We start from the raw sequence: 51,795 nt of genomic DNA on the forward strand, positions 1-51,795 counted from the left end.
CCTCAACCACAAACACTCCATCTCCATTCTCCACCTCGTGATCATCGACGAGAGCAAGAGAGGGAGAACTCCTCGGATTGAGCAGGAGAAAGGTGAAGAGAGAGCGAGCCGCGAGCTGTATTTCTGTTCTGTCCGAGGAAGTCAAGCGAGGGAGAGGGAGCTGCCATTCCATTTTTCACCCTCAACTAGCCGTGATCAATTCAGTCACAATCATTACAGCTGCAACCACTGAATTCAGACTAACCATCCTCGCGTGCGTGAGCTGCCGAGAGGAAAAATTGCAGCTGCTGTCCGTGTGAGCTTTTCATCCATTTCCTTTCGTCTGTAAACTAGAAAGAGATTGGGAGCCATATTGTCTTCATACTGGTCGCAAGCTAGAGCAAGGGAGGAGGAGAGCTGCGGACTGAAATTCTGGACAGCCGAGAGTAGAGGATTTTTGCAGCTGCTAGTTGCGTGATTTGAGCCTTAAGCTGAGGTAATTTCTGGACTTAAGCTAGTTGATTATGGCTTGATGAAGTTGTTTATAAGCATGCATGTGAGATTGTGTGGCTAGATGATAGTTTAAGTCACAGAAAAATCTGTTTGAGAAGGAAGTGAAGCTGCCGAGAGCTTGAGCTGGAAGTTTCGGTTTTTTTAAGTTGCTAGTTGTGATGATCTGAGCTTAATTTTGAACTCAACCTGCTAAATAGTTCTTTATTTGGTACTGCATGTGAACGTTATGGGCAGAATTTCGGTTGCATGGCTGGATTTTTTTTTTATTGGAAGTATTAGACTGCTAAACTAATTTTCCAGCTTTGCCGAGAAGCTGAAATGGAAATGCAATTTTAATTTCGTTCCCCTGAGGCAGGCTGAGCTTATAAATGTGATTAACTAGCTAAGAAGTAGGTGATTAAGCTTTGCATGAAGTTCATTAGTTCGGCTAAGCAAGGAAAAAAATATGAAACAGAAAACTGCTACATGCAAGTTCATCCGAGGGTGGTGAACAGAATTTCTGGAATTGTGGATGATTATAGTTGCTGACCGAACTTGATTTGAACTAGTTATGATAGTAATTTCATTAAGTAGCCTTGCATGTTAGTTTTGAGTACTTAGCACAATGATTCAACCGAGGTAAATTCGGATTTAAGACCAACTACCTGCTGGAAAATGCATATTCATTTTTTGCTGCACCAGAAATTTACGGTTGTGTCTTGCTATTTTCTTCCATTGCGGTTCCAAACTTTGCTGTTTTTGTTAGATAGTAATTCCAGCCTTGACCTAAAGTTGTTGATTTGGGATTCCTATGAGTTGGGCTGGTAAACAAATGAACTTTGTGCATTTTTTTGGAATGAAATACGCATGGTTTGAAGCTGCAAAGGATTGCAGCAGGATTTTGCAGAAGCTTGTTTCTTACTACCTTGCATAGAACTTGCATGATTTCCTTATAAGTTGGGCTGGTTAGGATATGAAATATATGTGTTTTGCTGTGTAGTTCAAGTTTCTTTGAAGATTAGATGAGAAGTTGTGATGAAAGAGCTCCTGAAATCTTCATTTGAAACCAGAAATTGCCGCACCTTTTACATAAAGCTCTCCAGTGTTTGAGTGATTTTTATGTGTTTTGGTTTGTTTGGAAGTTGAATTTGTGTGTCATGCTGCTTAGATTAAGTTCCTGGCTACGTTGGTTGAGAAGCTTTGATCAAAGTGGTGGTTAATGTTGAAACCTGCATGAAAAAATGGAAGTAAAGGTTGCGTTTTTTAGTTGCAGGAAGCTTTCAGCAGAAATTCTTGTTGCAGAATGCATGTTTCACGTAGCTTGCATGAATTTGCATGAAATAATTTTCTAAAAATTGCATTCCAACCCCTCAAGTCTCCTTTGGTTGCATTGTGGCCCAATTACATTCCAATTTCTTGCAATTAGGTCCTAGGATAGTTACAATTAGATCCATTGCTTGATTTTTTCTTTGCTATTTGACCTTTGAGGTTCCCAAAATGTATCAATTGGGTTTGGTTGATTGATTAAATATTTGCAATTGGGTCCTTGGTAATTTTCTATTCTATAAATTTGACCAATAATTCCACTTTCTTAGTAATCATGCACTATGTGTTTTCACTTGAGTTGCAATTGGGTGAATTTTGGCGATCTTGCTTATACTTTACTTTTAAATTGATGCCTTGACCCCTTTTATTGTTTTGAAGCCATTTATCCTTTATTAGCACCACAAAAGGGGGAGGTATAATTTCTTTTATTTTTTTTTTTCCTCTCTCCTATGTGATCCAATGTGCTAAGTGAATTGCATGTCTACTTCGTTTTCTTTGCATTGCCTTAATTCCTTTCATTCCTTTATTTACTTTTGCTTTATTAAGTTTTTTCTTTTATGGGGTATGCGTACACCTCTTGGCTTGTAATAGATAGGGCTGTGGCGAGCAATTTGGTCCATTTTCCCTTTCCCCTTTTGTTTTAGTTAGTGAATGTAATAGGTTCATTAGTTTGGTTGCATGCCTACGTGTTAAGTGTTTAATCGCTTTATTAGGTCCTTGCATCTAGTCAAGCATGCTAAGTGTTATGTGCTACGTGTTTATAAGTGATTCGCATGTCTACTCGCTTTTTATAGTGTGGATGAATGGAATGGGTGAATGCACGTCACCACACTAGTCCAACGCTAGTTGTGGCTTCTTTTATCGTTTCCACTAGTCCAACGCTAGTCGGAATTCATAGAATGGGCTAGTCCAACGCTAGACCCTTAGGAATTTTCCTCGCTAGTATATCATTTGCTTGTTCACCACATATCACGCATTTTCCTTAGTTTATCATTTGGTATGTTCCTCAAACCCCTTCCCCTTCACTTTAGGACTTGCATCTCATGCTAGTTAGGGTTCATTTGAGTGAAAACCCCCTTGGGTAAGGGAAACGAGCGAGTGTGGCTTCAAAATAGCCTTAGCACGCTAGTTTTTCCTTCTAATCAAAGGGAAAATTAAAATCGCAAAAACTAGAGGTCATTCCCATACCCGACCTGATGCATTCCTCTAAGTTCATGCATTTTCATATCATTTTCTCACTATTTTCCTCACTAATTATATATTTTAAATCCACATATCATATTCACACACTTATTCACTTTCTTTACTTTTCACTTCACACATTGCACCTATTTTACTTATATATTTACTATTTTCATTCACTTGCACACGAGCATTTATATATTTATTCATTTGCACACAAACACTTTCAAATTGCACACATGCACCTTTTTTCTACACTTTGCACACTTACACTCTCATTTGAGTCCTCATTTGCATCATTCATGATTTTCTATGAGGTCTTTCCTTATTGACCTTCACAATTCATGTGAATGGGATCAAAAGCCTCATCAGAGACATTTCTAGACTTTAAGACTGCATTTCTCATCCATTAGTCATATCCAATTTGCAAATACATACTTTGGGTAGAAAAATTAGGAAAATAAGGGTTAAATCACGCAACTAGCCTTGGCTAGGTCGAAGGGGTGCCTTGGATTTTTATCCTTGCCTTCCCCTTCGTCAAATGTGACTCCCGAACCTTTTTCTTTGTTTGCGTAGACTAGGAGTCGTTCAAAAGGGTTTCTTACTTTTTTCCTTAAAAAATTCACTTTTTGGGTGACTTGGTACACCCTAACTCTATACCAAGTGGCGACTCCATTTTTCATATAAAAAACCCTTTTTGAACTATTTTTCTTGGGTCAAATCGTCGCATTTTCAAAAGTCCCATTTAGACCCATTTTTATTTTTATCAAAAAAAAATTCACTTTTTCCAAACCAATAAAATCACAAAAACAATCATTTTATTTTTTTTCCAAAAAAAAAGTGGGGCGCGACAGTTGGCGACTCCACTGGGGACTACCTAAGTGGGTCCAAGCTTTTGATTTAGCCATTCTTTTCCATTTTCTACCCTTATTATGCATTGCATTTGGATATTAGGGTTGCATCTTCCATTTTTAGGACCTTTTGTCTCACGTACGCATTCAACTACCCCCTCACTCACGTATGTATGATTGATTGGATGTATGTTTATCTCGCGCTTGCATTGCATTTGGGGGGGGTGTCACCTTTAGAGCCTCGCGTGGTTCTCAACCCCTTCCCTCAAAATAGGGAAACACTTCATACGTGCATGTTTACTTGCTTTATCCCATTTTATTTTTATTTTCGTGGGCGTTTCCCACACCGCCTTGTAGGATTAGGATCGATTGCCTTGGGTAGGCGGCTGGTGTGCTCTGCGCCCATAGCGCTACCTAAGGGATCACTCGAGCCACCGATCAAAGGCCCTGGGAGTGATGACCCTTCGCCTTTAGGTTTGAAGGCTTGGGGACCTTTTAAGCCTTATCGAGTCTAGTCGCATTAGTGAACCCCAACCTCATGCACCCATGTTAGTATTTCCCTAGGATAGAGTCAGCCTCACTCTCTTTTAAGTACATTAGGCACGAGGGAAGGGGTTCCACCCCTTTTACTTGCTTTATTGTATTTCTTTTCTTAATTGCTCCCAATGTGTTATGTGTACTATCAATTGCACTAACCATTCTTTTGTTTTCCTTGGTTTGCATTCATGTGCCTTAGCAATAAGAGGCCTCTTTGGCACTCTTTTAGTGACTCACCCACTAGATAGCTCACATGTCTAAGTTTCAGTCTTTGCACTTACTTTTCAGTAAATACATTTCATGTTTAGACCTTTTCCCCCCGTTGCATTATTTATGTCCTTTAGCTCACATTTCATGTTTGTCACATATTTACATAGCTTTAATAAACTGGCATCATGCATAAACCATAGAAAGGGAATGCCACATAGGGAATCCCGTGTTTAGGAATAAGCCACCTTGTGTCTCGGATACTTAATCCAGTGAGACTTGCACGTTTACATTTTGTACCATCCAAAGGGGTAGTGCACAAGGTAAGGTAGGATCCGATTATTTTCATAAAGTGATCCTTGGAATATGAGCATCTAATAATCACTTTTGGCCATTTTTATCAAAATTGGTAAAAATCCTTTGCGTAAAGGACATTAATTTGAAGAAAATTCACAAATGATTCCTCATGGTTGAGATGATAAATATGGAGGCCAAATCTTGATTTTAGAAGGCTCATAGACTAATTTTCTGAAATCACTAATGGCCGGACAATTCAACCAATCCATTTTGCCAATTCATTCAATAAATCGTCAATTCACTTGACCAATTTACCCTTTTTAGGGTCATCCGGTCAATTTTGAGTAAATCATCAACTTACCCTTTTTAGGGTCACCTGGTCGATTTTGAATAAATTGTCAATTTATTTGATCAATTTACCTTTTTTAGGGTCATTTGACCAATCTACCCTTTTTAGGGTCATCCGGTCGATTTTGAATAAATCGTCAATTCATTTGACCAGTTTACCCTTTTTAGGGTCATTCGACCAATTTTTGAATAAATCACTAATTCAATTTCATTCATTTTGCCAATTTACCCATTTTTAGGGCAACCGAGCCGATTTTGAATAAATCAAGTTTCGTTCAATCTATTTGATCAATTTACCCTTTTTAGGGTGATCTGATTAATTTTGGATAAATTAAATTTCATTCAATTCATTTGACATGTTCCCCTTTTTAGGGTAATCTGGTCGATTTTAAATAAATGATCAATTTCATTCAACCCATTTGACCAATTAAGGTTTCAAGATCGAATTTCAAATTGGGAAACCTAGTCGGTTTTAAGAAAACCGTCCACTGCATCCAGCCATTTGATCAGTTGGGGTTTTGACCCGCGCTTTACTGAGGAAATTTTGTCAAACGAATTCCGGTCTCTTCGATAGGAAGTTCGTCAAGGTCAAACCCATGCGTTTTGCAAATCAAAGGTAATCAATCCCTTCGGACGAGGTCCTCATTTTGACAAACGTCTCTTTTTATTCCAATGGGCCAAATTTTTCAAAATTATTTTCATTCCATAAGCTGATTGGATCCATCAGGTATTGTATAGTGCCTGCTCTGGAGGATTGCATTTTCATGCCAGGCCTACCCTTGGCATAAAAGGGTTCCCCCATAGGACATGCATCCGAGTTTTCTGGATATCTACTAACTCTTGCCTTTTTCTTTTCCTTTTCTTTATTTTCTTTGGAATAATTAAGCGACGGCTAAATCTAAAGGCAATCTTTCAAAATTTTCAGGTAATTTTAAACATAGCTTCTCGTCGAAGCCCCATCATAACGCGATCCCGCAGTCAAGCCCAGAGGAATCGTGTAAACATGAGTTCACAACCGGAACAGTCGGATAGGTCTGCTACTACAGCTCAACCTGAGACTGCAAGTTTGGGGGTCCAACTGACTGAGATGCTCACGAAGTTTGGTGAGATGGCATCTGAAATGGCCATCCAAAAGAAATTAATCGATGAGCTCATCAGTAGCGGAGTTCGACCCGAGTCTGTACTCATCAGTCAATCGGGGCCAGAATCATTGGTCATGCCCACGACCCGAACCACTTTTACTCCACCCTTTATTATTCCACCCGAAGGAACTTTCACCTATCCCACCATAAATCTGCCATACACTTACCCTCCTAATCCTTCATTTTTTCCTACTCACATGCAAGGCCCACAACCCCAAACCACTTCAAACATACCCCCCGAGCCTCATACTTTTTATCACACTGCCGCTGAGCCATTCCTACCAGACCATATTATTCAAACCAAACCAGAAATGGGGGAATCTTCTGCTCCCGTTGATGTGAAGCTGCTTAAGCGCCTTGACCGCTTTGATGAATTTATGAAGAAAAGTCAAGGGTTAAACAAGCAAGGAGTTCTGGATTACGACGAGCTTTGCCTTTTCCCGAATGTGCAGTTACCTGAGGGGTTCAAAACTCCGAAGTTTAATAAATACGATGGCACGGGCAATCCCAAGACACACCTCAGATTGTTCGCCAACAAGTTGGGTAGGCCAACAGATGATGAAAATCTGCCTTTGAGGCTATTCCCAGAAAGTCTGGAGGGGGATGCACTCGACTGGTATTCCAAGCTGAAACCCGAAGAAGCGAAGACCTGGTTTGACTTGTCCAACGCTTTTGTAAGGCAGTACGAGTATAATTGCGAGTTGGCTCCGACGCGAACCACATTGGAAGGAACGAAAAGAAAACCCTCCGAGGATCACAAGACTTATGCCAAGAGGTGGAGGAAGATAGCTGCAAAAGTCGAGCCACCGATGACTGAAGACGAAATCATTCGCACTTTCATTAAGGCACATGATCCGCCGCACTTTGAAGAAATTTTCCGCATGACTGGATGCTCATTTGCTGCTATTGTCAATAAACTGGAAGAATATGATGACTTCGTGAAGGCTGGAAAGATTGTTAATGTGTCTGCCCTGAAAACTCAAGTGGAAGTTTTGCAAAGCCAAAGTAGTAATGGGAAGAAGCAACAATTCAAAAAGCAAGAGGGAGAAACTGCTTTTGTTTGGGATCAAAACCCTACCCCAAAACCCAGATTTCGACGATACCCTACCTACTCCAACCCTTACCCTCATTATCCAAACTCTCATCCTGTTTATCACGCCAATATCCACCACCCTCGACCTCGCCCAAGCTATCCTAATCCACCTGTAGTCCCTTTTCAAATAACTCAACCTAATTTTCAACAAATACGACCCCGACCCCCTTACAATCAACAACTTCCTCCACCAAATGGACTCACCTACAACTACCCTCAACCCACTGAACCTCAAAGGCAAAATCGCCATCGCATTTTTACTAATCTTGGCAGGCCTCTGGACCAATTGTATGAACAATTAAAAGCCGCTGGTAAAATCGACGTCATTCCCCCTCCGCCTTACCCTCATGGCATCCCTGGCGGATACAATCCACAGTACACTTGCGCTTATCATTCAGAAGCACCTGGCCATTCAACCGCCAATTGCAAAGTACTTAGGCACCAGATCCAAGACATGATCGAGGCTGGAGAAATAGTGCTAAGAGGAAAGGGTGGACAAGGACCAAGTGTAAGCACAAACCCCTTTCCCAAACATGAAGACACTTTAGAGGCATCCACCTCCAGTGACGAAATCTGAGAATCTTGAAGGCACGTTGTAATTATGGTTGGCCGAGTATTTTCCCTCTCGAGGGAAATTTTGGTAAATCTAGGGGTTGTTATTTACTAAATTTCACAAAAGCTGTTTTTTGCATATGTGAATAGTTTAATGAAAGCATCTTTTGCAATTGAGTTATCTTGTTTCCACTTTGATTTGGAGTTGCATGAAATGCATAATTTGCTTGATTTGATTATCGTCTTGATTCTTTTAAATTCTTTTAAGATGGCCAAAGTTGAAATTATTTGACCCTCTGAATATCACTGTTCTGGAATTCGATGAAGCCGCACATTGAAAATCCCTTCATTTAAAAATCCCTGCATTAAAACTCCCTTCCTTGAAAAACCTTCATTGAAAATCCCTTCATACAGAAATCCCTTATAAAGCTTGCTTCATTGAAATCCCTCCATTGAAAATCCATCCCTTGGAAAAACCTTCATGGAAAAGGCCAAGATCCCTTCATTGATAAAAATTCCTCCCCTGCCAAGCTCGAAGCTGATTGGTCAGAGTAGGGTTACCAATGATTGATGAAAAACAGCTGAATGTCATAAGCATGACCTATGTCCGCCACCGATCTTCTGAAAAGGGAACAAAGTGCTAAAGCGATGAAAGACGAAGTCGAAGGCAAATTTGCTTCAAATTAACAAGGCTTATTGGGTGTTCAAAGGAGAAATGGATGGACAGACATTCCCTCAACCTATCAACTCGGACATGTGTAAGATGTTCTTTATTTGATTATGCAAATTTCTTTTTGGAAATCGCGCAAGGGTCGAGGCACAAGTCAGGCCATCTTCCTTTCCAATCAAAACATTTCATCCCTAGTCATCCCCTTTGAGCTATCAGAACAATAATTTTCGTTTGGCAACCCCTGAGAACTGCAAACCCCACACTGGGGCAAATTCATTTTGAAAATGATCAGAAAGGAAAGAAAGACCCCACACTGGGGCAAATTTATCTTTGAAAGAGAGATGAAAAGGAAGAAAAAAGAACCCCACACAGGGGCAAATTTAGTTTTTAGAAAAATGCAAAAGTAAGAAGAATGCAATGAAGAAAATGCAACGAAAAAATCCAATCAAACTGGGGCAAAATTTTCCTCAGTTTCGTTCAAAATTGGAAATAATTTCAAAATGATGCAATCTCAGGCTATTTCACACCCCTCTCATCAAAATTTGCTTTCAAGCCTCAACTTTTTTCAAACACCCCACCTGACTTCATTTCAAAAGCCCAAAGTCCTGGCTTTCGTCACTTGCTGCATTTCTATTGGGAAATTTGCTAATCAGCTGGCAAGTGATGTCCATAATGCCTTCGCCTAATCTTACCAGGGAAGCGCATTTTACTGATGTCAGCAATCTTCAGTTCATACTCCTGAGTCGATTATGGTTGAGTTTTTTCCATTGTTCCTTAGGTGAAAACCCGAAAGGGCACCTCGAAAAAAAAGAAAAGAAAAAAAAAAGAGAGAAAAACAAAAACAAAAACAAAAACAAAAGAAAAGGGGTGGGGGCAACCTTGGTGAAAACCCAAAAGGGCGCCAAGGTGAGTTTTGTAAGCACGAAGAGGAATAGCTGGTGACTTGGTTCGTTTGGATCTCCCTTCATTTGGAATACTTCTGCCAGTGTTGAATTCCAGAACAAAGATATCCAGGGGATTAAACGTGACGTCTGTGGGCCGAAAATTGTGTCATTTTGTAAATTAAATATTCTTTCGTAAGTACATTTTTAGGAAACTCATTTCTTCCAAAGCGCCTGCATTTATGGCATTATGTAGGCACAGATGGTTATGTTTTGCATTCTCGTGCATATTCATCCCTTCATAGCATGTGAATTTTTATTGCATACCTCATTTTATTTTAACTTCTTGAATTTTGGTAAATAACAATCCCCGGAGTTTATTTCAAAGGAATGCTTGGATTCAGTCGTCCTTTGGAAACGGTTGAGATTCAGCAAAGCCAGCCACGCAGCCTTCACAGTATGGCAAAACACATGCCTGGTCAGTTTGAGAATTCGGAAAAGTTTTGGAATGAGAAATCTAACTCAATCAGATGCCGCAGCCAAAATTGGCGAAAATGGAAGGAAAAGGAGAAAAACTCATGTTTACACGATCCTCAAAGGCGAACGGATCAAATGATGAGGACAATTTCTTTGTATTTTCTCTTTTGCAGAAAAGTTCCATGCATGGATACAAGCAATTACACCTCGCACTGAAGTCGGTATCAAAAGGTGTTCTCCAAATGAGTAAAGGTGTACTGAAATACGTCGCAAGCCAGTTTGATCAAATGGTGCAACAACATGGCAAAGCAGAATCAACTATTGGTTCAAAGGCAAAACCTAATTCCTACTGGGGCAAAAATTTGGTTGGTTTTTAGGTGAGTATACGGAGTATCCCGTCTTACATTTCTCGTACTTTGCCACTAAACATGGGTTAGTCCCACTAGTGTGCATTTTGTTTTCTTCGCCGCTAAACATGGGTCAGTCCCACTAGCGCGCGTTTCATTCTCATTGCCGTTAAACATGGGTCAGTCCCACTAACGTGCATTTTATGTTCCATTGCCACTAAACATGGGTTAGTCCCACTAGTGTGCATTTTGTTTTCTTTGCCGCTAAACATGGGTCAGTCCCACTAGCGCGCGTTTCTTTCTCATTGCCGTTAAACATGGGTCAGTCCCACTAACGTGCATTTCTTGTATTTTGCCACTAAACATGGGTTAGTCCCACTAGTGTGCATTTTGTTTTCTTTGCCGCTAAACATGGGTCAGTCCCACTAGCGCGCGTTTCATTCTCATTGCCGTTAAACATGGGTCAGTCCCACTAACGTGCATTTTATGTTCCATTGCCACTAAACATGGGTTAGTCCCACTAGTGTGCATTTTGTTTTCTTCGCCGCTAAACATGGGTCAGTCCCACTAGCGCGCGTTTCATTCTCATTGCCGTTAAACATGGGTCAGTCCCACTAATGTGCATTTTGTTTTCTTCGCCGCTAAACATGGGTCAGTCCCACTAGCGCGCGTTTCATTCTCATTGCCGTTAAACATGGGTCAGTCCCACTAACGTGCATTTCATATTCCGTTGCCGCTAAACATGGGTTAGTCCCACTAGCGTGCATTTCATTTTTACAGCCACTGGAGCATGAGGTGAGTCCCGCCAGCGAGCATTTCACTTACATCGCTACTGGAACGTACATTTTAAATCAGTCCCGTTTTAAATTCTTGTCCGGGCCAGTCCCATTTTAAAATTCTTGTTGGCCAGTCCAATCCCGTTTTTAAATCCTTGTTCGGGCCAGTCCCGTTTTTAAATTCTTGTTCGGGTCAGTCCCGTTTTAAATTCCTGTTCGGGTCAGTCCCGTTTTAAAATTTCTGTTCGGGCCAGTCCGGTTTTAAATTCTTGTTCGGGTCAGTCCCGCTTTAAGTTCCTGTTTGGGCCAGTCCCGTCTTTAAATTCCGTTCGGGTCAATCCCACTTTAAATCTCCTGTCTAAGTCAATTCCATTTTAAAAGTTTTGCCAAAAGGGGTCAGTCCTTATTTCTAAAACGTCCACCGTTCGTGACGTTTGCCACCGAATAAAGCAGGTAAGTATTTGGTGTCTACTTCTTTGTCTCAAGTTTTTCCAAAACTCAGACAAAGAGGGGCAAACTGTAGACACCAAATTTTTGGTGTAATTTCTTTTACTTTTTATTCTCATTTGTCGTGGTTGCTTTTAGTTTTTTTTAGTTTCTAGTTTTTATTTTTATTTTTATTTTTAAGTTTTAGCGTAGAAAAATCATGAAAAAAGAGAAAAAAAGGAAAATTGTTCACAAAAATACGTTCAAATTTAATTTTTGGCATTTTGGTTTATTTTTGTTAATTTATTTTGAAAAAAAAAGAAAAGAAGAAAAAAAATGATGAAAAATGATGAAAAATGAAAGAAAAGATCGAAAATGGTAATTTTGTTATTTTTAGTTTGTTTATTTTGATGTGTTTGTAATTAAAATTGTTGTTTTTATTATTATTTAGTTTTACTATTATTTTTGTTAAATTATTAAGTTGAGAAAAGAGAAAAGAAAAAAAAAGAAAAATCATCACAATTCCATTTTTCTGCCGGATCACATTTCATTTCACTTTCATCTCGACTTCAACACTAAACCTCCACTACCGCGAATCACTCCACTACCTCAGCCTCAACCACAAACACTCCATCTCCATTCTCCACCTCGTGATCATCGACGAGAGCAAGAGAGGGAGAACTCCTCGGATTGAGCAGGAGAAAGGTGAAGAGAGAGCGAGCCGCGAGCTGTATTTCTGTTCTGTCCGAGGAAGTCAAGCGAGGGAGAGGGAGCTGCCATTCCATTTTTCACCCTCAACTAGCCGTGATCAATTCAGTCACAATCATTACAGCTGCAACCACTGAATTCAGACTAACCATCCTCGCGTGCGTGAGCTGCCGAGAGGAAAAATTGCAGCTGCTGTCCGTGTGAGCTTTTCATCCATTTCCTTTCGTCTGTAAACTAGAAAGAGATTGGGAGCCATATTGTCTTCATACTGGTCGCAAGCTAGAGCAAGGGAGGAGGAGAGCTGCGGACTGAAATTCTGGACAGCCGAGAGTAGAGGATTTTTGCAGCTGCTAGTTGCGTGATTTGAGCCTTAAGCTGAGGTAATTTCTGGACTTAAGCTAGTTGATTATGGCTTGATGAAGTTGTTTATAAGCATGCATGTGAGATTGTGTGGCTAGATGATAGTTTAAGTCACAGAAAAATCTGTTTGAGAAGGAAGTGAAGCTGCCGAGAGCTTGAGCTGGAAGTTTCGGTTTTTTTAAGTTGCTAGTTGTGATGATCTGAGCTTAATTTTGAACTCAACCTGCTAAATAGTTCTTTATTTGGTACTGCATGTGAACGTTATGGGCAGAATTTCGGTTGCATGGCTGGATTTTTTTTTTATTGGAAGTATTAGACTGCTAAACTAATTTTCCAGCTTTGCCGAGAAGCTGAAATGGAAATGCAATTTTAATTTCGTTCCCCTGAGGCAGGCTGAGCTTATAAATGTGATTAACTAGCTAAGAAGTAGGTGATTAAGCTTTGCATGAAGTTCATTAGTTCGGCTAAGCAAGGAAAAAAATATGAAACAGAAAACTGCTACATGCAAGTTCATCCGAGGGTGGTGAACAGAATTTCTGGAATTGTGGATGATTATAGTTGCTGACCGAACTTGATTTGAACTAGTTATGATAGTAATTTCATTAAGTAGCCTTGCATGTTAGTTTTGAGTACTTAGCACAATGATTCAACCGAGGTAAATTCGGATTTAAGACCAACTACCTGCTGGAAAATGCATATTCATTTTTTGCTGCACCAGAAATTTACGGTTGTGTCTTGCTATTTTCTTCCATTGCGGTTCCAAACTTTGCTGTTTTTGTTAGATAGTAATTCCAGCCTTGACCTAAAGTTGTTGATTTGGGATTCCTATGAGTTGGGCTGGTAAACAAATGAACTTTGTGCATTTTTTTGGAATGAAATACGCATGGTTTGAAGCTGCAAAGGATTGCAGCAGGATTTTGCAGAAGCTTGTTTCTTACTACCTTGCATAGAACTTGCATGATTTCCTTATAAGTTGGGCTGGTTAGGATATGAAATATATGTGTTTTGCTGTGTAGTTCAAGTTTCTTTGAAGATTAGATGAGAAGTTGTGATGAAAGAGCTCCTGAAATCTTCATTTGAAACCAGAAATTGCCGCACCTTTTACATAAAGCTCTCCAGTGTTTGAGTGATTTTTATGTGTTTTGGTTTGTTTGGAAGTTGAATTTGTGTGTCATGCTGCTTAGATTAAGTTCCTGGCTACGTTGGTTGAGAAGCTTTGATCAAAGTGGTGGTTAATGTTGAAACCTGCATGAAAAAATGGAAGTAAAGGTTGCGTTTTTTAGTTGCAGGAAGCTTTCAGCAGAAATTCTTGTTGCAGAATGCATGTTTCACGTAGCTTGCATGAATTTGCATGAAATAATTTTCTAAAAATTGCATTCCAACCCCTCAAGTCTCCTTTGGTTGCATTGTGGCCCAATTACATTCCAATTTCTTGCAATTAGGTCCTAGGATAGTTACAATTAGATCCATTGCTTGATTTTTTCTTTGCTATTTGACCTTTGAGGTTCCCAAAATGTATCAATTGGGTTTGGTTGATTGATTAAATATTTGCAATTGGGTCCTTGGTAATTTTCTATTCTATAAATTTGACCAATAATTCCACTTTCTTAGTAATCATGCACTATGTGTTTTCACTTGAGTTGCAATTGGGTGAATTTTGGCGATCTTGCTTATACTTTACTTTTAAATTGATGCCTTGACCCCTTTTATTGTTTTGAAGCCATTTATCCTTTATTAGCACCACAAAAGGGGGAGGTATAATTTCTTTTATTTTTTTTTTTCCTCTCTCCTATGTGATCCAATGTGCTAAGTGAATTGCATGTCTACTTCGTTTTCTTTGCATTGCCTTAATTCCTTTCATTCCTTTATTTACTTTTGCTTTATTAAGTTTTTTCTTTTATGGGGTATGCGTACACCTCTTGGCTTGTAATAGATAGGGCTGTGGCGAGCAATTTGGTCCATTTTCCCTTTCCCCTTTTGTTTTAGTTAGTGAATGTAATAGGTTCATTAGTTTGGTTGCATGCCTACGTGTTAAGTGTTTAATCGCTTTATTAGGTCCTTGCATCTAGTCAAGCATGCTAAGTGTTATGTGCTACGTGTTTATAAGTGATTCGCATGTCTACTCGCTTTTTATAGTGTGGATGAATGGAATGGGTGAATGCACGTCACCACACTAGTCCAACGCTAGTTGTGGCTTCTTTTATCGTTTCCACTAGTCCAACGCTAGTCGGAATTCATAGAATGGGCTAGTCCAACGCTAGACCCTTAGGAATTTTCCTCGCTAGTATATCATTTGCTTGTTCACCACATATCACGCATTTTCCTTAGTTTATCATTTGGTATGTTCCTCAAACCCCTTCCCCTTCACTTTAGGACTTGCATCTCATGCTAGTTAGGGTTCATTTGAGTGAAAACCCCCTTGGGTAAGGGAAACGAGCGAGTGTGGCTTCAAAATAGCCTTAGCACGCTAGTTTTTCCTTCTAATCAAAGGGAAAATTAAAATCACAAAGCTAGGGGGTCATTCCCATACCCGACCTGATGCATTCCTCTAAGTTCATGCATTTTCATATCATTTTCTCACTATTTTCCTCACTAATTATATATTTTAAATCCACATATCATATTCACACACTTATTCACTTTCTTTACTTTTCACTTCACACATTGCACCTATTTTACTTATATATTTACTATTTTCATTCACTTGCACACGAGCATTTATATATTTATTCATTTGCACACAAACACTTTCAAATTGCACACATGCACCTTTTTTCTACACTTTGCACACTTACACTCTCATTTGAGTCCTCATTTGCATCATTCATGATTTTCTATGAGGTCTTTCCTTATTGACCTTCACAATTCATGTGAATGGGATCAAAAGCCTCATCAGAGACATTTCTAGACTTTAAGACTGCATTTCTCATCCATTAGTCATATCCAATTTGCAAATACATACTTTGGGTAGAAAAATTAGGAAAATAAGGGTTAAATCACGCAACTAGCCTTGGCTAGGTCGAAGGGGTGCCTTGGATTTTTATCCTTGCCTTCCCCTTCGTCAAATGTGACTCCCGAACCTTTTTCTTTGTTTGCGTAGACTAGGAGTCGTTCAAAAGGGTTTCTTACTTTTTTCCTTAAAAAATTCACTTTTTGGGTGACTTGGTACACCCTAACTCTATACCAAGTGGCGACTCCATTTTTCATATAAAAAACCCTTTTTGAACTATTTTTCTTGGGTCAAATCGTCGCATTTTCAAAAGTCCCATTTAGACCCATTTTTATTTTTATCAAAAAAAAATTCACTTTTTCCAAACCAATAAAATCACAAAAACAATCATTTTATTTTTTTTCCAAAAAAAAGTGGGGCGCGACAATAATAAATCAACTAAAAATTATTAAACCCTAATTATGTCCTAAAATCCAGAATTATTCTGCCCAAAACCCACTTAAAATATGCAAAAGAGGATTAAAACTTAAAATGGGCAAAATTGATTCAGTTTTTCAAGATTTTGGGCCACAGTACAATTAGGCAAAAATTAAGGGATCAGAATGCAAATTTCTAAAAAATGGGTTCATCATCAACTGAAAGAGGTGTGGGATGATCTCTACACACAATGTCTCATGAGCTTTAATAAAACAAGATCCGAACACAAGGGTATGAAGCAAAGATTTGAGCTAACAACTTGTACAAAAAGGGAAGAAAAAGCCATAGAATAAAGAGGAAAAGAGAAGACAATAAGAACAGATGCGACATCAAAATCTTGATATGTCCAGAGCCAGTTTGAGCAAACATGAATGGAAGAAGGTTAAAAAAAAGGTTACCTTTACTGCTTCTGAGGCCGAAACAAGCGCGAAAATTCCCAGACAAGACGTGCAAATTCTAGACAAAACAAAATTTTGTCCATTGTGCAAGAGCTCAAGGTTCGTGGACACTATAGGTTTGAGCTTTGATTTGAAGATGTTGTAATGATTTTCTTTGAAAACCTTCAACACAAAATTTCCTCCCTAACAGACATAGATTACCCTGCAAAAAAGATCTTCCCAATATAAGCCCTAATGAGTTCGGAATATGGTGAAGAAAGGGGCTGAATCGCCAGTCTTGGTTCGAAGCTTTTCCTGGAAATTTTTCTGCTCTTCTTTTTCTTCTTTTTCCTCTCTTTGTTTCCTCTTTCTCCACCGCCTCTCCCACTTTTTTTTTTTTTTCTAAGGCTGCGTTTGAAGCCTTTTATATGGAACAAACCCCCCTCCCTAAAAACCCTAAGAAGAACACTGCAGATAAGCTGGGTTTCTTTAGGAATTTTGAGCCATTAGATGGCTTTTATTCTAGAGAATTCTGGCTAAAGATCATGGGGGTGAGGGGGTAAAAGTATTGGAGGGCTGGGAGGGAAAGAAAGGGCAAAAAAAATGAGTGGAAATGGGATGGAAAATGGCAGCTGCATTTTTCATACTGTTCATCCATGGCTTCTAGTTACGAAGCCATGGAGACGGATGGTGCGTCTGCTCGTGGGAATTTTTTTTTTTTTTTTTTACAAAACCTGATTTTGATTTTCTGGCTTTTCTTTTTTTCCTTTTTCTTTTCTTTCTTGATTTCTTTCTAATTTTCTAAAAAAATGAATTGAAATGATTTTCTTTAGAAAAAGTGATAAATAAACATAAAATAAAAATAGAAATAAAATAAAAATGAATAAATAGACAAAAAAAATGAAATAAGAATAAAACTGAAATTTTTGGTGTCTACAAGTACACTAAGAGGCAGACTAACTAAGAAACTCATTGCTAGATATAGAGTTGTACCCACAACCAATACCAACCATCTGTTTGCATTGTGATAATGAAGTAATTATGTCCTGGGTGTTCAGCAAAATTTATAATGGTGAATTTAAACATAATGCTTTAAAACACGAGTACGTAAGGCAGTTAATTTCTAATGGAATCATAATAGTTGTCTACATAAAATCTGGTAATAATCTTGCTAATCCTTTAACTAAAGGACTCTCAAGAGTTATGATCAAAAGCATCACGAGTGCCATGGGTCTAAAACCATTCATAATTTGTCAACAGTAATACAAGATAACTTTTCCTATTGCTTTGCAATTCTAAAGGTTTAATAGGTGAGAACAAATTATGATTTAACTGTTAGAAAGTGCTAGTAACCAAATAAGTGCTTAAGAAATGAGGTTGAATAATTATTGATCTTAATGAAGTAAATATATTTGGTATAAGAACAAGGAAGTCAAAACTGTGAGGACCCGAAAATTTTCTTATTTTTATAGAATATTACCGGGTTATTTAAATAATTATTCACTCATTTTCTCCGAATTATTTATTTCGACCATTTTAAATCCATTTAGATGGAACAACGTCTCTTTTATATTTTAAAGTGTTTTGTTGGAAAATTCACTTTTCAAAAAATTCGTTTAGTTTGGAACAACGAGTGCACGTTTAATACTTGACTCATGTAAGAACTCACAAATTTACCTATTTTAAACTCCTGTTACGAGCTTATTTAATTATTTATTTGGCCAATGGCCCCGAATATTATTTTCTATCCTTATTAGACCTAAATACATGGAATTATAGTTTCATTATATTTTTAAAGTGACTTGTTTCAAAAATTAATTTTTGGAAGCTCGTTTAGTGAAAATAGTGAAAAGATGTTTGGAAATTTTAATCGATCGAGGGTACAATAAGTTTGAAAAATTGGAGACTTGTACAATGGTCTTAAAATAGGTAATTTTATGTTTAAATACTCAAGTGATAGTCATTAGTACAATTGTTATAAAAATTTCTTGGAGGTCTTGCGTTATCGCGCTTAATTTGGAAATGCGCGTTTTTACGCGCGCGATTAATTGAGGAATTTTAGACTATTAGTTTAGACTATTAAGAATGAATAATATTAGTGTAAATGAAAGTACATTAGAGGTTTAGGGCACTAGTGAAACGAACTCGAAATTGAGCACGAAGCGCGCGTATACGCGCACTATTCTTAGTTGACTTTTGGAGCATTTTGGGCCACACATTATTGAGCTCCTCATGGGTGCATCACACTAGATCAAAACCCTTCAATTCCTCAACTAAAGTGGTGTGCAACATCTCTTCTTTTCCCTCCATTTCAGCCGTGCATCTCAAAGAGCAAGAACCAAACTTGCTTCATCAATTTTCCTTCATCATTTCTTCACCAAATCTTATCCAAATCACACCAAAATTTAACTACACTTAACTAATCACTTGGAGAGCACTTTGAGCTAGGAAAGGAGGCTGCTCTCACGGTTTTTCTTTGGCTCAAGAAGGCCGAAAATTTCTGCCTTGAACATCTAGTGAAGTAAGTGACGATCCAGCCTTAAAATCTTGATTTATGGAAGTTCTATTGCACATATAAGCTCATGCATGTAAGTGGGTAGCTTTATTTATGTTGGATTTTGGTGTGTGGGCTCTATGAACTCCCACTTTGGTTGATGAACTGATTTGGTGGTTGATGATGATAATTATGTTGGTTTAGTGCTTAAATTAGTGGTATAATGTTGGGTTATTGTTAGAAACTCCAAAATGGTGCAATGACCAAAAGTGACCATTTTGCCCCTGCCTTGTTCAAGCACTTTAATGCCAAATTTTGAGGTTCTAATGGATTGTTGATGTTGTTTACATGTTATATTGGTTGTGTAAAAAGTTTCATTGAAAAATAACATGATTTGATCACCCAAATGTCGGAAATTCGAAAGCTTGAAAATCTGGAATTTGAATCCCGTCACTGCCCAGGCAGTCTTCTTGTTTCGGCCATAACTTGTTGCTCCGATGTCAGAATTGAGTACCGTTTGTGGCACTGGAAACTAGACATTCCTAGCTTTCCGTTGGTATAAAATTTATGTCCTGGTTCTACTTGAGCTAGCCAAACCATTTATTTGAAATCCACTGTCCTGTTTCGTTGCTTGCTGGAAGGCAGCTCATGAGCTGCAAGTTAATGCTCACGAACGAGCTGGTTATGGACTGATTTTAAAAATGGTTTCTTCTGAGAAAATGTAGCCTTATGAGCCTATTTTCTAACACCACCAACTACGCTTAATTCCGAGTTGAATTGAGTGATTTATGATCAAAACTCGAATCTGGTCTGGTGAAGGAATACCTTACATTTGGACAGATTTGAACTAGCAATGATTTGGGACTTGTTATCCGAAATTTCTTGGTGTAAATCACCTATCAAATGTACCTTGGACATATTTTAGACATTACCTACTGGAATGAATCATGTTTGAGTCGTTTCTTGGCCAAATGTTTGGAAAACGGCAAACCGGAAGCTCAAAGGCAGCTTAGCCTTAGAACTTCTTGCGATTTCAACGGTTTTGTTAACCGACTTCCCGTTCATATTTTTCTATGAAATTTGGCAAGGGAGTGACTCTTATATGGAAGTATATTCATACCAAATTTGGTACCGTTCCGAGTCTATTTTACTGTCAAACTAAAGTCCCAAAGTTTGGAACTCAAATCTGGAAACTAGCTTAACAGTTTCGTTTTTCCTCCAACTTTGAGCGACCGTATCTTGGTACTCAAAACTCCGTTTCTTATTCCGCTTGTTTTTTTGTAAACTTGGATTACGAATCTAAAATATTTCCAAATTTCAAAAGCTAGTTCCAATCGAGTGAATTTTGCCGAATTTTCAAAGTTGGCCAAAAACCAACTTAAATCTACCTTATGAACCAAAACAGCGACTTCGAGCTTATTTTTGAATGTTTTTCATTTGGAATCTTAGAAAAGTGTATTCTAGGAACTTTTAGTAGCTTGAAAGAAGTTTCCAACAGTACCAAGTTTTCCAATTTTTGACATGTGGAATGTGAGATACGATTTTTCAAAATATCGTATCAAAACTGAAATTTTCCGAATTTCAAGGAAATGGAGTTTTTCAAATTCTCCCTATTCCTTCGATATTACTTGAACGTTTTATACTTGATTTCAAAGACGAAAACTCGATTACTCTTGTGTTTTGAAACCTCGTCTTTGAACCTCGATTTACGAGTGATAGGGGTTCGTTTTTTATGGGATTTTCTTAGATTGTGCACTAAGTACAATCTTCTCAATATTTGGGAATTTTTGAGTGATAAATCATTGTTAATTGCTCAGGCACATAAGGGGAACTTCAAGAGGATCCCACGGTGGACACTTGAACTTCGAGTGCTATCTCTTCTTGTCTACTTGGTGAGTGTCAAGTATGTGTTAAATGCTTATGTAATTGAGATATTAGTTGTACAAGTATTATACATGATACGTAAACTTGGCGAGCCGAGTGTGTACTTTATCGTACTCGTTCTCATTTGAAATGAATAACTCATGCTTGAAATGCTGAAATATATTAAATGCTTGGATGTATCAAATGGTTGAATAACATGAACACGTTTAACTCGTAAGTTCTGAGCGGAAGCATGTACCACACCGATTCGGGTAGGAGGTGCCTCTCATACCGTCTCAGTGCTAAAATCGGTTCCCTGAGCGATAGCATGTACCACACCAATTCGGGTGGGAGGTACCTCTCATGTCGACTCAGAACCATAAACAATGATTGGTAATTGTACATGAATATGTTTAACTCGTGAGCTCTGAGTGAATAGTATGTACCACACCGATCCGGGTGGAAGGTACCTCTCATGTCGTCTCAGAACCATAAACCTTTCTAAGTCGATTGGAGCGATGTCTCATCGACTACTGGGCGATAGTATGTACCACACCAATTTGGATGGGAGGTACCTCTCATTCGACCCAAAACTATAAGCAAAGCATAAGTCGATTGGAGCGATGTCTCATCGACCACTGAGCGATAGTATGTACCACACCGATTCGGGTGAGTGGTACCTCTCATTCGACTCAGAACCATAAACGTACAATCGATCACTGAGCGATAGTATGTACCACACCGATTGGAGTGGGAGGTACCTCTCATTCGACTCAGACTCATAAATGGAATAAGTAAAGTTCTACGGACTATTAGATTGAAATTTGGCAAAGCAAGCGGAAATGAGCTCCTAAGAGCTCCCGTATCCTTCATGAATGTGTTTTGTGAATATTCAGGAACTACTTGAATGTTATAGCTTTACCTCTCATACCAGCTTTATTGCTACTTGAATTACCTGCTTGCATGATTTTCTTGGCCTCACGAGCATTCGCTCACCCCGTTAGATTTGTTTTCCTCAACAGGAACTGAAATGGGAGGAATTTGGAGAAGCTTACTTGATGGCTCATTTGATTATAATTTTGAATGTATTTGTTTAGACAACTTTTGGGATCTGTATATTTTGGGAATGTAAGGTATTTTTGGTAGTTTTTGATGTACGACTTGAACGTTTAGTAGGGAATTGACCTTTCTCTTATCTTTGACTTCTAGTATCGACTAGTTATTTTAAGTTTGAATTGAATTTGTATCGAGTCCTGGCGAGAGCTGGGCAGGCGTCCTGCGGATACCCTTGGGTTCGCCCTTGGGAGAAGTGGGGGCGTCACAAAAACATAAGAGTTCAAAGGAGAATTCACCTATATAAAAGCAAGAGGTGGCGCTGCTTCTATCAAAAATCTAGAAATAGACTTCTGTCAGTGTGCATGAATCAGGAGTTACCATAAGGCGCCAAAATACAATGCTAAAGTTCACAGAGAATGTAGAAATAGGTAGGATTTATGTTTATAACTATTTCTAATCTTGTTATATAACAATTGTGGTTTAAAATTTATTATTAGCATCAATGTCAACAAAATTTTGAAATAATTATACCAATAATAAATTAAGGCAAAAGACACCTATTCTGTGCATAAATCTTAATTTGTTTTGATTCTAATTCATTACTAGGTAGAGGATTGTTGGATATAGTAAGTGCTGATCCCATATTGAAAAATTTGTGAAAAATGAAAAGGTTTATATAAGTTTACACACCAAATCAAATAAATTTGGATGATGGGAAATTATGGAAAGAAACTCCAAAATTTCACTTACATTTGTCTCGTTAGACTTTTAGGTTACTATAGCAGTCAAAAGATTGGCACTTGTGCACTTGGGCCTTAAGACTTGAAGTGTCCATTCATTGAAAGATGTCTATTTGTTTAGGAATGGTTTCTAAAGACATGCCAATTCATTTAAGGGTGTTTGAATATTGTAAATAAGGGAATTTAGACATTCGAAAACTACTTTAGTTTACCTTACTTTACTTTTCATTCTTCTTCTTCTCTAATCAAAATAGAAAATTTTCAAATCATCTTAGGGGGAGTTTATTTATTGTATTGCAAGAAAATTCTAGTTTGGATTTGTAATTTCTGGAATAAATTGTCACATATCTAGTGATAACATTGTTGGGACAAATTTTATTAAGGAAAATGAATCTATTCTTTTTTGTTTTTGGTATATTAGAGGGCCAAAGGTCCACTACAAGCTAACTAACCTCGGGGTTGAGACCCCTCTCACATCACTTAAACATGTCCTCAAAAAATTTGGTGGTTCATTTAGGATAAGTAGGCCGTAGGCCAAACCTCTATTGGTGGCTCCATTTTGCTAGGTAATCAGCTCTGATATTTCCTTCCCTCGATATGTGTTTCAAGCTGCATTCCCAGCCTCTGTTCATCCGCTATCTTATCTTATAGATGATATTAAAGTATGGACAGCCTTATGTTCCTTCCTGCACCAAATTTATCCTTGTTAGTGAATCAGACTCCAGGATCACCTTCTTATATCCTTCCTTCCATGTCAACTCAAGTCCATATAGCATACCCTACAACTCAGCCAAAACATTAGAAGTTGTTCCTTGATTAACGCAGAAACCTTTTTTCCACATACTATTGACATCCCTTAGAAGGCCTTCTACTCCAGCATGCCCTAACGTACCCTGGATTGACCCATTCACATCTATCTTAATCCATTCCAAGAGAGGTTTGACCTAATTTATAAACCAAATTTTGCTCTCCTGTGACTACATCCTCCTTTCAGCACATCCTGGGCTTTGAATGCCTGCTGAATAATCCAGCTTATAGGGGTGTCTACTCTTGAAGCCTCTCCTCCTGCATTAATTTCATTTCTAGCATGCCAAGCATGATACACTACAACTTAGAAGATTAGTTGCTAGCAAGGAAAATAAATCTATTCACGTCTAAACCATATTCTATATTTTAGAGTTGTAATTATTTTTTAATATTAATGATCCAATGTTATCGTAGGAAACCAAGTTCAATAATCCAATCTTACTAAAAGATCCATTTTCATAATGGATTTTCTAATGCACTCGTTAATACATCTAATATTCACCTAATCTATCATATATATACATATACTAACAATTATTATACTCTCTTGCATTTATATACTTTCTCTATTTAATCTTATCTACCCTCTTTTGTATTTATTTACTTTTCCTAATTAATCTTATATTTTAAAAAATATAACACCTAAAATATATTTTAACGAGTGCCCTATGGGTACTCATTAGATAAACCGTTTTCATAATACAAAAGATAAATGTCATCTCAAAGTGGAGCATGAACTAGCCACTCACACATCATAAATAAATCTCAAATTTTTATACTACTAAAATAAACTATCACAAGATAACTTTCAACCGGTTTCTAATTCTTGATCCTTGTTGTAGCATCCTCAACAATTCATTAGAATATCAAATACTAGTTTGTATTCTTTATCATTTGCAAAAATGTTGTGGGAGGAGCGATGGATCGCTTAGCATGTAACTTGGGTGTAGTAAATATTTGTACAATATTCGCACGGTAGCCACCTGTAAGTATAATTTCAAAAACTATTGCATTATGGACATATTTTAAATACTTTAAAAAAATATTCATACTTTTCATTAAATAGTATAACATGCATACTAAATTTTTCCATATTGTTTTTCATGAATAATACTTCAATTTATTACATAATCTCAAAATTTTGTTAAGACAAATTTGTATTTCATGGGTTATACTAATAATAATATAGATTATACCACGCTCTTTTCTTATATATCCATAAAATATTGAACTTGATAAAATTATAATTACTACAATATCTCATACACAGTAATATAACTTAAAACAATCTTAGCGTAACATCTAAAAAATAAAGTGAAAGAACTCATGTTTTTTGTTTCTTAATTTTCAAACATATTTGTATTATCCACGCATATATTTTTATGCATAATTTTGTTAATTTCATATTTTTCAGTTGAACATTTAATCATATTGTTAGAATAATTCATTATATATATAGTCACATAATGAACGTCAATAAATACCTACTCAAGAATCTCCAAAACCAGGTGTCAAGCCTGTACAATAATAAAGTCCTACTCAAGAAAAAATATAATTTTTGTATATAGCGGTGAGTAGGGTCGAATCCACAGGGATTGGGGATAATTTATTTGTTTTCTAGCTAAGATGAAAAAAGGGGGGTTTTTGGAGATATTTGGAATTAACCAACTAAATTAAGTAAAATCAAAAATAACACAAATAAAATAAAATTGAATCAATAATAGCAAAACTCTAACCAGAGAAATAACTATCAGACAAAGTTCATAAACCGATCGTAGATACAAGGATGAATTCAATTATTTATTGATAAATTAGTTCTAGTATATAAGCCAACCCTTTCTTATTTTGTTGATAGTCAAGGTACGACCGTCGATTATTTCTCTAATCAGGAAACGATCCTAGGTATGACCATAGAAGTTTAATTTTCCAATTGCATGAGTAATTAGAAGAGTCTAATTCTAACCAATCGACACGCTACGAGGGTCTCTTTAAGTTAAATTATTCATTCCCCTAACACAAACCTAGCCATCGCTTATTAGGGATAACCACCAAAATGCACAAGAAGTGGCAAAAATTGTATAAAATTTGAAAAAAATCGAACAAAAAATTCCAACAAAATTGCTTACACTTGTACTTTACTAATATATTACCAATATACTACTCCTCCCACACTTAAACCTTATATTGTCCCCAATGTAAGAAATAAAGAATAAAATACCAATCAAAAGGGACAATAAAACTTCCCTGATAATTGAGGGGGTCGTGGACAGCTATGGGTGAGGGGCAAAAGACATGTGAAACTCGACATTGGCCCACTGACTATCTATTTGATGAAATTGTCAGTGCAAGTGAGAAGTCTCCTTTAGTGTTGCACCAATTCAGCTGACAAATTGCTGTAAGTTGTAGAGTTGATGACAGCCAGCAAGCAACGCGTGATGAGGGCTAGCAGGTGGGGAAGAAAAAGGAAAGGGGAGAAGGAAAAAAGAGGAAGAAAAGAAGAGAGAAAAAAAGAAGAAGAAAGAAAGAAAGGAAAAAGAAAGAAAGAGAAAGAGAAAAGGAAGAAAAAGAAAAAAAATCTTTTTATCTTTTCTTTTAACTTCACCCTTGATGGAACAAAACATAGGCATGTCTTGCTAGTCCGTAGTCTTCTGATGGTGAGATTGGATAATTTCACATTAGCACGTGCCCTCAAGGCATGAGCATATCTTGTTGCCTGGTCCTCCAAAGTTTCTGAAATTGAAACATGAGCTCTTCAGTCAGTTAGGCGTGGGCACATCATGTTGGGTAGTAGTCTTCTGATGGTGGAATTGGTATTTGTGCATTACCATGTGCCCTTAAGATGTGGGCACGTCTTATTGGCAGGAAGTCTTCTGACCCTTGAAACATCAAAAACAAAAATTAAACACACCAAATATGAAAAACTTAAGATAACATAATGAAACTAATAATAAAAATGAACTAAAAAGTGAATTGGGTTGCCTCCCAAAAAAGCACCTTTCTTTAACATATTTGGCTAGACGTTAAGCATTTTTCTTAATCTGGATGCAATTCAAATTTTCTTGCAAATTTTGGCATTCTTGCAGGATCTAAATCACCATTAAGCGTACCATCTTCTTCAATGTTGTGCTCATTTTCACATCATATGTTGCTTTCAACTCATGATACTTGTTTGCCGCAACTTTCAGTTGACCCCTACAACAAACTCAAAAAATTTTTGCAGAGCGGGATTAGTCGCATGAATGGCACATACAGAATGAGAGTTAACAGGATTTTTCATTTTACCAAAGATGTTAAAATGAGTTACTTCTCCATCAAATTCTATTGTCAAAGTACCCTCACTAATATTAATTTTTGTACGAGCTATACTCAGAAAAGGTCTTCCTTATATAACAGGCGATGGATTAAGAGAGTGTTCGTCATTCATGTCAAAAACATAAATGTCCACAGGAAATACTAATTCATTAACTTGGACCAAAACATTTTCAACTAACCCATCAGGATATGCATTTGTACGATCAACTAATTGAATTATGATGTCAATTTCCTTTAATGGTCCTAGATTCAAGGAGGCATAATTACTCTTGGGCATCACATTAATGGAGACTCCTAAATCTATCATGGCCTTTTTAAGGGCATCACATGGATAGAAAACATACCAGGATCTCCACACTTAAGTGGAAGGTTCTTTTGTAGCACTGCTGATAAATTCTCCTCCATCGCAACTTTCTTATCGCCTCTCAATTTCTTCTTGTTGATACTCAAGCTCTTCGAAAATTTAGTATATTTTGGCACTTGCTTGATCGCATCCAACAAAGGGATATTGATTGCCACCTTTCGAAACACTTTCAAAATCTTCCTCTCTTCATCTTATTTCTTGAATTTCTCTAACCTTTAGGAAACGGAATCAGATTAGATTTAATTTGAATTATAAGATTGGAAGTTATCTCAGGAGTTGTCTTAATGAGTCCCCCTTCCTCCATCTTCTTTTCAATTTGATCTTCAATTTTGTCCTTCGGAACTACAGGTTTTGGCTCTTCAATTTCCTTTAAAGGTCATAGCACTCATATTCTTTAGATTCACCTCAGGTTGAGAAGGTAGTTTTCCAAAGTCCTCGAAACTCCAGATGGTTCATCGTAGAGGCCAACTGATTCACCTGGTTTCTTAGATCTTGAATACTTGCATCCGTCCTCTGCTGAAACTACAAGGTGTTTTGCTGAAGTTGTGTGGTGTTAGCAACTAATGTCTTGACCATATCCTCTAGAGATGTGTCTGAATTAGATCAAGAGGGTTGGGGTCTTGATGAGTATTGTGGATGGAACCCTTGCTGTCTATTAGAGAAAGAGTTTTGCTTATTCCTCCCATAACTAAAATTTAGGTGATCCCTTCAACCCGGATTATACATGTTGGAGTAAGGGTTATACTGCCTATTGAGCGTGTGCACATTTCTAGCCATGTTTATTTGTCCAATACTATCATCTTGTAGCATCGAGCACCCATCAGTAGGATGGCTAAGATCCTTGCAAATCCCGGACGCTTTAACTTGTTGCCTGTTTCCCAATGCCATTTTTCGAACTATAGAAGTTAGCTCAGCCAGTTGTTGTTGCATTGATAAAATACTTGCCTCATTTGCTCAATGAACGGTACATCATCCCACGTGCCAAATTATTGAGAATTTTCAGCCATCTCTTCAATCAAATCCTAAGCTCCTCGAGAAGTCTTGTTCATTAGTACTCCTCCACTTGCAACGTTGATAATACTCCTATGTCTATAGAGTAGGCCCTCATAGAAGTACTAGTGTCGCGCCCCATTTTTAATGAAAAATAAAATATATGAGTTTTATAAAAATGATTTTTAATTTAATTTTTGATTGAAAAATGAGTTTTGATTTATTTCGAGTGAAAAGGAGTTTTTTTATTTTTAGAAAATTAATAAAGAAAATCGGCCTAAATGGGACTTAAAAAGTGCGACGATTTTGACCCAAAAATAATAGGTTAAAAAGGGTTTTTAATGCAAAATAGGAGTCGTCACTTAGTATTGAGTTAAGGTGTATCAAGTAACCTAAAATGAATTTTAAATGACAAGTAGAGAAAACCCTTTTTAAATGACTCAAAGTCTGCGAAAATCAAGAGAAAAGTGGTCGGGAGTGACATTTGAAGAAAGGGAAGGCAAGGATAAAATTCAAGGCACCCTTTCAACCTAGCCAAAGCTAGTTGCGTGATTTAGTCAAAAATTTTCTTATTTTAATCTAAGAATTTATCGCATTTGGATGTCACTATATGAATGCAAAACTCTAACCCTAGGAGGATATCGGGGGGTCAATATGTCTCTTCGAATTTTATTTGGTGCAAATCGCATTAATTGTGACGCTCAAAAGTGATTATTTGAAGAGGTCACGAATGTGCAACAATGAGCCTTGAAAAAAATAGAAAAATTTATAATATATAAGTATACGTGACCTAAAGGAATGCAACATAACGGGTACGGGGGCTAAAATTCGTGACTCAATTTTCCCTTTTATAGAGGGAATACGAGCATACTAAGGTTAAAAAGCCATACTCGTCTATATCCCATATTCAAGGGGTTATTTCCTAATCTAGGCAAGCAAAATGATCTAATCTACTTTTAATTTTCTTAAATAGGATGTAAGTCTACATGTCATGTTTCACACATAGGGGTCAGGAATATATATATATATATATATAAGGGAAACATGGGTTAAGGGATATACATATAGTGAGAATATGGAATAATGGATATACATATAAGGGAATGTCATGCAAAAATGAAGAAAAAAACCCTAAAAGGTATAAAGTATGCATGAAATGTAGTGATTTTATTCACATAAATATGATCTAACGCGAGAACGGTCCCTAAGAGTCTAGTATTGGACTAGCCCATATCTATAAGTTCTCACTAGCATTGGACTAGTGAGAAACTTGAAAGGAGGGCCACAACTAGCGTTGGACTAGTGTGAAATTAGAAAAAGGAGGCCACAACTAGCGTTGGACTAGTGTGGTGACGTCATGCATTTATTACAATAAAATAAATCATGTAAAACATAATAAATCACATATAGCACATAGCACATAAGCATGATATCTAGATGCAAGGCCCTAAGAAAGCGACTAACACGTAAACACACAAGCATGCAAAACACACAAAGCAAATAAAGCAAATAAAACCTTAACTATTACATTTGGGGGCCATAACTACAATCTAAAGGGGGAAGGAATAAAATAAATAATAAAATAAATACCTAACTATTACATATTCTATCTAAATACATGTCTTGAACCCCTAACTATTACAATTTGGCATTTAAATGCCTCTTGAATAATCAAACATTAAATTAAAATAAATATACTAAATCAAAACAATTAAAGTGACTAAATAAATAAATGAAATAAAAACATTCAAAAGGCATGCAATTACGCACATAAAGTCACATAGGGGCACATAAGATCAAATAAAACCAAAATAAAGTGTAAAGTATATCTCCGTTGAATTGGTGGCCTAATGAAATGAAGTTTCCCTTATTTACCCTCCAAAACAAAGAAAAAAGGTCAAGGCATCACTTTAATTAACATATAATCACGAGAAATGGAAATAAACATGAAATTGAATCAATCAAATCATTCAAATAAAAATAAACAACCCATATTCAATAAATTAAAACAAACAAGGACCCAATTGAAAGAATTAAAGAAATTTGAGAGGTCAAATCACTATTGTTACAAATATTAGGGTTTAAATTAAAATAAAATAAAATAAATGGCTTAAGATGAAGCATACCGAAACCAAATGCTAAACTTCAAAAAATGAATGAAAACCCATTTGCTATAATTAAACAACAAAGTTACCCAAAATTTCACCAAAAATCCAAATCAAAACCATAAATCTATCCGAAAATTATTAAGCCTTTAAATTCTCTCCTAAAACTTATGAATAATCTGTCCAAAAATCACATAAAAACATACCAAAGAAAAATTAACATAAAGGACAGGAATGATTAACTTTTCCAATTTTTGGGCCATATTAGAATTATTCAAAAATTTGGGTTCAAAACATAAATAATAAAAAACTTCATGCAAGCTTAGCGCAGCTGCTTTCTTTCTGCAATTTTCACGCCCGCAATGTTTCTGCAACTTTCAACTATTCGCGGCTTGCAATTTCAAGAAGCAATACCATCCCAATCCTCTAACATAATTGCCAAGAACAACAACTAAGCCATCTAGTTTTTGTAAACAGAATTTCTGGGACAAGGATATGCAAGTGACCAATGAAGAGATGGAGACGAACATCAGAAACTGCAAACCAGCAAACTTTCACCGCGTGCATTCTGGGCATGACTCACATTCCTCAAAGAGAATCTCAACATCCGACAGGTTAGTCAAAGAAGGCATGAAACGAAACCTAGAAACGAAGGGAACCCAGGAAACGAAAAAAACAAACAAGAAGAAGAAACAAAAACAACGCATAAGAACTAGCGAATGGTTTGCTGTCTATTTTCACGAGGAACCCGCAAATTCGACAAACATGTTTAAGCAAAACTTCATTCTTCTAGAAAACTTTGACTGGACACTTTCTAGACTTAAACAATCATAGCCATGACAGTTAACAGGGAAAAGGACAGAGACAAGCTTCATCATCAAGAGGAAACGCAAAATTTTCTGATGCATCACAGGGGTTTAAGCTAGGTTTTCAAAATTTTAAACAAAATGCAACTTATTTCACCACGATCTGGACTTATCAGGCCAAACAACTAGCTTCCAAATGCTTGTCAACTGTCAAGCTCAACCACAACGCAAGGGAATCAAGTAGTGAAGTATTAAACAGCAAGAAAAAAGTTTACCGTTGCGTCACAATTAGGGCTGCAAACGAGCCGAACCGAGTCTAGTTTTGAGCTAATCGAGCCGAGTCTCGACTGAATCGAGCTCGAGCTCGAGCTCGACGAGCCAGCAATTTTCAAGCTCGAGCTCGAGCTCCAAAAAAATAAAAAATAATTATTTTATTTTTAAAAAAATAAATAAAATAATTTTTTTTCTTAATAAATAATAAAATATTAAGGATATATACGTAATTTTACTATGAAAATAAAAAATAAAAAATAAAAAATATATAATATACTTATTTTTATTATTAAATAAAAATAAAAATAAAAAAAAATATATATATACTCAAGCTCGCGAGCTAACGAGCTTAATATTCTGAGCTCGAGTTCGAGCTCGAGTTTGACTCGAGCCGGCTCGAGATCGACTCGAGCTCGATATTAATCGAGCTCGACTCGAGCTCGATATTAATCGAGCTCGACTCGAGCTTGCTCGAGCCGCTCGTGAGCGGCTCGATTCGTTTGCAGCCCTAGTCACAATTTGGTCTGAACGTGTAGGATCCTCCAACAATCAAACGAGCGAGAGGAAGAAACTTCTCTGAGCAGACCCAGAAAGCACCAGAACTTTCGAGCTTCAGGTTTTGCAGCCGGATTTGGGGACTTAGCAGATGTTTTCTTGAGCGAATTCTTTAAGGGAAGTGGAGGTACACTATCTCTATATACCCCAGATTTCAAAGAATCCCATCAATCCCTTTGAATCTCCCTCGATCTCACTATTCTCTCTCCCTCTGGTTTTCTTGCTTTTCTGCTCTTTTTTGGTTCCCCCAGCCACCGTTCCCTCTATCTCCTCCCCTTTCTTGGTTTCCTTTCTCTCTATCTCTCACTCTCGATTTTTCTCTCTACCAACCCCTCCGAAAACCTTTTTTCTTTTCTTCTAGACCCTTGCTGATTGTCCCTTGCCTTTGTCCGTGGTTTTCCTTTTCCTTTTGTTTTGTTTTTTTTTCAATTTTTCCTAGGCTTCCAAGTGTCCCTAGCCACCTATCATCTAGATGTTGTGGTGTTAAAGGAACAAAGAAACACTTGTCCATTATTCCCCTAACACACTTATTTAATGCTCCTTTAGCACACTTGTCCAACATGCAAGCCCCCCACCTATCTTCTTATTTTTATTTATTTATTATATTTTTTCAAAAATCAATTTATGTAAACAAAGAAAAAGCTAATTCCTAATTGAAATTGCATTGCAAAAATTTTATTTATTTTAAAGAAATCGAATCTAAGATGATTAAAACATATTTTTGTGAAAATTTTTCGTTTTCAGAATTTTAATGCAAAATATCTTAAAAATAAAATTATGAACCTAATTTATAAAAATAAGCAAAAATAAACACTAACTATCATTTAATCAAAAAATAAAATAAAATAAGATAAAATAAGAATAATAATTATAAATTGAATTAGATAAATGAAATTTTGGTGTCTACAGCTAGATGAGAAGTTGTTCACTAATTTGATGTTGAGGACAGATGGTACATAATTTCTTGAATCTCTCCCAATATTCGTAGAAAGATTCCTCGGGTCTCTGTTTAATACCACAGATTTCTTTTCATAGATTGGCAGTCCGGGATGCAAGAAAGTATTTCTCCAAAAATTTCCTTTTCATATCCGTCCATGTTGTGATACTTCTCACAGGCAGGTAGTAGAACCAGTCTTTGGCAGCCCTTTTTAATGAAAAAGGGAATGCCTGCATCTTAATCTGCTCCTCAGTGATACCAGGTGACTTCATACTTGTGCAGACCATATTGAACCCCTGGAGGTGCTTGAGGGGTTCTTCACTTGGCAAACCATGAAAATTAGGGAGGAGGTGTATTAGTCCTGGTTTCAATTCAAACGTTACATTTTTAGCAAAATCAGGGAAAGTAATGCACGAAGGCTACTGAATTAAATCAGAAGCGGCCAACTCCCCCAAAGTCCAATTATTATTTGCCATAATAATTTCTTCTTGCTCAGAATCATTGGAAGAATTTAGCAAATTCACAGCCAAATTGAGCCCTAGAGACGCAGTAGATGACTGCTCTCTCATACGTATTCTAGTTTCTTTTCGCAACCTATGCGCAGTCTTCTCAACCTCGGGATCAAAGATTAAATCACCTTTGCCAGAAGAATGAGGCATAAACTAGCAAAAAGATTAGAAAATAAAATAAAATAAGAAAAGAAACAAATATTCTAACACCAATTCCCGGCAACGGCGTCAAAAATTGACAAGTGTTAAACCTGTACAATAATAAATACCTATTCAAGAAAAAATATAATTTTTGTATATAGCTAGGGATGAATCCAGAGAGATTGGGGATAATTTATTTCTTTTCTAGCTGAGATAAAAAAAGGGCTTTTGGAGATATTTGGAATTAACCAATTAAATTCAGTAAAATCAAAATAACACAAATAAAATAAAATCGAATCAATAATAGCAAAACTCTAGCCAGAGGAATAACTATCAGATAAAGTTCATAAACCGATCATAGATGCAAGGATGAATTCAATTATTTATTGATAAATTAGTTCTAACATAAAAGCCAACCCTTCTTTATTTTGTCGATAGTTAAGGTATGACCGTTGACTATTTCTCTAATCAGGAAACAACTCTAGGTACGACCATAGAAGTTTAATTTTTCAATTGAATGAGTAATTAGAAAAGCCTAATTTTAACCAATAGACACGCTACGAGGGTCTCTTTAAGTCCAAAAACTGCCTTGAATTCAACTCGGATTTGGAAACCGGCCCCGAACGCGTCACCATCAAAGTAACTCTTAGAATACTGAAAAATTGCTCCTTTAAATCACGTCCCACATAATTCCCTACAATTAGCACAATTAACCAAATATAAGTAGAATTTATCAATTAAAATAATATTTGGTTAAAATCAAGGGAAAAATAATTATAAATTGAATAACAATTTTGCACCCTATCAAAGAACGACATGGAAAAGTTGTTCAGAGTATTAAAAATTTAAATTATCATGTTATAAATACTTAAAAGCCCCAAAATCTACTCGTCAATTTAAGACGTTCAATTTTAGACGTTGTTAAGTGTGGTAATGTGGCCTACTTTATAATTGCTAATGGAGATATTCCTCTTCCTTTTTTTTGGTTTTGCAAATTCAAGTCTGTATTTAAAATTGAATTTGTAGTTTTAAATTCTTGTTACCTAAATATTTCCAATCATCAAGGTTTAAACATTAATTGTCCCAAAGGTTTCATTGAAACATCCTGAACTCTTTATAGAATCCCATAAGTAATCCGCAAGATCAATGCCGCTCATGTTTTCTTTTATGAATTTTGAACTTTTTTAAAGTTATGTTGTATCCTTCTTTATAAGTCATTGAAGGGTGATTTGGGAATGAATGTACTTTTTAGCAATTTACACGAATATTTTATGGTCATGGATTGATATTGTTACATTAAAAGTGAAAATAGATGAGGTTGATGTAATAGTGATAATATCATAAGCGTCTCTTAAATTTTCTTTAATGTCACTTAGTAGTTAGTACTACTAAAATTTTAAAAATCTCACTTACCTCCCTTACTTTTGCTATTTGTATGACAAAATTTTTAAAAATCCTAAACTATCCTTTTGCACCTTGAGCAAAAAGAAAATACTCTTAAACCACTTTGTTTACTCCATTTAAAACCACCATCTAAAAATCAATATTAAGTGTTGTCATCCAATCACAAAGTCATAGCTCCAAAGAGTATAAATTGGAAAAACAAAAATGATAAATGTAAAGAAATACTTTAGCACAATTCAATTTTATATGATCAAAACCAATTTTTAATGAACCCTATTTTTTTCAAACCTCTTCTCAACCCATGACCCAATCCTTTAAGTCATACTAAATCACAATAAAAAATAACTAAAATAACCAAACAAATTGTACTGCACTCTAGTACAATCACTCAAAAAAAAAAGATAAACAAAGTTCAGCTTATGATAATTTACAAAAAAAAAAATAATGCATAGTCATCCAAAAAAATAAACAAGACAGAATGTTGGAGAACTGGAGAAGAGAAGAAAGTGACTTTTGTTTCTTTTTCTTTAATTTTTTGAGATCCATTTATTTGATATGTATGTTATGTATGAAGTGAGGTTTAACCAATCATTTTATAATTATTAGGAGGAGATAAGTGATATTTTTAAAATATCAAGAGTTTTAAGTGCTATTAAGAGAAACCCCAGGGGAGGTTTCTGATACTATCCGGATGTAATATTTGAAACCTTAGGGAAGCCAAATGAAGTCTTCCCAAACCATAGGGGAGGTATTCAAAATTATTCCTTAATTCAAACACATGCAAGGCCAATCGTTTGTAAAAACTTCATTGGTTTGGTTAATGGCTACCTTTTAAGAATGGGTGAATTACATTACATTATACCGTCTCATGATTAAGTGGAACCCTTAGCTTTTTCTGTTTTAAAACTAACAATCTATACGTAAAAATTCAAGGGTACCATTTGAATATTATTTGAAATTTTTTGAGGATAACAATGTAGCAAATTTTATAATGCGATGTATGTGGGACTCAAACAAAAATGTGTCATTACCCCAAAAGAAATTCAATAAACAATGGCTAATCCGGACTTTCATTGTCAAAACCAACCATCAACAAGTCAAAGGCACGTTCATTGTGAAGATAATTTGGACATTATTTTCTGGAGTAAAGGTATAGCAATTTTCATGGTGTGACACATTTAAGATAAAAGGGTGTTTGGAAAATGCATTACAACACTAAACAATTTTCTAAACAATGGCCAATCTAGAAGACTGAGTGAATTACTTTCTCTTGTTATTATTACCAAACAACAAAGAAAGTATAATATCCTAAAGAAAATTCCCCAAGCATTGGTGATCCAAAAGCATTCCCATTGTCCAATATCAGCCATCCCTCTCTGCTTCAATAGGTCAGGTCCAGTCGTCGTGCACGTCCAGCTCGTAATATTCTTGCCCAAAACGTGGCTTATGCCTCTCAACAGCTGCTCTTTTAATCCAACCGGTTCCGTACCAACAAAGGGAGTTCCATCGAAAACTTCAATTCCTGTAACAATACATCTTGTTGGATCATCGAATTCATTATGCATTAGTGCATGGTATGTATATTTCTTGAGGGATAAGTAGTGGATCCGAATCCAGTAGAGTGGGATTTCATTGCGGGTTACGTATACTCCGCAGAACAGAACTAAGGAACCCAAAGTTTTGACAATAATCATGTAAGCACGGCTGGTATCAGGAAGCAATCCTGAGAGGAAAAGAATATATGAATTCCCAGCCCAAAATGAAGCCAAGATTACTCCAAAATAGATGGAGAACCCTGTGAATCCTCCTTCTAGACCAGGCGCCCAAAATGTAGTGACGGAATATGTGATTGAGAGGAGCAACAAGGATGAAAGCCAGGTTAGTGCATCAGAGACAGAGAGCCAATAGGAGTATAGTCTATAGACATTGTAAGTTGTTTCTCTCAGCATTATGTTCCTCTCCTGAAGTATAATTGCCAATCTATCACTACAAATGTAATAGTCTGCAATTGTGACAAATGCGAAGAACGTTACCCTTTCTTGGTATTCTCTGGGAGAATTATCAAGTTGCCAGAACAATGATGCCGTAATGATTCCCGTGATAGGGGTTGCTCCAAATCGACAAGTGAAAACCTCTGGCATGCGAAAGGAATTAAGGAATGATCGTTTTGATAACACTGAGATTTCAGTCCAAAATGGACCAGCATATTTTGGGACTGTTGAAGTTGTTAGGTTTTAGGGACACTATACAGCGGAAAAATAAAAAATTTTCCCTAAAACTATCCAGGAATCACCCTAGATTTTACGTATGATGCACTAAAAGTAGGGTTATAGGATTACCTTAATCCTTGCGGCAACTCCCTGTAGCGTTGTTGAGGATGGTCAGCCCTTGAGCAGTCCAGTCGTCCTGCCTCTACTGATATCCACGCTAGAGTAACCCTGAATTGTCTCACGAACTATGTATATAAGAGAAAGAAAAAGTTGCTAGCCTTCTTTGTGAGGACTCGCAAAATTTACATATTTAATCTCCTATTTCTAGCTTATTTAATTATTTATTTGGCCTTTTATTCCGAATATTATTTTCTAAACTCTTGAGCCCTAATTAGATAGAAATATAGTTTCATTATATTTTTAAAGTGACTTGTATCAAAAATTAATTTCCGGGAGTTCGTTTAGTGAAAATAGTGAACACATCTTTGGAAATCTTGACCGATTGAGAGCACAATAAGTTTGGAATATTGGAGATTTGTATAATAGACCTTAATTAGGTATTTTAATGATTAAATACTCAAGTGATAGTTATTAGTACTATCGATATAAGAATTTCTCGGAAGTTTCGCGTTATCGCGCTTAAATTGGAGATACGCGTTTTCACACGCGCGATTTAAATTGAGGAACTTTAGACCCTTATTTTGGGACAATTGAGAGTGAATAATATTTATATGAATATAAGTGCATTAGAGGTTTAGTGCACTAGTGAAACAAACTCGAGAGGAATCGAGCACGAAACGCGGGAAAAAGAGTTGACCTTTGAATCAATGAGAGCCACACATTTTAGTTTCACATGGGAGCATCACACTAGATTAAAACCCTCCATATACTTACCTCAATTGCTGCCTCTTTTGCTTCCATTCCAGCCGTGCAACATCAAGATAGAAAAGGACCAAGTTTACTTCACCAAATCCTACTCAATCTTCATCCGATTCACACCAAACTTAAACCACCCTTAGCTTAACACTTGAGGAGTATTTTGAGCTGCAAAAGAGAGCTGAAAAGCCACGGTTTTCTGGAGCAAAGAGTGGCCAAAATTTCTGCCTTCATCATCTAATCAAGTAGGTGTTAATCCAACACTTAAATCTTGCTTTATGAAGATCATCTTACATGTATAAGGTAGTATTTGCATTTGGGTAGCTTGTTTATGGTGTAAAATGAAATGGGTGGGCTCTATGAACTCCCACCCTTGTCTCGATGGCTGATGTGATGATTGATGATGAATTTAATGTTGGTTTAGTGCTCAAAATGGTAGATTAATGGTGTATTATTAGTATGAACTTCAAGAGATGCATGGGGTAAAAGTTCCGATTCTGCCCCTACTTTGAACGTACCTATTCCTGCAGAATTTTGGAGATCTAATGGCTTGTATATGATGTTTATATGTTGAATAGATGGTGTACAAAATTTCATTGAAAAATATTGAGGTTTGGTTGGTCAAATGAGTTGATTTCCAAAGTTAGCAAAACTGGAAAATGAATCCCGTATTGCCCAGGCAGTCATTTTGTATCGGCCATAACTCTTTGCTCTGATGTCGAAATTAAGTGCCGTTTGTGGAATTGGAAACTAGACATTTCCAGCTTTCCATTGGTACCAATTTCACGTTCTGGTTCCACTTGAGTGAATCACACCATTCGATTGAAAATCACTGTCCTGTTTCGTTTCTCTCCAGGAGACAGGACAGGACTTGTATCTTGATGCTCAAAAACGAGCTGTTTGTGGACAGAATTTGAAATTGGTTTCTTCTAAGAAAATTCATATTTATGAGAGAGCTTTCCAACGCCATCAACCACACCCAATTCAAAGATGAATTGAGTGAGTTGTGGCCAAAGTTCGAAAACTGCTACAGTGATAGAATTTTCCACTTGGACAGATTTGTAACTAACAATGATTTGGGACTTGTTGTTTTGGAAACTTTGATGTCCAACATCTACCAAACTTTATATTAGATGTTCCTTGGACTTTGTTTCACAAATAAACCAGATTTGGGTTGGTTGCTTTGGACAAAATGTTTAAAAAGGAAAGAAGAGCTAGAAGACAGTTTTACCTTGGGAAATTTCTTGAACTTTGATGGTTTAGTTAACTACCTTCCCGTGTGAATTTTCAAATAAAATTTGATAGAAGAGTAATCCTCATATGGAGGTTTAATTGTGCAAAATTTGGTAATATTCTAAGACCATTTTGATATGCAAATGATGTCACAAAATTCGCTCATCGAATCTGGAAAACTTTTCATTTTCTCTTAGCCAAATGGTCAAATCTGATTTGGAGAGTTTTATTTCGAAAATTTGGATGTCAATGGTCTTTAAATTGCTCAGTGGATGTTATGAACTCTTGGTTTCAATAATGGAGAGATTTGGAACTGATTTCATGGTACAAAAAGTTTGTAAACAAAAGAAAAGTGAGAAGGTAGTTTAGCCTTGCAAATCTTCATAAACTTTGGTTGTTTTAATGACTGCCTTACCGTGAGAGTTTTTGTATGAAACTTGGTAGAAATGTTGTTCACACATGGAAGATTTAGTGTACCAAGTTTGATGTATTTCCAATGCCAACTCGATGACCAAATGATACTTCGAATCTAGTCTTCAAACCTGGAAAATAGCCCAACAGTCTTAACTTTTTCAGCAACTTGGAGCTACTATATCTTGATGCTCAAAACTCCGTTTCTCGTTCCGCTTATTTTGTTTTAAACGTTGATTGTAACTCTAATTGAGTTACAAATTTCGGAGGCTGATTTACAACATGTGAATTTTACCGAATTTTCAAAGTTGCCCAAAAACCAATCTTGAAACTGTCTTGGTATTCTAAAGCAATAACTTTGAGCCAACTTTTGAATGTCATCCATTTGGAATCATGGAAAAGTATATTCTAAGAACTTTTAGTACTTTTGAAGAGGTTTCCAATGGTATTAAGTTTTCCAATTTTGGATCTATATAATGCAATATATAATTTTTCTAAAATCGATACCCAAAGCTGAAATTTGTCAAATTCTTAGAAAATAAGATTTTTGAAACTTGCCTTCTTTTCTCGATATCGATTGAACATTTTGAACTCGATTTCATGAAAAATGCTAGTCTTTCTCTTTAGAGTTTAAAACTTCACTCTTGAGCCTCGATTATGAATAATTAAGACCCAATTCATGAATTCTCTTTAGATTGTACAACCTTCTTTGATAAGTAGGGGTTCTAAGTGATAGTGTATAATAGTTGATGGTGACGGGTATTTTACATACGTGCAAGCTAAAAAAATACCGAATTACACCCGTTCACTGCAAGTATACAGATCAACTAGTAGTTTAGGGTATATATCGGGTCGATCCCACAAGGAAGAGTGAACAACTACCGGTATTACTAAAGCTTCTCTATTATTTAGACTATCAATGAATTATAACAAATTTAACCTACTGAAATTATACAAAATAACAAATGAAAGCTCCTTAGGTTGTGGTATCCTTAACTACTCATGCAAGTGCTATATTTGGATCATTGAGTACTACATCTAGGCTAGTTATAGTGTAATTTCCTTAAACATGTGAAACCTACTTTCGTAGTGAATCAACTCTACTCATAACTAATCCATACCTATTTTCATGGTTATGAAATTAGCTACAAGTTCATTTCTTCAATGAAATTACATGAAATGAATCACTAAAAACCACATAGGTGCACCTCTACTTTCGTGAGTGTACTCCCTATGTTTAGCACTTCTTGAACTAGTGTTAAGTCTCAATTTTCATTGCAGAAATAACACCTTAGATAATCACAATTAATGGTACCAGATTAATCATGATTTCAAGAGCCAAAGTGCTAAATAACTTGCTCAAATACTAGCAATCAAATAGCCAAATAATAAACACTAACAATTATAGAAAGTTCAACCAAACCCAAGGCATAAACTTTAGAGACACATAAATAACATAAATTCCAGAAATTGCATATTAACTAAATTTGGAATCAAGTACAAAAGATAAAGAATTGGAGAAGAGATAACCCTTGTCACATGAGTTTCAACTATTCCTTCTTCATCTCCATCTTCATCCTAATCTAGCAATATACAAGAATGGATGAACTAACTAGCTAAACTAACCTACACTAAGGAAATGGAAGAACTACATTTCTGCACTCTTCAAGCTTCTCCCGTATATTTCCCCCTTTCTCAGACCACCCAAAATGTCTCTGCATATAAACTGCTTAAGAGCTCCATTTTTCCAAGTCAAATTCCACATTTTGATTCCCAAATCTCAACTTTGTTAGGATAGTCAATAACAAATGTTTTTGACTTGAAAATAAGCCACCTTGTCTGCCCTTTTGTCTTCTGAAGCATGTGCACCGAATTCTCTTGCAACTTATAGCTGGAAAGTGGTATGAACACAAGAGAATTGACTGAGAAAATTGCAGAATTTCGGCCAGAAAACGCGCCTTTACAAAACGCGTCTAAAACTCGCGTTTTGTGCACTCGCGTTTTCACTTTTTCCTTACGTCAACTGCGATTTCCTCCATGATGCAGGCCGAACTGGCTTTTGTACAAAACACCAAAGTTGTAGATCTTTGAGTTATCTTTCCAATGCTTCAAGAATCATCCAAATCGGAGCTTTGTAGACTGAGATATGATCAAAATACTAAACACTGGTCGGAACTCTGTTTTCCACTTTGGACAGCTGAGTTGAATTTCGGTATTTCAACTTTTGGACTATGAATACGGATGAATTGGACTTTGATGTCTTCATACCAAATGTAGATATATCTCTTAGCTTCAAAATGGTACCAAGATCACCTTGATCCGATCATTGTAGCTCCTGATATAGTCAAAATACGAAAATGTGTCTGAGTTGTCAAAACCTGACTTTTCTTGATTCAAATTGCATTTTTCCTTTTTACACTTCATATTTTATTTTCACCATTTTAATCCATCTTCAATCATCCAAATATCTTCTCAATACACTTCATTTGATGATTGAATCATTAAACTTACAAAATATGAAGTTTTTCCCATAAAAATCCGTAAAATGCAATGTTTAGCCATTTTAACATAAAATGTAGTTTTTTACCAAAACCTTAGTTATTTTAGTTATTAAACTAAATAATCAAACCAAAATTAACTAATAAAACACACTAAAAATACGTAAAATAAACTCTTATCAAATACCCCCACACTTGAACCATTGCTTGTCCTCAAGCAATAAGAAATACAAACCAACAATGATCCAAAATTTGAAAATAAACATATGTAGCATTTTCAACTTCATTTCCTCAAAACAAAGTAAATAACCATTATGCAATTATTCAATTAAGTTCAAAGTACTCATAATATCAAGTAAAGGAGAAGCCAATTATACCGTCATTATAACAAATTCAAATCAATTTTTTCATCCTTACCCAATCTTAACAAGTAAGTACACTCATATGGTCAATAATAATGCTTCCTAAACTCATGATCATCTTTTAATTCTGTTTAAAAGATATTTATTAATATTACATATCTAAATATTACTTAAGACGTGAGAATGCCTTTTGACGCGAGGATCGACATTTTTAGATGAAGATCACCGGTTACTCAACACTTCACATACTCAAGTTGCTTTGCATACTCTTAATTCAAGTACCGTTTTACGCGAAAGTCGACATTTGTAGATGAAGACTCCCGGTTACTAAGTACAAGAATCATTGGAGTAGAAGAATTTTTATTTATTTTCTTTTTTCTTTTGTTTTTTGTTTTTCTCTTTTTCTTCATTTTTTTCATTTTTCATCATTTTTTTCTTTTTTTTTTTTTTTAATAGCAAAGGGAATAATAATTTTCTAAAAAAATAATCATGAGAAGAGTATTGCACTTATTGACCATATTTATCACTTAACTTATAAAATCCAATAAAGAGAAGAAATTTCATCAAATATGCAAAAAAATATAGGCATAATTTTCTCCACTTTTACAAGATATATTTTCCTACAAATGCAAAAATTATAATCACATAATAGTCATTTCCAAGTTAAATGAGAAAAGAAGTTTCCAAATCACATATATTTATCTCAAATGTAGAAGGAATTTGAACTACTAATGGTATGAAACTTGTTACCCCTTGGATAAAATTGAAAAAATATGAAACTTTTTGGGGCAAGTTTGCAATTTTGGACAAGATTTTAGAAAAATTTTGAATTTTAACACAAGTCCAATATTTGCAACTAATAATTCAATCACATACAATATATATAATCTCAATTCTCCCCCCACACTTAACATACACATTGTCCTCAATGTGTAAAAAGGAAAATCAAGATAAAGAAAGTAATACTCCCCTATGATGTGATTGAATATGAAGCTTCAAAATCCATTGTCCGTTTATCTCCAACGCTTCATAAGTTCCATTGAATAACCATTAGTAATATAAACTTAAAAATGGAAAATGAGAAACCAAAGTGATAACAAAGGCTTAAGACATCAAAACGGCGATCCGTAATTTCAAACCTTTGTTTTGGTGATGTACCTATATAAAATATACAATAAGCAACTCAAGGTACAAGAAAATATATGAGGAAAAGAAGAAAAAGAGAATCAAGGAAGCTGCATTTTTTTAAAAAAATGCTCAGAAAATGCGAGTAGAAACGTGGCTTCAGATCGCGTTTTGTAGGCGCGTTTCTTCCCAAAAGTTGCAGTACTGAAAACGCGGCTATGTGAGAAAACGCGACTTGAAGTCGCGTTTTCAATGGCGCGTTTTCATCTTTGATCCAGGCAACAAAACGCGACTTCCATCAAAACGCGACTGCAAGTCGCGTTTTTAAGGCGCGTTTTCTGTTCTGCAGGTGCAGAATCGAAAACGCGATTCTGTGAACACGCGACTCAGAGGCGCGTTTTCTTGAGAAACGCGTTTTCTGCTGCGAATTTTAGCAGAAATTCAACTTTTGAAAATTTACAAATAATACCCCAATTTCCCAAAATGCATCATAGATCATTTGTTTGCTAAAATACTCAATGCATGCACATGTAAAATGATCAAAACATGCATTTTAACCCCTTCTAACAAATCAAAAACAACAATTACTCAAATTGAGGGGTTGAGTTCCTTGATCAAATTTCGCCTTTTTCACCTCATTTGGTCACTTTTGCTTCCATTTCCAATACCTACAAATGAAAAATAACAAAATAACTCAAACATATACTTTAAACATAAAATCACCCCAAAATAACATAAACTTAAACAAACATTGGGTTGCCTCCCAATAAGCGCTTCTTTAAAGTCAATAGCTTGACTATTTCACCTCATTTTTCAAGGAGGCTTAGTTAAAGAATAATCCACCATTTTTGGTCGTGGTGGATCATTAAATGGTGACTTTATAGCAAAAGTCACATGATCTAATGATAGGAGAAATGGAATTGACTTACCTATCCCAAGTGTTTCATAAATATTACCTTGAATATGCACCACTTGAGAACTTACCAACGGAAATGTCATGAGAGTATCCTGGGCAGCAATACCCTTAGAACCTATACTTTCAATGCACTCCTCAAGAGGGGTGAAAAATGAGTCATTAAAACTCACCTCTTGAGGCTCAAAGTTAGTTCCAAAGATATTATCATGTGAAATGGATATTTGCTCATTAAAACACAATTGAAATTCATCATTTTCATCCAAATATAATCCATTTTCACATACAACATTCCTACCATTCATGCTAGGGTCATCTTTCATATCATTAGAAGAAATAACTTCACACAATGCATGCAATTTCTCTTGTATTCTACTAAAGTGAGAAGTCAGTTCATCTATTCTTTCTTCAACCCTATCAAAACGGTCGGAAGTTGCATTAGCTAATTTTTCTAAAGCTAACTCCCAAGATGGCTTAGAATCATTAGCTACCATTTCAATTGCCAACTCCCAAGATGGTTTTGATTCATATTGGACACTTTCAGGTTGGTAATCATAAGAATATGGAGAATCACTATATACACATTGATTATCCCAACCATAAGCATTAGCACTATATCGATCAAAACAGGGATTGTAATGATCTAATTCATCATAATAATCCACATTTTGTGCTTGCATACATGTGTTAGTAGCATGATAATCTCCACACAAGTCACAAATCACATGATAAGAATTAAAAGCATTAACATTCCTTCTCTGCTCAATTTCATGCATCATGGTGTCCAATTGAACTTGTAACTTAATTACATCAAATTTTGCCTTTAAGCACCTTAAACCATCTTCAAAAGACATACATTCAGTAAATTCTTGGTTACCTCTGTTGAAGGAGCTTTGCACTTGATAACCATCCATTGCCAATCTTCCATTTCTCAAGCATTGTCCTCCCCTGTTTTCTACTCTCCTTGATCCCCTAAACATGCTATCAAAGTAGCTCAAAAACAAGTTTAGTCAAGAAGAATAGATGACTTTAAACATACAAAAACAAGACATTAAACATAAAAGACTCAACAAGACTCAAAACAAACAAGACACTTAACCAACAAAAACAAGTGAAATTGTCTAAATTAATAAAGTTGCTTTTCACACCGATATTGCCAAATCTTCCCCGGCAGCGGCGCCAAAAACTTGACGGGTATTTTACATACGTGCAAGCTAAAAAAATACCGAATTACACCCGTTCACTGCAAGTATACAGATCAACTAGTAGTTTAGGGTATATATCGGGTCGATCCCACAAGGAAGAGTGAACAACTACCGGTATTACTAAAGCTTCTCTATTATTTAGACTATCAATGAATTATAACAAATTTAACCTACTGAAATTATACAAAATAACAAATGAAAACTCCTTAGGTTGTGGTATCCTTAACTACTCATGCAAGTGCTATATTTGGATCATTGAGTACTACATCTAGGCTAGTTATAGTGTAATTTCCTTAAACATGTGAAACCTACTTTCGTAGTGAATCAACTCTACTCATAACTAATCCATACCTATTTTCATGGTTATGAAATTAGCTACAAGTTCATTTCTTCAATGAAATTACATGAAATGAATCACTAAAAACCACATAGGTGCACCTCTACTTTCGTGAGTGTACTCCCTATGTTTAGCACTTCTTGAACTAGTGTTAAGTCTCAATTTTCATTGCAGAAATAACACCTTAGATAATCACAATTAATGGTACCAGATTAATCATGATTTCAAGAGCCAAAGTGCTAAATAACTTGCTCAAATACTAGCAATCAAATAGCCAAATAATAAACACTAACAATTATAGAAAGTTCAACCAAACCCAAGGCATAAACTTTAGAGACACATAAATAACATAAATTCCAGAAATTGCATATTAACTAAATTTGGAATCAAGTACAAAAGATAAAGAATTGGAGAAGAGATAACCCTTGTCACATGAGTTTCAACTATTCCTTCTTCATCTCCATCTTCATCCTAATCTAGCAATATACAAGAATGGATGAACTAACTAGCTAAACTAACCTACACTAAGGAAATGGAAGAACTACATTTCTGCACTCTTCAAGCTTCTCCCGTATATTTCCCCCTTTCTCAGACCACCCAAAATGTCTCTGCATATAAACTGCTTAAGAGCTCCATTTTTCCAAGTCAAATTCCACATTTTGATTCCCAAATCTCAACTTTGTTAGGATAGTCAATAACAAATGTTTTTGACTTGAAAATAAGCCACCTTGTCTGCCCTTTTGTCTTCTGAAGCATGTGCACCGAATTCTCTTGCAACTTATAGCTGGAAAGTGGTATGAACACAAGAGAATTGACTGAGCAAATTGCAGAATTTCGGCCAGAAAACGCGCCTTTACAAAACGCGTCTAAAACTCGCGTTTTGTGCACTCGCGTTTTCACTTTTTCCTTACTTCAACTGCGATTTCCTCCATGATGCAGGCCGAACTGGCTTTTGTACAAAACACCAAAGTTGTAGATCTTTGAGTTAGCTTTCCAATGCTTCAAGAATCATCCAAATCGGAGCTTTGTAGACTGAGATATGATCAAAATACTAAACACTGGTCGGAACTCTGTTTTCCACTTTGGACAGCTGAGTTGAATTTCGGTATTTCAACTTTTGGACTATGAAAACGGATGAATTGGACTTTGATGTCTTCATACCAAATGTAGATATATCTCTTAGCTTCAAAATGGTACCAAGATCACCTTGATCCGATCATTGTAGCTCCTGATATAGTCAAAATACGAAAATGTGTCTGAGTTGTCAAAACCTGACTTTTCTTGATTCAAATTGCATTTTTCCTTTTTACACTTCATATTTTATTTTCACCATTTTAATCCATCTTCAATCATCCAAATATCTTCTCAATACACTTCATTTGATGATTGAATCATTAAACCTACAAAATATGAAGTTTTTCCCATAAAAATCCATAAAATGCAATGTTTAGCCATTTTAACATAAAATGTAGTTTTTTACCAAAACCTTAGTTATTTTAGTTATTAAACTAAATAATCAAACCAAAATTAACTAATAAAACACACTAAAAATACGTAAAATAAACTCTTATCAGATGGTTAATTGCTCAGGCGCTCAAGAAGACCTTCAAGAGAAACTCGAAGTGGACGCCCAAACGCTTGTTTGAGAACTACTCGCTTGTTTTGACTAGGTGAGTGTTCCATATAGGAATACGTAATTGAATAAGTCTAGGACATGCTTATTTCATGATTATCAAGTGTTAAGTGCTATGTGTTGAGTATTTACCATACTCATGCCTATTTAAGGAATGTATACTTGCATTGTATATCTACATGAATTGGTTAAATGATTAACCATATCAAATGACCATATGAACTCGATACATGCTTAATTTGCTAGATTGCTTGCTTAGCCTACTCGGTTTTAAAAAAAATGGAGTCGAGTGTGTACTTTATCGCACTCGTTCTCTTTTGAGATGAATAACTTATGCTTGGAAATGATCGAATAACATGACTTAGTATGCTAAGGTTGCATACGTCGTTGGAGTGAATCTCCTCGACTCTCACATGCTAAAAATGGGATAACGGCCAATGATGGCCTATTCATATGACAAATGCCTGTCAATTAACCGTCACTACTTAACCGTTAACCGTTAACCGTTAACCGTGAACCGTTAACAGTGAACCGTTTACCAACCGACATTACTACCTGATTACTTGACTATTTGCTCACATGATTTCCAATCTACATGACTATTCGATATCCGTGAATTACATGCTCCCATGAAATCAACTTGTATTGCTTACGTGCTTATGTGCTAAGTATCCACTTGATTACTTGATTATCATGAATCACATGTTACATGAAGCTGTCCATTATTGTTAGGCGAGTGTGTACTTTATCTCACTCGACCTACCCAAATGATGAATTTTACCTTTTGTCGAATTACTTGGTTACCTGTGCATGTTGTAAGCTTTAAGCTGAACTGGGCCCTGCTCATGGTTACTAACCTACTCGAGCCAGGACTGGGCTCGGTCGGGTAGGTTGGAACCTTGGGACACCGTTTCGGTATACTCGAGTATTACCACTGGAGGGATAAGGTGATGGCCAGTCAAACCGAGGGGATCCGGAAGTCATAAGGTGCAGATGACTGACAGAGTTCCACTGGAACACCGTATCCTACAGTATATGTTTACCTTATATCATGATAATTGTTTCATGCTAAAATGTCAACATGAAATCCTGAGCCATGCCTGCGGTATGCTCCATATCTGTTACCTATTCAATGTACTCATATCATGATACCTGTTTCATGTTAATGCTCCCTACCTGTAATATGTTGAATTACTCGCACCGGTAATAAGCTCCAATTACTCGTGAACTATACATGCCAATGTCTTCAACCATGATAACTGTCTCATGATAAATGTCTTATACCATGATACATGTCTCAAATTACCCGTACAGTGATCATCACCTCATGATAACATGCCATTGTGTAACCTTGAACCATGCATATGATATGCCCAACTTACTTGATTTATTTGAATTGTTAGAGTGTCTTGGAACCTCACTGGGCTGTGTAGCTCATCCCACGTTGTGGTTTTCTTTTACAGGGTTCGAGACCAAGGGTACTCGTGAATAGTACTAGATTGTTTTCTTTTGAAGATTTTAAGTTATATTATAACGGATGGCTATTGTACCCCTTTTCCGTTGGGTTGTATTTAAGCTTGGAAAGCTACATAATTGTAAGTGTGAGATATTTGAAGTACTTTAATTATGTATTGAAGTTACTTAAAGTATTTCGGGCTTTTGAATGATGGATTGTAGTGAGTCCTGGCGAGAGCTGGGCAGGCGTCCCGCGGATACCCTTTGGTTCGCCTTAGGGAGAAGTGGGGGCGTCACATTCTTACTCTTTTCAAACGTATTTTTCTCTCTCTGTTGTATGTGACGTTCACAGACCCTCCTTTTCTTTTTGGTTACGATGACCCCAAAACCAAAATCTCGTTCGTCATCTTCCTGTATCTATATATCAGGGATAAAAGGAGAGAGCGAGAGATGATAAGATAGAATGATGAGTCTGATTCAAAATCAAACGATAAGACTTCTCATCACATATGAATCTATCTATTAGTTATCTAACAGATAAGAGATAACCGCTCACTCTTATTTACTCAAATAGGCCTGGGATTAATTTTCTTTTAAAATTAAACCCCGATAATTTACGTAGTTTTAATCTAGGATTAAATCTCTATTGCGTGTGACCCAATAGGTCCCGAATAAATTGGCAATAATTATGGTTTAATAATTAGATAAAATAAATGACTTTATTTTATCATAACTTATAATAAATAATTAATCCATAATTATAGATCACGAGCGGTGTCTAGCAACACATCGCAACCGCCCAATTACTCGGAATTAGTCAAGGGAATTTGACCTAACCTTTCCGTGAAAAATTACCGTGTAATTATTATCCTTTCACCAAAGATATCCAATTAGTCAGGAATAAGGAATAAGTGCCAATTCCCTGATGACTAATTAAGTTTTCTAGTTCCCGAAATTTACCCTGAATTAGGTTAAATTGAAGACATTCTTCAATTTACCTAATAGTCGACTTTAGGGTCAATTTTCCACTAGTGGCCATCCGGATATCAACTCCTTCTATCAGAGTGGTAAATCCTATCTCGATCACCCATTTTCTTTACATGCTTCACACTACATCCAACTTCTATACTTTAAGGCACTCACGAAGAGTAACAAGTAATTAGAGTCAAAATGTAGCGATTCACACTCAAGATACTATGGTGATCTCAAGTCGTAGGATCACTTACACAATTTTTCACTAGAGATACACCATTGGCACTAGATAGATATCCTAACGGGATCTCTAAATGGATCACTCCAATGCATTTGTACTTTCCAAATCATCTACACATTAGCCTAGGTATCATCATACCATAGTTGATGAGAACAACCACTAATTACATTAATTAGAGACTAACTGTGTACTAGTTTTACCGTACTAAAGATGTCCTATTTCATTAGTACTATAACTGGGGAATTTTAAGAATATTACTATAAATGCGATTGATATCTCATAGTCATCAACTCTTGTGACTACCATCACATTAGTAAACATTCTAAGGACTTTATCAGTTATATCTAATATTTAACAGATAAATAAGAAGTTATTAAAATACAAAACATATAATTTAGGAATGTATAAAATAAAAACAAATACATTGTTTTAGGGTTATACATTCCAACAATTTCCCACTTGCACTAAAACACATTATCCATGTTTTTCATCCCATAAGATAATACATGACTATCATGCTTCTTTTGAGGAAGAACTTTAGTAAGAGGATCAGCTATGTTATCCTCTGTGGAGACTCTCTCTATCTTTACATCATTCCTAGCAACGATTTCTCTAATCAAGTGAAATCTCCTAAGCACATGTTTGGATCGCTGATGAGACCTAGGTTCCTTGGCTTGAGCTATAGCTCCATTGTTATCACAGTACAAAGTGACCGGATCAACAATGGTTGGAACCACACCAAGTTCAGTTACGAACTTCTTGATCCAAACTGCTTCCTTAGCTGCTTCCGCGGCCGCAATGTACTCAGTCTCTGTTGTAGAATCTGCTATGGTGTCATGTTTGGAACTCTTCCAACAAACAGCACCTCCATTAAGAGTAAAAATGAAGCCTGACTGTGATTTACAATCATCCTTATCTGATTGAAAACTCGCATCAGCATAGCCTTTGAGCTCTAACTCACCCTTTCCATATATGAAGAACAAATCTTTGGTCCTTCTTAAGTACTTAAGAATGTTCTTAACGGCTATCCAATGACCCTCACCTGGATTAGCTTGAAATCTACTTGTGACACTCAGAGTATAGGAGACATCAGGTCTTGTACATAACATAGCATACATAATTGATCCAATTGCTGAAGCATATAGAATATTGTGCATCTTATCAGTCTCAACTTGTGTCTTTAGACACATGTTTTTAGAAAGGCTTATACCATGAGTCATAGGTAAATTACCCCTCTTAGACTGATCCATGCTAAACATTTTTAGCACTTTTTCTATGTATGTAGATTGTGAAAGACCCAGTAGCCTTTTAGGTCTATCCCTATAGATCTTAATGCCTAATATATAGGCCGCTTCTCCTAAATCTTTCATGGAAAAGTTCTTCGACAACCAGCCCTTTACCGATTGTAACATCGGTATACTGTTTCCCATTATTAATATGTCATCTACATATAAAACAAGGAAAACAACCGAACTCCCACTAACCTTCTTATACACACAAGGTTCATCCGGAT

General features: G+C 36.2%; 1 protein-coding gene and 1 non-coding gene across 2 annotated transcripts; one reads left to right on the forward strand and one right to left on the reverse strand.

Moving 5' to 3' along the window:
* Positions 1 to 32,751: 32,751 nt before the first annotated feature.
* LOC113776548 lies at positions 32,752 to 32,858 on the forward strand. The gene has a single exon (XR_003469035.1). It is a non-coding gene; the product is annotated as a small nucleolar RNA R71 (small nucleolar RNA).
* A 318-nt stretch (positions 32,859 to 33,176) lies between these two features.
* Positions 33,177 to 36,952, reverse strand: LOC113774075 (ABC transporter G family member 6-like). Its single transcript, XM_027318647.1, has 2 exons — positions 36,095 to 36,952; positions 33,177 to 33,419 (listed from the first exon to the last, which is right to left on the reverse strand). Exons 1-2 carry the CDS (start codon positions 36,950 to 36,952, stop codon positions 33,177 to 33,179), a joined length of 1,101 nt encoding a protein of 366 aa, XP_027174448.1.
* Between the last annotated feature and the right edge of the window lie 14,843 nt (positions 36,953 to 51,795).

This window comes from Coffea eugenioides, chromosome 6 (genome assembly GCF_003713205.1).
Source record: "Coffea eugenioides isolate CCC68of chromosome 6, Ceug_1.0, whole genome shotgun sequence".
Classification (NCBI taxonomy): domain Eukaryota; kingdom Viridiplantae; phylum Streptophyta; class Magnoliopsida; order Gentianales; family Rubiaceae; genus Coffea; species Coffea eugenioides.

What these genes read in the sequence shown, in the direction of transcription:
- LOC113774075 (XM_027318647.1), bottom strand. Translation starts at nt 36,952, where the DNA reads ATGCCAGAGGTTTTCACTTGTCGATTTGGAGCAACCCCTATCACGGGA. An exon ending in TATACTTTCTTTGTTGTTTG is followed by an intron (nt 33,420 to 36,094) that starts GTAATAATAACA and finishes TCTTTTTGCTAG; the next exon opens with TTTATGCCTCATTCTTCTGG.